Source organism: Lotus japonicus, chromosome 5, assembly GCF_012489685.1.
Source record: "Lotus japonicus ecotype B-129 chromosome 5, LjGifu_v1.2".
NCBI lineage: Eukaryota > Viridiplantae > Streptophyta > Magnoliopsida > Fabales > Fabaceae > Lotus > Lotus japonicus.
Genome location: NC_080045.1, coordinates 15,232,885 through 15,304,973, shown reverse-complemented (window position 1 = coordinate 15,304,973; position 72,089 = coordinate 15,232,885). Strand labels below are relative to the sequence as shown.

At 41.3% G+C, this 72,089-nt stretch overlaps 1 non-coding gene across 1 annotated transcript; it reads right to left on the bottom strand.

Moving 5' to 3' along the window:
• Positions 1-35,178: 35,178 nt before the first annotated feature.
• Positions 35,179-35,285, bottom strand: LOC130721632 (small nucleolar RNA R71). The gene has a single exon (XR_009013557.1). It is a non-coding gene; the product is annotated as a small nucleolar RNA R71 (small nucleolar RNA).
• Between the last annotated feature and the right edge of the window lie 36,804 nt (positions 35,286-72,089).

The window sequence follows — 72,089 nt, the reverse complement described above, 5'->3', positions numbered from 1 at the left end:
TCCAGTTCACCCTCCGTTGCGATCATTGATGATCAGGGTTCGGGCCCTAGGCCCGTGAGTCCAGCACCGGAGCGCATTGCGGTTGCGAGGGGAGGACGGGTAGTGCATATAGACTTAGTCGTTCTGGATTCTGATTCAGACGACGATCATGCTGGCACATAGTTTTTAGTGCTGGTGTGAGCTCCTCGAGATAGGATTAGTGTAGGAGTAGAGTCTTAGCTCTGAACATCATTCGTTTCTTTGGGGACAGGGTAGTTCCGCCTATAGCTTTTTGTGTGGTTTCTTTACGGGAATCACAAAGAGTTGGTTGGACTTAGGAGGTCTTTTCAGGCCGATGGGCCAGCTTATTCTCAGTTTTGAGGGATGATGTTGCGGGCACTTCACCTTTGTATTTGGTTTGTACATATTGCCTACGGGCGTTACATGTTTCTTCTTTCTGTCACTGGAGGTTACTCGTGACGAGGTTGCTACTTACAGCGGGGGGGGGGGGGGCTGTTATATATATTGTATATTAGTTCTGTTGTTTTCGCTTTTGGGTTTTATTTAATTCAGTCTTGTCTTAGTTATTATCGAAAAAAAATATTCATGTTTTTCCGCATTAAGTTTATTTTTGGTTACTAAAGTGACGCCACCAAAATCGGGGTGTTACATTGTGGTATCAGAGCACGGTCGAGTCTTTCGGGAGTTGTTGGGGAATAGGTCTTCTGTGCTAGGTTGTGTGACTCTGCAAAGAGTGAAAATTGATTGTCTGCAAGCGATTTTTCGCTTAGAATTGATTGAAGTTATTGCTTAATCATATTGTATAGTTATGCTAGATGCTATCTTATGATGAGTACTAACTGTTTGTTTGACTTAACAGAACATGGTGAATACTAACCAGTTAGCGGAGATGATGGCCACTATGGCCCAAGCTGTGACCGCACAAGCGAATGATAGTGCTATGAGGTGTGCTGCTGAGGAAGCACGTGCCCAGCATCAACGTCAGAGAGAGGTAACTCTCGATCAAAACAAAGGTCTCAATGACTTCAGGAGGCAAGATCCACCAAAGTTCTCAGGTGGTACTGACCCAGACAAAGCGGATCTCTGGATTCAGGAGATCGAGAAGATATTCGGCGTACTACAAACTGCTGAGGGTGCCAAGTTGGGTATGGCAACTTATCTGCTACTCGGGGATGCTGAGTACTGGTGGAAGGGCACCAGAGGGATTATGGAAGACAATCACGAGGAGATTAACTGGAACTCATTCCGGACCGCATTCTTGGAAAAGTATTTTCCAACAAGTGCTCGGGATGAGAGGGAGGCACAGTTTCTGACACTCCATCAGGGAGGTATGTCTGTACCGGAATTTGCTTCGAAGCTGGAATCTTTGGCGAAGCATTTTCAATTCTTTCATGATCATGTGAACGAGCGCTACATGTGCAAGCGCTTTGTGAATGGACTGAGGCCGGATATTGAGGACTCAGTGAGGCCACTGGGAATCATGCGATTCCAATCATTGGTTGAGAAGGCCACGGAAGTGGAACTGATGAAGAACCGGAGGCTAAACTGGGCTGGAACTGGAGGGCCGATGAGGTCGGGCTCTTAGAATGTTCAGAGCAGAGGGAGGTTTCAAAACAGGAGGCCGTATCAGCGTCCTGCTGGTAGGGGGTTTGCCTCGGGATCTTACAGGCCCATGGTGGGTGCTGCTGGTGGTTCTGGAAATCAGACTCAGAACAGGGAGCTGACTTGCTTCAAGTGTGGGAAGCCGGGGCACTTTGCTCGTGCTTGTCCCGACACGAGACCCCAATGCTTCAACTGCAACAAATTGGGGCATACTGCTGCACAGTGCAGGGCACCTAAGACGGAACCAACCGTCAACACTGCTCGAGGAAAGCGTCCTGTTGCAAAGGCGAGAGTCTACACCATGGATGGTGAAGATGCTGAGGGGATCGATGGACTGATTAGAGGCGACTGCGAGATTGACGGTAATCTTCTATCCGTACTTTTTGATTCCGGTGCAACGCATTCATTTATCTCTCGAGAATGTGCGATCAGATTAAGACTTCCTATTACTGCTTTGAGCTTCGATCTGATAGTTACTACTCCTGCCAAGACTCTACTTGCTAATTCAGCATGCATGTACTGTCCGATAACATACAACAATAGAGTCTACCATGCTAACCTAGTATGTCTAACTCTTAAGAACCTAGATGTTATCCTAGGAATGGATTGGTTGTCCCACAATCATTGTCTTTTGGACTGCAACCGAAAGAGAGTGGTATTTCCTAATTCGGATCTTTCCGAGTATCTATCTGCCAACCACATTAGCGTCTCTTTGAACGAGGGATCTCAAGAGTATTCCATATTGCTAAGTTTGGAGGGCAAAGGGAACCCGGAAGTTGGCAGTATTCCAGTGGTGAGAGACTTCACAGATGTTTTTCCTGGCGATGTACCTGGTTTGCCGCCTGTACGCGACACTGAGTTTGCTATAGACATCGTACCGGGAACAGGACCAATTTCGATTGCACTATATCGTATGGCACCTTCGGAGCTAGTGGAATTGAAGTCCCAACTAGAGGATCTTTTGTCGAAGGGATTTATTCGACCAAGCGTTTCACCTTGGGGAGCGCCAGTCTTATTGGTGAAGAAGAAGGACGGGAAATCGAGATTATGTGTCGACTACCGACAATTGAACAAGGTAACTGTCAAGAATAGGTATCCGTTACCTAGAATTGATGATTTGATGGATCAACTGCGAGGAGCTGCGATATTCTCAAAGATCGATCTGAAGTCGGGTTATCATCAAATCAGAGTCAAGACTGAGGATATCCAGAAGACGGCATTCAGAACCCGTTATGGACACTATGAGTACTTAGTGATGCCATTTGGGGTGACGAACGCGCCTGCCATATTCCTGGATTACATGAACAGAACTTTCCATACATTCTTGGATCGTTTCGTCGTGGTGTTTATCGATGATATTCTAATCTACTCAAAGAACGCTGAGGACCATGAGGGGCACTTGCGACAAGTCTTACAAGTGCTGAGGGAGAAGGAGTTGTATGCCAATCCTTCTAAGTGCGAATTCTGGCTCGAAGAGGTAAAATTCTTAGGCCATGTGATCTCTAAGGAGGGAATAGCTGTGGACCCAGCAAAGGTAGAGACCGTATTGTCATGGGAACGGCCCAAGACAGTGACTGAGATCAGGAGTTTCGTTGGTTTGGCGGGATATTACCGTCGTTTCATCGAGAATTTCGCGAAGATTGTTGGACCTTTGACTCAACTGACGAGGAAGGATCAACCTTTTGCATGGACTGAAGCGTGCGAAACTAGTTTTCAGACGATGAAGGAACGTTTGACGACGTCACCTGTACTCGTCTTACCGCAACCGGAGGAACCTTATGAGGTTTATTGTGATGCTTCGCATCAAGGCTTGGGATGTGTGCTGATGCAACATCGGAAGGTGGTTGCTTATGCTTCAAGACAACTGAAGGTTCATGAGAAGAACTATCCAACTCATGACTTGGAACTAGCTGCGATCGTATTTGCGCTGAAGATTTGGAGACATCACTTATATGGATGCAATTTCACCATATTCAGTGATCATAAGAGCTTGAAGTACTTGTTTGAGCATAAGGAGCTGAACATGAGACAAAGACGCTGGATGGAATTTGTCAAGGATTATGAGTTCACTCTGCAATATCATCCTGGAAAGGCGAATGTTGTTGCTGATGCCTTGAGCAGGAAGATGCATATCTCGTCGATGATGGTGAAAGAACTGCAATTGCTGGAACAATTTCGAGATTTGAGCTTGGATGTGAGATTATCCGAGGGGGAACTGAAGTTCGGAATGATCAGAATTACCAATGGACTGATGGAAGAAATCCGAGACCAACAGTTATAAGATGAGTTTCTGCTCGGGAAAAGGAATTTGGTAAGTCAAGGTAAAGACCCAGAATTCAAGGTAGGAAGTGACAATATCCTACGGTGTAAGGATAGGGTTTGCGTACCTAACAACCCTGACTTGAGAAGATTGATTATGGATGAGGGTCACAAGAGCAAGTTAAGCATTCATCCTGGAATGAAAAAGATGTATCAGGACTTGAAGGTGAATTTTTGGTGGCCAGCAATGAAAAGACAAGTGGCTGAGTATGTAGCTGCATGTTTGACATGTCAGAAGGCAAAGGTGGAACATCAAAAATCTTCAGGTATGTTACAAAGCTTGGATGTATCAGAATGGAAATGGGATAGCATATCGATGGATTTTGTAGTGGCTTTGCCAAGAACTCAGAAGGGATATGACTCAATTTGGGTAATAGTGGATCGATTGACCAAGTCGGCTCACTTTATACCTGTGAGAACTACGTACAACGTGGAAAAAGTATCAGAGATATATATATCCGAGATTGTACGACTTCATGGAGTACCAACAAGTATCGTATCCGATCGAGACCCGAAGTTTACATCACATTTTTGGGGAGCTCTTCAAGAGGCTTTGGGAACGAGGCTGAGACTAAGTTCTGCTTATCATCCGCAGACTGATGGACAGACTGAGAGGACAATCCAGTCGTTGGAAGATTTGCTACGCGCTTGCGTGTTAGATAACAAGGGCAGTTGGGATACCTTATTACCATTGATTGAGTTCACATACAACAACAGTTTTTCATACGAGCATTGGTATGGCACCGTATGAGGCTTTGTATGGCCGCAAGTGTAGAACACCTCTATGTTGGTATCAAAACGGAGAAAATCTGTTAGTAGGACCGGAACTTCTGCAACAGACGACTGAGAAGATCAAGCAGATCAGAGAGAAGATGAAGACTTCTCAGAGTAAACAGAAGAGTTATGCAGATCAAAGACGCAGAACTCTAGAATTCGAAGAGGGAGACCATGTATCTCTGCGAGTGACTCAGACGACGGGAGTTGGTCGAGCAATCAAGTCAAAGAAGCTTACGCCCAAGTTTATTGGACCTTATCAGATCACTCGTCGAATTGGACCAGTCGCTTACCAGATTGCACTACCTCCATTTCTATCGAGCATTCATGACGTATTCCACGTGTCACAACTGAGGAAATATATTGCGGATCCGACACATGTTATCGAGCTGGATGACATTGAGTTGAAGGATGATCTGTCTTTCGAGACACCGCCAATTAGCATTGGTGACACCAGGATAAAGCAGTTGAGAGGAAAAGAGATCGAGTTAGTGAAGATCATATGGAACAAAGACACCGGTGATGCGACATGGGAGCTGAAGGAGAAAATTCAAGAACAGTATCCAGAACTTTTTATTAACCCTTAAGTTTCGAGGTCGAAACTTTCTTTTTGGAGGGTAGTAATGTAAGGCCCAAGTTTTTAAACTTATGCCAAGTAAATAGAATCCTATTCACGATTAGGGTTGATGTATCGTGAAGGGAAACCTGAACTAGAGTTTACCAAATGAAATTAAGTTATGAAGGAGAAAGTTCAGGAAAAGTCAAAGGATTGCATCATGATCGATAAAAGTTATAGCACGATCGTTACACGCTTAAACCTAGGTCAGAAACCCTAGTATATAGCTAGTTTTCACTTTTAGGCACGATGAAAGTTAATTCCAAAAAAAATCTTCAGAGAAATGTTAGAACTTCTCTTTTTCCATATATCATAATCGTTTCGAGGCGAAACTCTAGGATCTACGAACGCCCGATTCCAATCATCGGAAGTTTGCCGAAACCGAAACCCTGGTATTTCAAAACCCTAGAATCACCCGACAATGAAGACTTTTTCTATTCGGAACATCAAATGAAGATTCCACACGCGTACACCCATTTCTCTTGATGATTTCAATCTTTCTTCAGAAGGAAGTTTTCTATTCCGACATCCGATGCAAAAAGCAACTTATCGGGTAAAATAGTTTTACACCGACTATGCATTAGTTGCCAAAAATACAAGGAGACCTCATTTTAGTTTTGGAATTCTTTCTCCAAAACCTATCTTAGAATTCATGGAGAATGAAGCCGGAAAAATCAGATTCGCGAAACTTTCATTTTACCGCGTTTTGCCAACCTCTATATATAGCCAAGAAATGAGAAAAAACACAAAAATCTTACCCATTTTCTCTCTTGAAGCCGCGAGTTTGATAGGAGGAGGAGGAGAAGAGATTTTTTTCAATCCTTGCTTGATTGTTGATTAATCAGTTGCTACTTCAAGGTTTCGAGGTATAGTCGCTAATCCTTACCTCTGATCGCTTTTTCCATAGCTTTTCTATAGACTTTTCTGAGCTGATAGTTTTGAGGTTTTTGCAAAACTATCCTGAATATTTCATTTTTGATTCTAAACATCTTCCCTACGTGCCCAAGATCACTTCTGTCGGATTAGTTTTTCCGTTATGTCGCCGAAATTCCGCCGGAATCAATTTATGCCTCAAATACCCATTTTTGGAGTAAAGCTTCAACCTTTGGGCTGAAAACTATCGCCTTAGCTTAGTGCTAGTAGGATTAGTTGTCATAAACGTCGTTGGTGACGTCCCTGTCAAATTTTCTTTTTGGGATTTCAGTTTTGAAATTCTAAATTAAATATCATGACCAAAATACCCCTGCGACAGTTTTTGATCCGATAATTTTTCCGAGTTTAGAATACCCTTAGTTACGGCTAATGATAGCATAGGAACCAAGTTTGATCGAAGAAAAATCGAGCCCCACAATTACCAAAAGTGGTCGAGCCCTTTAAGGGGGGAGGAGGAAAATTTCCTTTTCCGAAAACTTGTCCTTTCGCGCTAGATTATCGTACCCCGGAGTATGTACTGCTTCGTGTAACCTTAGTAAGTATTGATAGCTTAGTTTCCGATAGATTCTGATAGTATTTTTGTGGTTTTGCTCTAAAGGTGATTTTGAGGAATTCCCAGAGGAGCAAGGCTTTGCTTGTGAGGAAGAGCTTGAAGATCATCCTGGAGAATCTTCAGGTGAGGGCTACTCACTGAATCTCTAGTTAATGCTTAGGGGACGATGCTTTCGACATTGTTTACTATTTATGCACTTGTTTGTGTTTGATTGGAAAAATGTTTTCTGAGGCTTCGGCTGACAATGTAGATGATTCATCTACTGACTGTTTTTGAGATTGACTTACATGCTAAGTGCTATGTGGGTAATTTAGGATGTGTGATGCGTGCCTTATATGCTAAGTGCTACGTGGTTATTGCATAATATGTTGATATATGACATGTTGGTTGATTGTGCTGAGTTAAATATGCTTTTGCAATGAAATCTGAGATTCTGAATAGTGAGAATAGCGGGCAGGTCATGCCGATTTTATTTTGAGAGTTTTGAGAAAGTTTGATAGGACGAATGAGATTCGGACCTTGTAATGGTGTTGTATGGATCGAGACAATCTCTGGAGTCAGTTGGGGATTAGGAGATCCCGAGAACTTATAAGACTTTTGCGATAAGACTAAAAGGATATTATTTTGAAAAGAAAACTCATAAGACATTTAACAACCTCTAAATCTTCAAATAATGATAACAAACTCGAAAGGAAGCTTCAGATGCAAATCTTAGTTTTGGAAAACGAGAAGTGTCGTCGGATCCAAGTGTTGAGAAAGTTGAGAAGTGTTGAGTATGTTAATACTCTTGTGCTGTTGGAGCAGCTATGTGTTGTTGGGCTATCCTGGAGATAAGTCCGGGAAATTGATAGTTTCCGAGTATGTTGATACTCTTGCTCGTTGAGCAGTTTTGACCATCGGATTGAGATGAGTCGGATGATTTGGAGATCATCATGAGTTATGTGTTGTTGTGAAGAAGTGTCTTTTGTCGCAGAATCGACTGTTACCTTAGGGTAAGCTTTTAGAGACATTAATTTAGCTAGAACACGTGGCGACGTGTCAAGTGAGATTCGGAGACGTTGTTTGACTAATCATCCTGCATTCATGCAACATTAATGAGGTATTAACACAGGACGTACTCTGGACCTCGTCGGTTTCCAAAATGGTCATAAGACCCGGAATGCCGTGTAAGAGCGTTTGTAGACGTCTCTTGTAGCAGACCGAAATGGCAGACCTTAGGGTTTACTGCTGATCTGACTACCGCTGTTGTTGGAGTAAGAGGCACGCGGGCCGAAATGGTCCCACTGTGGCTGGTGTTAGGGCTTATCCGTTTGATGTCCATCCCTTTCCGGAATGCATGTGGTTAACTGGGTTAACCGTCATATCATGTCATGCAACATGCATACTGACTTAGTTGTTGAGTGTGATTGATAATTATTAACCTTACCTGATGCATGTTAAATGTTATTATTGTCGTTATGTGCTTTGTGGAATATGCAACCCTAGGATGTTATCTCTAGCTATAAGCCTAAGTGGCTATCTATTATCTGTACCTATTGGGTTTATTATCTACATAGTTCTTTGGAGTTGACCCTCGAGTCTTCTGTGTGTGTTTTGGCGGACAACGCCTTTTGTCAGATGTCTCTTGCGGACTGGTTCACAATGGTCCACCCTTCGAGGGGGATTAGATACGAGATGATTGACCAGGACGACCCCGGTTCGTGGGTGGTAGACCCCGCTAGCCATCGCGCGACCTATTCCGGGAGGATCATGGAGGATAGGGTAGATAGGGGAGGACTCTTGGTAGAGGGAGTGTTGAGGAGGTGCTCCGTCAGTTTCAACCTGCCCCCCGGCGTGCATTGCGGACCAGGAGCAGGAGGACCACCACCACCACCGTTGTCTTCAGACGAGGAGGATCCCTCAGAGGAGGAGCCAGCGGGCGTGACGTCTTCATACTCCAGTTCACCCTCCGTTGCGATCATTGATGATCAGGGTTCGGGCCCTAGGCCCGTGAGTCCAGCACCGGAGCGCATTGCGGTTGCGAGGGGAGGACGGGTAGTGCATATAGACTTAGTCGTTCTGGATTCTGATTCAGACGACGATCATGCTGGCACATAGTTTTTAGTGCTGGTGTGAGCTCCTCGAGATAGGATTAGTGTAGGAGTAGAGTCTTAGCTCTGAACATCATTCGTTTCTTTGGGGACAGGGTAGTTCCGCCTATAGCTTTTTGTGTGGTTTCTTTACGGGAATCACAAAGAGTTGGTTGGACTTAGGAGGTCTTTTCAGGCCGATGGGCCAGCTTATTCTCAGTTTTGAGGGATGATGTTGCGGGCACTTCACCTTTGTATTTGGTTTGTACATATTGCCTACGGGCGTTACATGTTTCTTCTTTCCGTCACTGGAGGTTACTCGTGACGAGGTTGCTACTTACAGCGGGGGGGGGGGGTGTTATATATATTGTATATTAGTTCTGTTGTTTTCGCTTTTGGGTTTTATTTAATTCAGTCTTGTCTTAGTTATTATCGAAAAAAAAATATTCACGTTTTTCCGCATTAAGTTTATTTTTGGTTACTAAAGTGACGCCACCGAAATCGGGGTGTTACACTATGGACGTGGCCACCATCATTGCTGGTCGGATTTATTCCCTCTACAACAGGAGTAAAGACAAGCATCGGCCCATCTTTCCTCACTTGATTTGCTCTTTGATTCATGCGGTGAGGGACAGAGCTAGGAGGCCAGTCCATGTTATTGAGAAGAGGTTGCATGTGGCACCTCTGCTCAGTAAGGAGAGGATCGCTCAACTTTATAAGGAATGGACAGCAAGGATGCCTCAAGAGGAGGAAGAGGAAGAGGATCCTGAGGAGCCACCGGAAGAAGATGAAGAACAAGAGGAAGAAGAAGAGGAGGAAGAAGAAAATGTTGAGGTGGTGAATGAGGTGGTTACTCCACCACGTGCTGACCCTTCTCCTGCTTGGATGGAGGCCGCTTTCGGGCGGATGTTTTTGAGGCAAGATCGCTTACACAGGGATCTTGACCTCCATTGGAGGGGAGGTAGCACATCAGACCCCAGGTACAATGGGCCCTTGGATTTTAATACCTTGGAGCAGGGGATGATAGACTTGAGCTTGATGCATGATGCCGGTGTTCATCCGGATTATGGCGATGGAAGGGGTGACCATGACCCCATGGAGTGAGTTAATTGAGGTATTTCTACCCTTAGTTTAGGTCATGCATCTTTGGCATAATTTTCAATTTGTAGTTTTTCTTTTTCTTTTTGTCATGCATTGTTATTTAGCTTTTTGTTTTTGGGTCTTTTACTTCCCTATACTCACATGCTTTTAGCTATAGTTTTGCGTCCCTACTAGTGCTGTTTTTGAAAATGCTTTTCTGAATACTTGTTGTTGTTTTTGGGGTTGAGTGATTGCATGTTGGGGAAGAGAGGAGGAGACTTCGGTCTTCCGAGTGTCTCTTGAGAAAGGAGTCGGTGTGAGTCCATTAAGGGTCTATCTTTGACCCTTCACCATAAAAATTCTCTGGAGGATCCTGACTCACTTGCAATTCTTGGTTCCGTGTTAATTTCGCTCATAGCATGCTTAGTGATTTCTGTTTTATTCTTGAGACTTATAGGATTTCTTGAGATTCTGAGTTTGTGGTTGAACATTGCCCTTAGTTGTCCCATTTGAGCTTAATTGGAGAATCTTGTTGTAGCCAAGTTTGGGATGGGAGTTTTGGTTGGAATATTGGGGAGTGTTGGTCCTTGTTGTGTTGTATGGAGCTGGAAAAATGAGAAATAGTCTCTTGCCCCAAAGGAAGAAAAAAAAGTGAAAAAAAAAGAAAGAAAAAGAACTCCTAACCAAAAGTTGGAGTTGAAAAAAGAAAAAAATGGGTTTGAAAAGGTGGGTGCAAGAGACTTGTGCAAAAAAAAAAAGTGTTGTAAGCTCCGGGGTTATTCTAAGAGGACCGCACTCAATGTGCTTGAAAGCCTAGATTTCCCTTAGGGACCAACCACCATCATTGTTTTACCTAGCCAATGTTAAGTAAAGTTTAGGACTTGCATGGTTTTGTGAAGGACTTCTTGTGCTAATGAGCTCTTGGAGCTTCTAGAATCTTCCTTGACTTGTTGGTTAGGTTTGGAGAGCAGAAACTGAAGGAGAAAGAAGGCCAAGAAGCATGGAATTGATGAAGAACTTAAAGAGGATTGAAAAGAGGAGTTTCAGAAGCCAAAAAGTCCTTTTCAGGCGAGCTTAAGCGCCTAGGCGCTGGGAATGGGCGCCTAGGCGCCAATAGGGTCAGAGGTATGTTTTTTCAACATGCAATTGGCGCTCAGGCGCTCTGAATTGGCGCCTGAGCGCCCAGTTACGTTCATTTTGCCTATAAATAAGGCTTAGGCCAATTTCTTTGATACATTTGGACATTTTACTCATTTTTGATCAAGTTTGAGAGCTGAGGAGAACTTTGGCCCTTTATGAATTCACTAGCCATGAGTGGCTAGTTTACTTTTTGCTTTGGGTTAAGTGATTCAATGAAATTTTAGTTTGTAAATCTTATCTCTATGCATGAGTCTTGATTCAATCTTGTATTTCAATTCCTTATTGCATGTTTAGCTTTGGTGTGAAGGTATGAAAAACGGTAGAAAGGGGGGGTTTGAATAACGTTTTCAGTATAAAACTTCCACCTTAAAGATTTTGACAAATCTTTCTAGAACTTAAGTGCTAAAGATAAGAGATAGAAAAGCACACAAGGATTTTATCCTGGTTCACTTGATAAATCACTCAAGCTACTCCAGTCCACCCGTTAAGGTGATTTCTTCCTTCTTAGAATGAAGGCAATCCACTAATCAGGTAAGAGTTACAACTGCACTTGAAACCTACAAGTGACTAACAATTACACTGACTTAGCTCACACTAAGATTCACTCTCTTAGTCTTCTCTAGGATCCGATCAACCTTGATCTCCTAAAGGAACTAAACAAACTGTTTATCAAAGAATTGTTTACAAGAGATTTGCTTCTAAAAAGCTAATAGTAAACTCAATGAATTTCAGATGAAAGAAAACTTAGAAGATTTTGAATATGTCTTGCGTATGTGAATGCTTCTTCTTCTCTTTCAGTCTTCAGCCTCTTTATATACTCCAAGCATTAGGGTTGAGCAATGCATGGGAAATGCTACCGTTGGAGGGCAGTTCTGGAAAATCCAGCTTCTGCTGTGGCTGAGAACGTTAGGTAGGTCGTCAGGAAGGTACAGTTGCTTTTGTACTTGGATAGCGACGCGACCTTTGAACCTAGGAGACTTCTGATCAGGGGAATGCTTCATATTGGAACTTGTGAAGCCGGTTGATCAGAGTCAGAGGGAAAGCACAGATCCTCTGACCATTGTATCTTCTGATTCTGAACTCAGAGGGAAGTACATGGTCTTCAGAGTATCTTGCTTCTGGACATCAGAACTTCACTAATCAGCTTTTGGATCTTCAGAGTCTTCTACACCATCAGAACATCTGAGCCTTCAGTGTTTCTTGGTTATCAGACTTTCTGGATCTTCAGAACTTCTAGTGACTGAGTCCTCATCAGAGTTTGTATAACTTCAGAACTTCTGAAGCTTTTCCACTGTTCATTCTGAACATGGTGAATGCGAAAGCGTTGCTTGGGTCACTCTTTATACACAGTGCTTCTGATTTGTGTGAGATTGAGTTGAGGTCAGAGCCTGTAAGTAGCACACTCAGAAAAACACGTTAGAGTACCACAATTGTTCATATCAAAAGGTTAACTTGTAATCATCAAAACATAGAGTTGTACTACTAGATCAAAACTTGATCTTACAATCTCCCCCTTTTTGATGATGACAAAACTAAGATTTTTGATGAACAATTCTTAAACATTAAACTGAATTCACTCAGAGTTTAGAGATATAGAATAATACTTATCCTGATGTGAATAGTTTATCTTGCTCATTCTGAATTCAAGTCACTGCTTGATTCTGAGCTTAGCTCCCCCTGAATCTAATACTTGATGAAAACGTTAGTAAAGTCTAGATTCTGAGCTAAATGATATAAGAGTTCAGAGTGAAAAACTTATGACATAGATGAAAATCGAATAATCAGAGCGCATAAGTAATCAGAGTCACGGACAAGGTATCAGAGTCTTGGGTATCAGAGTCAACTAGAATCACTTCAGAAGAAGTGAAATGTATTCCTTGTATTTGCCCAGTGACACATCTATGGTCATGAAGGTGGAACTCTTAAATTCTCCAAAAGAAAAATAAATCACACTAACACATCTTACACATCAAAAACTGGGTTTACTCCCCCTTTTTGTCATAAGCAAAAAGCTTGGGGTGTGAAAAACTTAGCTTGAAGTACAAGGTACTCCCCCTTAGAGAAGGTCTAAGTTTAAAGAAAAAGAAAACGATGCAAGAATCAGAGTTAGGCGAAATAAATAGAAGAGTTAATGCAAGAGAAGAACGTTTACCACCGGTCAAGTGAGTAAAGAGAAGGGTCAGTTGCCAAGAACTTAACCTCGAGAAACCGTAGGAGCATTAACTTTCAGAGAGAAAGTGAAGCCTATATAAAGCGTTGGAGAGAAAGGTAAGCTTCACACCTCGAACAATTTTCAGTAAGAAAAAAAATGGCATCATACATCGTAGCACTAGAAGAGCTGAGGAAGAAGGCCTTTGAGGAGGACTTGTTCCTTAACATCAGGCATCCAGAGGGTACAACGACCATCTCGGAGCTTACACGGACACTGCTGGAAGAGGACCTGCGTCCAGAGTTGGAGAGAGACCTGAAGGAATTTCTTGCCTTCGTTGAGGAGGTGCAAGAACTCAGCCGGCTTGAACTCAAGCTGCTGGAAGAAAAAGAGAGTTTGGAAGAGAAGCTCAAGACTTCAGAAGAGATTCTGGAGAGGGACGAGCTAAAGAACAGGCTCAGCAACATCCAGCATGTACTGGAGCGTCTGGAGAAGGATAGGTCAGAGCAGCGCCAGGAGTGCAGAAGAATGAGGAGAGATCCTCCATTCTAGACTTTAGGGAAAGAATGTATGATGTAAACATAAAGATATGATTAATAAAAAGATTTTTGCAACCATATGGGACACAAATATATATATATATATATGCATAGTTAATCACAAACGAACAAAGTAGAATAAGTAAGTAAAAAAAACAGAGTTTAACAAGAATAAAACAAAGTTAAAGAAAAAGAAAGAAAAAGAAGAGATCCTAAAACTAAGGTTTGTCAGTTCGTCGCAGAAGTTCCATCATCATGTGCTTCATCTCAATGAGCATGGATTCATGAATGTCAAGACGCTGTTCCATGATGTCGAGTCTGGAGGAGCTTGACTGAGTAGAACTGGAAGGAACATTCTGAGCAGCTTGAGGATCTGGAATGGAAGCAGAAGCATCAGGAGTAAACACTACTGGTGCAAGTGCTTGGCATCTAAGAGCTTCAGCCTCAGCTTCAAGTCGCTCTGCCTCTAGTCTGGCTTGTTCAGCTTGAGCTGCTGCTTTACGTGCAGCTTCTTCTGCTTGAGCTTTCTTTCTCTTGGCTTCTTCAATAGCTTCAAGAAGCTTATTTCTCTGTTCTTGTTCATGAAGAGCCACCCTTCGAGCAAACCTTTGCTTGGCAGCCTCAATGCTCTGACTTCCCTCTGCATGCAGGAGCTGCATCATAATTGGAACTTGAGCCACTAGCCAAGTGCCCAGATTGTTCCACTCATCAGCCACACATTCAGCATTCTCACTGAGGTCAGTCTGACCGTGCACATTGCGTAGCCTCAAGGAGGCTTCATGATAGAAAATATTGATGCACTCAGAGAGAGATGTGGGTTGGAGGTGAGTATAGGGAATTATGGAGAGGTTGGTTTCAGGAGAGGCTGGGTGATTGTTGCTATGAGCTTCAGAGGCACCTTGTGGAGAACCAATGTTAATCATTTGAGCATTGGGTTCAGAGGTTCCAAGGTGAGGGTCTGAAGTTTCAACCAGAGGATGGGGTGATCTAACCGAGGATTGGTTAGACACTGATTGTTCGGGTTCAGGTTCTGGTTGAATAGGCTCTTGTTGATCAGGGGCAGGGTGAGCTTGTTGAGCCAAAGGGTCTGCCTCTTGTAAAGGATTGGCCAAGATAGGTTCATCTGGGTCTACTAGACGTTCAGGTCTAGGGCCAGGATATCTCCTAGGGCTTGGACAAGTGAGATAATACTCTTCTAGGGTAGACACCTTTTCTTTTCTTACCTCCATGAATTTTCTAATGGATTCAGAGTTATTGGAGGGAGAAGAATCAGCAACATTGGTTGGGAAGGATACAGGTGTATAGGCCGTGGAAGAGTCTGTATCCGTGGTTCTGGCAGCAGGACGTGCTGAAGCTCTGGGAACATAGTGATCAGACGTTCTGGGTTGTGGTTCTGTTTGGTTGGGCTCTGGTTGTTCATGGATGATGGGTTCAGAAGATAATGGGTCATACGGGATGGTAATGAGAGAGGTTGGTTCTTCTGACCTAGAGGGTTGGTTCTGAAGCAAATTCCAGAGAGGTGCTTCAGTAGGGGAAGGTTGAAAGAATGAAGATCTTGGGGAATGTGGTGGAGTGGTGGTTTGTGCAGCTGGTTGGGATTCAGGAATAGGAGTGAGGGGATTTGAGGAGTGTTTGAGCATGGCAGATATAGGGAGTGCATCAAATAAATTCAAATCATCATCAGAAGCAAGTGCAGGCTTACTTGAATGTGCTGATGATCTAGTCACTCTGGCAGGAGGTTCAGTCCTTCTGACCACTTCAGCAGCTGGTTCCACCCGAGTAGGCTTCACCACGATTCTGACCTGCTTCTTCTTCTTCTTAGGAGGACCATCCTCATTATCACTATCATCACCATCATCAGGCTTTCTCTTCGTCTTTTTGACCAGAGGGACATCGGATTCCTCAGAAGATTCGTCCATTATCATCTTCCTCTGAGCTTTCTTCTTGGGAGGAGAAGGAAACTCTGGAGCTGGCGGCAGTCTGCTGACGAAATCATCAAGATCAATTTCGAATCCTTGAGCCCTTAGGTCTTCAACATAGCACCTGATGGCGTCAGGATTGTCTGCCTGTGTCCACAGAGGGTAGTCATTCAGAGGCATCCTTCTGCTTCTGATCTCAGAAGATGTGTCTTCATGAGCAGGAGCAATCTTCTTCTGGACCAAACCCATCTTCTTCAGAGAATTTGCAGTGAAGACATCACTGACCATGGTGCTCAGATCCTCTACACATCCAGCATTGACCAGATCTTGCACCAGGTTGCTTTCAATGAGAAAGTCTGAGAGTAGTCTCCCAAAGGGGATATATTTGATTGCTGACTTGATGGAGGCAGTGGTGCGAGACTTCCGGATGCATTCCTTCAAGTAGGAGAACAGGAAGTAGGGAAGGCAGATCTTCTTCTGGTCTTGGATGAAGAACAACATCACCTTCTGTTGAAGTTGATGTAGTCTGGAGAACTGCCCTTCGGTCTCTGGTTTATGCAGTGTAGCAGGATTTTGTGCCAGATCCTGAGCTTGGGATGAAGGTCCATCACCTTGTAACTCGTCTTGCCCGGTTTGTAAGTGGTGTACAGGGCCTGGTTGATTATATCCTTGGTGCTGGGTTTCAGCTTCGATTCCGTGAGTTGGAAACGATACCCATAAGCAGTGTCTGCACCCAGCAAATTCACGAAAGACTTCTCGGTGATGATGATCTTTCTTCCGAGAATGTACGATACCACCTGAGTATCGTCGCAGTCGGCATGCTTCCAGAATTCCTTTACCAATCTATCATACACCGGTCCTCGAAGTCTGTTGAAGTAATTTCCCCAACCTTGAGCTTGGACTTCAGGACGAAGATCATACCCATTTGTAGCCAGGTTGTCGAGGTTGAATCTCCATTCTGCCAGGACTTGGAGTTCCTCAGGAGGATATACGCAGTGAACGGCACAGCCCCGTTCTGCAATTGGAACACTCTGGTCTTGAGCTTGAACTTTATCTTGTGTCGGATTCTCAGGGCCCCTTGGACCCGTTGCTAGACCAACTACCATGTGAGGGAACTGGGGTGCATCTGCAGTAGCTCTTCTGGTTTGTCTCACCATTTTTGAAGTGGTTGAAGGTTTGAGGTAGAAGATGAAGGTTGAAAGATGAAGAGAGATCGAGAGAGAAATCGAGAACAAGCGGTTTCGAAAAAGCAGAGAGAGCGAGAGTAAAAACCGGAAGTGAAAGAGATCGTGTGTGTATAGTGGGTTTTGGCAAATAACCGTTGTTGATTCAAAAAGCACTTTAAGATCAACGGTTGAAAATTAAAGATAGATAGTAACAGTAAAATACACAAATCACACACAGGAGAGAAGCATATCTACACGCAATCATAACAGACTGTCACACGGGCACAAGGAACTATGCATCAGAAATACTGACACACGTGTTGTTGTCTCAGCTTCAGAGTCAGTACCAGTGGGTACACACACTCTGATTGAGTTACCTTCTGGACTAGACATCTTCTGATCAAGAAGTATCATAGTCAGAGGTTCTGATCCATCTTCACTCTGGACAAAAGTCCATGTTCAGATTTTTCAGAATAAAATTAAATCTATCCTCTGCTAAGGGCTTTGTAAAGATATCTGCCCATTGATGGTCAGTATCAACAAACTTCAGAAGAAGTACGCCCTTCTGTACATAATCTCTAATAAAGTGATACTTTACATCAATGTGCTTTGCCCTTGAATGCAGGATAGGATTCTTACTCAATGAGATTGCAGCAGTGTTATCACAATAGATTGGGATATTGCTCTCAAGGATCTGATAATCCTCCAGCTGATGTTTCATCCAGAGCATCTGAGTGCTGCATATTGCTGCTGAGATATATTCTGCCTCTGCAGTTGATAGTGCAATGGTTGATTGCCTCTTGCTTGCCCATGAGACTAGATTGTTTCCCAGAAATTGACAATTTCCGGAAGTACTTTTTCTCTCTGTTCTATCTCCAGCATAATCAGCATCACAGTAACCTGAAAGCTTATACTCTGATGTTTTCTTATACATCAAGCCAAGGTTAGTGGTGCCTTTCAAATACCTTAGGATCCTCTTAACAGCAGTTAAGTGGGTTTCCCTTGGATCTGATTGGAAACGAGCACATAAATGAACACTAAATAGTATGTCTGGCCTAGATGCAGTTAAGTATAGAAGTGAACCTATCATGCCACGATAGAGCTTCTGACATACTTTACCACTTTTATCTTCTTTCTCCAGAATGCATGTAGGATGCATTGGAGTCTTGGCCACTGTAGATTCCAGCATATTGAACTTCTTCAGAAGTTCTTTAGTGTACTTGCTCTGATGGATATATGTTCCTTCTGGTGTTTGATCAACTTGGATTCCCAGAAAGTACTTTAATTCTCCCATCATACTCATCTCAAATTCAGCCTGCATCATCTCAGAAAATTCTTTGCATAGAGATTGATTAGCAGAACCAAATATAATATCATCAACATAAATTTGCACAATTAAGATATCATCTTTATAAGTCTTGCAAAAAAGAGTTGTATCTACTTTACCCCTTACAAACTCATTCTCCAGAAGGAATGAGCTAAGTCTCTCATACCATGCTCTGGGAGCTTGCTTCAGACCGTAGAGTGATTTCTTCAATTTGAACACATGGTCTGGTTTCTTCTCATCTTCAAAACCTGGGGGTTGATGAACATAGACTTCCTCTGAAATATAACCATTTAGGAAGGCACTCTTCACATCCATCTGATGAAGAACTATGTTGTGATTTACAGAGAAAGAGATCAACAGTCTGATTGCTTCTAGTCTTGCTACTGGAGCAAATGTTTCTGTGTAGTCTATTCCTTCCTGCTAGCTGTAGCCTTGAGCAACTAGCCTTGCCTTGTTTCTGACTACATCTCCTTTCTCATTCAATTTGTTTCTGAACACCCATTTTGTTCCAATTATATGGACACTCTCAGGCTTCTTCACTAAGCTCCAAACATCGTTCTTGGAAAATTGAATCAATTCTTCTTCCATAGCCAAAATCCAATCCTTGTCCTGAAGAGCTTCATCTATGGACTTGGGTTCAATTAGGGACACCAATCCTTTCAGACTGAGCAGAGTCTCTTCAGAGGGTCTGAAGGCTGATCTGGTTCTGACTGGTTCATCTTTGTTGCCCAGAATCAATTCCTTAGGGTGAGCTGCAGTGATTCTGCTCTTCTTCAGAGTTTGTGAATCAGAGGGACCAGCTTCTTCTTCTGGCTCATCTTCCTCTGGCTCAGCTTCCTCTGGAGCTTTGCCTTTGTCAGAAACATTTATACTTAAATCTGCAAATTTCTCAACTAGCTTTGACTGGTCAGAGTCAAGCTTATCGTCAAATCTAACATGAATAGATTCTTCAATAGTTTTAGCATCAGTATTATAAAATCTAAAGCCTTTAGATCTCTCAGAGTAACCAAGTAATAGACATTTAGAAGACTTAGCATCAAATTTATGCAATCTATCCTAGTATTAAGAACATAACAAACACAACCAAAAGGATGAAAGTAAGAAATGTTGGGTTTTATGTTCTTCCACAATTCATAGGGAGTCTTATTCAGAATTGGTCTCACAGAGATTCTGTTCTGAATGTAACACGTTGTATTTACTGCCTCTGCCCAAAAGTGCTTAGCCATGCCAGTTTCGTGGAGCATGGTTCTAGCCATCTCCTGAAGAGTTCTGTTCTTCCTCTCAACAACACCATTTTGTTGAGGAGTTCTGTGACAAGAGAAATCATGTGCAATTCCATAGGAATCAAACAGACTCTCAAACTTGTCATTCTCAAACTCTCCACCATGGTCACTTCTGACACGCACAATCCTACAAGCCTTCTCGTTTTGCACTTGGGCTATGAAGGTAGAGAACACAGCATGAGACTCATCCTTGCGGGTTAGAAACTTTACCCATGTCCAGCGGCTATAGTCGTCAACGATGACCATCCCATATCTCTTGCCACCTATAGACTCAGTTTTCACTGGTCCAAAAAGGTCGATATGCAGAAGTTCCAACGGCCTTGAGGTTGAGACAACATTCTTTGCCTTGAAAGGGACTTTTGTGAATTTGCCTTTCTGACATGCTTCACAAAGAGCGTCTGAAGCGAACTTCATAGTGGGCAAGCCCCTGACAAGGTTAAGCTTGCTCAGCTGAGAAATCTTTCTCATACTGGCATGCCCTAACCGTCTATGCCATACCCATTGCTCTTCATTAACAGACAGAAGGCACTTCACATTCTGAGCCTCCAACTCAGATAATTTGATCTTATAAATGTTGTTCTTCCTCTTGCTGTTAAACAGAACAGAGCCATCGATCTGACTTACAGCCCGGCAGGACTTTTGATTAAAGATAACATCATAACCCTTGTCAGCTAATTAACTTATAGACAATAAGTTATGAGTTAAGCCGTCAACCAATAACACATTATCAATGCATGGGCTACTATCTACACAAATAGTACCAGTACCAACAATTTTACCCTTTTCGTTGCCACCAAAGCCAACTTCACCTCCAGGCTTAAGTTTTAGCTCTTGGAACATACGCCTTTCTCCCGTCATGTGACGCGAGCATCCACTGTCCAGATACCATGACTGGTGTTTCAGTGGAGCTATCAAGGATATCTGCAACATAGATAATCTTATCCTTAGGTACCCACTTTCTGGGTCCTCTCTTGTTAGTTACCCCAAAGGTTCTGATCACCTTGGGTTTCTCAACATGATAATGTAAAGGAATTTTTGCATGATATTTAGACATGGAGAAAGATCCCTTTTTAAGAGGAGGTTTAGCAACTTCAGCAGGTAAAAGATCAGGCAATATGGTACCAGAGGGAACAAAGCATTCATACAAAGATTTAGCTTTAGACATAGAAGGCTCATTTCTAATTGGTTTAGAATAGCTGATGCCATGCATTCCATTTCTGCTCACGTCATAGATCAATGAAGCCATCAAGCTTCTATCTACGCTTTTAGCCAGGAATCTTTGAAAAGATTTTTCATACTTAGATTCATGCTTACTATCAGAGGCATCGCAGGCAATAATTTCTTCTAACTTAGCAATTTGATTCTTAAGCACAGAGTTAGAGTTTACTAAAGCATGGTTATCATTTTTCAAATCAGATATGATTTTCTCATGTTCAGAAGGAGTTTTAGAAACAGCAGATAAGTTCTTTTTCGGCTTCTTGTGCTTAGACAATAAAGAGTTATACTTATCCATAATATCAGACAAAGCATGTTTCAGTTCAGAGGTAGAGAAAGAAGCGAATACCTCATTTTCATCGTCTGAATTAGGATCTCCTTCTGATTCTGAGTCAGTGTCAACAGCTTCCTTTGACTCTGCTCCTTTGTCTTTGACAATAGCCATGAGTCCTTGGACTTCACCATCAGAGTCAACATCCTCTGACTCTGATTCATCAAAAGTCACCATCAGACTTTTCTTGGTCTTGAAGTGCTTCTTTGGCTTCTTGTCCTTCTACAATTTTGGACAGTCACTTTTGTAGTGCCCAGATTCTTTGCACTCAAAGCATGTGACTTCCTTAAGTGAGGACTTCTTCTGACCTGAGGATTCAGACTTTCCTTTGGCCTTTCTAGAGCCTATGTACTTGCTCTGCCTGTGCTTCCAGATTCGGTTGAGTCTTTTAGAGATCAGAGTCAGCTCATCTTCATCAGAATCTTCTAATGCTTCTTCAGATTCTTCTTCTTCAGCTTGAAGAGCTTTTGACTTCTCTGCTTTAGCCTTCTCAGATTTGGACTTTAAGGCTATTGACTTCTTCCTCAGATCTTGCATCTCTGAGCGCTTCAGCTCATGGCACTTCAGTATGCTGATGAGTTCTTCTAAACTCATACGCTCAACATCTCTTGTGAGCTCTATTGAAGTCACCAAGGGCATCCAGCTTTCAGGAAGACATCTGATGACCCTTATGACATGATCTTTAGTTGTGTAGCTCTTATTGAGAGGTCGTATTCCAGCTACAAGCAACTGAAATCTGGAAAACATTTCTTCAATGGACTCGTTTGGCTCCATGACGAAGGATTCATACTTTTGGATCAAGGACAATGCCTTGATTCTTTGACTTTCTTGTTTCCTTCATGAGACATCTTCAGGGATTCAAAAATGCCTTTTGCATACTCACGATCTGTAATCTTCTGGTACTCTTCATAGGAAATAGCACTTAGAAGAATTGCTCTAGCTTTGTGATGTTATGAGTAAAGCTTCTTTTGATCTGCAGTCATCTCTGACCTTGGGATCTTCTTGCCTTCTTCATCAGTTGGACGCTCATAGCCATCCACAATAATATCCTAGAGATCTGCATCAAAACCCAGAAAGAAACTTTCAAGTCTATCTTTCCAATATTCGAATCTTTGACCGTCGAACATGGGAGGCTTTGCATTGTAACCATCTCTTTGAGTTTCACTGGTGGTAGCCATTGTTTTTCACACCGGCCCGGATCACTGAACACTGTTAGGTGTGGTAATCAGAACTTGCGCTCTGATACCAATTGAAGGTATGAAAAACGGTAGAAGGGGGGTTTGAATAACGTTTTCAAATAAAAACTTCCACCTTAAAGATTTCAACAAATCTTTCGAGACTTAAGTGCTAAAGATAAGAGATAGAAAAGCACACAAGGATTTTTATCCTGGTTCACTTGATAAATCCCTCAAGCTAATCCAGTCCACCCGTCAAGGTGATTTCTTCCTTCTTAGAATGAAGGCAATCCACTAATCAGGTAAAGTGTTACAACTGCACTTGAAACCTACAAGTGACTAACAATTACACTGACTTAGCTCACACTAAGATTCACTCTCTTAGTCTTCTCTAGGATCCGATCAACCTTGATCTCCTAAAGGTAACTAAACAAACTGTTTAACAAAGAATGTTTACAAGAGATTTGCTTCTGAAAAGCTAATAGTAAACACAATGAATTCAGATGAAGGAATGCTTGAAGGTTTTTGAATATAGCTTGCGCGTGTGTAATTCTTCCAACCGCATCTTTCAATCTTCAGCCTCTATTTATACTCCAAGGATTAGGGTTTGAACGCTGCATGGAAATGCTACCGTTGGAGGGCAGTTTTGGAAATTCCAGCTTCTGCTGTGGCTGAGAACGTTAGGTAGGTCGTCAGGATAGTACATATGCTTTTGTACTTGGATAGCGACTTGACCTTTAAACCTAGGAGACTTATGATCAGGGGAATGCTTCATGTTGGAACTTGTGAAGCCGGTTGATCAGAGTCAGAGGGAAAGCACAGATCCTCTGACCATTGTATCTTATGATTCTGAACTCAGAGGGAAGTACATGGTCTTCAGAGTTTCTTGCTTCTGGACATCAGAGTTTCCACTGTTCAGCTTTTGGATCTTCAGAGTCTTCTACACCATCAGAACATCTGAACCTTCAGAGTCTCTTGGTTGTCAGAACTTCTGGATCTTCAGAACTTCTAGTGACTGAGTCCATATCAGAGCTTGTATAACTTCAGATCTTCTGAAGCATTTCTACTGTTCAGAGTGAACATAGATGTTGCGAAAGCGTTGCTTGGGTCACTCTTTATGAACAGTGCTTCTGATTTGTGTGAGACTGAATCAAGGTCAGAGCCTGTAAATAGCACACTCAGAAAAAACACGTTAGAGTACCATAATTGTTCACACTCAAAAGGTTAACTTGTAATCATCAAAACATAGAGTTGTACTACTAGATCAAAACTTGATCTTACAATAATGGCTATGTTGAACAACTTCAACATCACAACACAACCACAGATCCTCCAGCCGTTGCCCACCACCGTCTGCGACGCACCCCAGTGCTCCGCTTCTCTGACTATTGTCAAGGGTTGGAAGCACCCCACTAAGCCACAGGTTGAAGGCACTTCTACCATTGTTGTGGAGAAACCTGAGGAAGAATGGACCAGTATTGAAGATGAAGCTGCTCTTGAAAACTCAAAGGCTCTAAATGCTATCTTTAATGGAGTTGACAAGAATATGCTTAGGCTTATCAACACGTGTACTGTGGCTAAGGATGTTTGGGAAATTCTGAAGACTGCACATGAAGGAACTACTAGAGTGAGGATGTCAAGACTTCAGATGCTTACTACTCAATTTGAAAATTTGATGATGACTGAAGAAGAGACTATCTTAGAATTTCACATGCGTGTCCGTGACTTGTCTAATGCTTCATTTGCTTTAGGAGATGTAAGACCCTAGACTTACTTATGTAATGCTTAAGTGATAGATTGAATAAAATAAGACTTTTGCCTAAGTTTGAGTTTTGACAGATTACAACTGTCAACTTGTGTGAATTTTTAGAGGGTCTTAACGACCTTATTTGGGAAAACGTCCTTCATGAGAGTTGTATCCCTTTAAGTGTAGAATATCCTCGAAGTGGAATCAGGTCATTCCGACCTCTGTAGCTTGAGATATTCGAATTTTACTGAGCAAGGGTCGGGCTGTAATGTGCCAGCGGATTAAGTGTTGTATTTTCTTTTTAATTCCGAGTTTAATTGGGTTTTAATTATAAAGAGTGGGGCCTATCTGTAATTTGGACCTGGTTAAGTGGTGATTACTAATGGGTCAAGGGTGGTTGCAGGCTTAAGTGAAAAGAAGAAAAAAAAATGAAACCCTAGCCCACATGTGTGTGAGGCCGCGGGTTGCATGAGAAATAAGGGGGGGAAAACCCTTATTTTCCCCTCATTCTGAACAAGAACAGAAACCATACAGCTCCACGTGAAAATCTGAGAGAGAGCAAGAGAGAGACGCCGCCGATCAAGCCGCCACCACCGCCAGTGACGCACGCGCGAGAGGGAGAACCTTGCGAGAGAGAGAGAGAGAGCTGCGAGGGAGAGTGAGGGGACGTGGACAGCAGCGTTCTTGGACCTTTTCTTCACCAAAACCTTTTCCTTTTCACCAAGTTAGCCAAGGTAAGGGCTGGTCCTAGGAGTTGGGTAGCATGTCTAGGCCATATTGCCATGCTTTGACATGATTTTATGTATGAACTTGATTGATGTGCTTGAGGTTTTGAATATGCGATGTGTGCTGGACTTTTTCCATGTGATATTGGGTTACATTGTGAACATGTTACTATATTTGATGCTGGTAGATGACTTAGAACCCTTAGAATAGAATGGCTAAAACGAAATTGATGGCAAATGCATTCTCTGTCAGATTTCTGTGCTGGACAGTAAACTTCAGGTCCTATTTTCACTTGTTTCTGGTCGCCAAATAAAGAAATTTTTAACATACAAATTGTAGATCTTCGAAATAGCTTTCCATGCATATAAAGATCATAAATTGTGGTCTAGTATTGTGTGTTGTAGGTCGTTTTGGGTAACTGTCATACCTGCTGTTTTTCCCTGTGTCGGACAGAAACTTTAAGGAGTAATATCACCTAATTCTGGGGCTCAAATGAAAATGATTTTAACTAGAGAGTTGTAGATCTTTAAAATAGCTTTCCAGAAAGATATTATACATGATTTTTTGTTGGAGGACGCATTCTGTAGACCAGTTTCAATGAACGTTGTTTCTGCTGTCCAAAAAGCTAAGTTGCGAAAATGTGTTGTTTTCCATGCATAAGCCTTATGTTACCTTATTTGATAATTTATGCCATGATGTGCCATGCGTAAGTGTAAGTTTATGCTATGCCTTACGTGAATTGTGATATTATTGGAAATTGTTCAAAGGGTCGCTCATCTAGCTGTAATTCCCGATGTGTCTGTGATCGTTTAATTGTTGTATTTATGTGATATTGATGTAAGACTCTAGGTTGACTTTAGAGACTTAAACAAAGAGAAACGTGTAATTAACTCGCTTGCAAGTAAATGTGAATAATATGGGCATAGGTCTAGTGTAGACTATAGTCCATGAGAACGATGGGCTTGCACGCGAGGGAGAATTGTGGATTGACTGTTGGTCTCCACGTGAAAAGGTTGACTGCGGTCACCTAGAGATTTTGTGGATCATTGCGGCTCCACGTGATTGGTTGACTGCGGTCACCATGAGATTTTTGTGAAGTATTGCAGCTTCACGTGATTGTACATCTGCGGATGTAAGTGATTGGCCAAGGCAGGATTGGTGGGTTGTGTGATGTGAGATTCCGTTAGTAACTGACTCTTTCCCATAAAAGACATATAATGTACTTATATTATGTTGTTGTTGATTTTGTCATTATCATTCTTTTTGTTGGACCTGACCCTGCTTGTTTGCTATGTGTTTATTTGGGGGGGGGGGGGGGGTAGATGGTCGTGAAGATAATGGCGACGACTCATTCTTGGGAGTTGATGCTACGTGACGAGCCACTACCGGATGACGACTACACTTCTGATGAAGAGGAAGAAGATAAAGAGGAAGGGGCCAAGGATATGGTTGGGTTGTGAGACATCCATTTTTCTTTTGGGTTGAGAGTACCGAGTTTTGGAAGTATTGAACCATTACTTTATTTTAGTTGAGATAGTTTAACTTGATGTAATTTACTTTGAAGTTTTCTTCCGGATATTAATTTCATACTCTTTTCAATGATTAATAAAGTTTGAGGTTTACGTTGATGATTATTTCCGCAAGTTTGAAATGGTTAAGTTTCGAGAATTTTGTAAAATTGAACTTTTATCATTAATTCAAGATTAATAAGTGAATCGACAAAAACTCTTTATGAAAATTGGTTAATTAGTTACTGTGTAACACTCGAGAAATCGGGGCGTTACAGGAGAACCTATGTCAGATGAGAAGCTTGTAAGGAAGATCTTGAGATCTCTTCCCCAGAAATTTGCTACGAAAGTTACTGCAATTGAGGAGGCTCAAGACATTGAGAACATGAAGGTTGATGAACTTATTGGCTCTTTGGAGACATTTGAGTTGAAACTGAGTGGGAAGTCTGAAAATAAGAATAAGAGTATTGCTTTTGTTTCTAACACTGATGAAGGTGATGATGAAGACTGTGGGGGTGAAAACCTTTCTGAGGCTCTGGCTATGCTTGCAAAAAAATTCAATAGAGCATTAAGGAAGATTGACAAAAGAATCAGGCCTAATGTCCAGGATATGAAGTTCAACAACAAACCCAAGTTTTCTAATTCACTGAGGAGGACCAAGGAAGAAGAAAGATATGGTCAGAATAAAGGAGTGCAGTGTCATGAATGTGAAGGATATGGACACATCAGGACTGAATGTGCTACCTATCTGAAGAAGCAAAAGAAAAGTATGATGGTAACTTGGTCAGATGAAGACACTGAAGATGAGGATGAGATATCTGCAAACAAAGTCAATTCCTTCTCTAGAACCGTTTATGAGTCTGAGACAAGTGATGATGACATCTCAGATGAGGAACTGGCTGAGACTTACAAGCCGCTGCATAACAAGTGGGAAGAAGCATGTAAACTTGTGAGAGAAAAGCAAAGTGAGATAGAACAACCTGTTTCTCAGAATGAAAGGCTGAAAGAGCTCAGTACAAAGCTGAAAGAAGACCTGGATGAATGGCAAAGTAAGTTTAATAATACTGACACTATGGAAAAGGCTAACCTGATGTTGATTAATGCAGGACTTCAAGTGGAAGTGGCAAATCTGACAAGAAAGCTTGAAGCTACTCACAAATCTCTTAGGATGCTGAACAGTGGTTCTGACATGCTTGATGAAATTCTGAAAGAAACTAGCAAGCAAGGAGGAAGCTTGAAGGGAATTGATTTTGACTATAGGACAACAAACAAAGAAGATTAGAAAGGACCAAAGAAAATTGTTGTTGCTACAAAACAATCTGAATTCTAGAAGCCCAGGAATTATCAGTTTTCAGATCCATTGCCCCGACATGTGCCCCAGCATGTGAACCCCCAGCTTAAGTTTGGCAAAACTACACCTTGGAAGTGTCACTACTGTGGTAGGAATGGTCATATAAAGCCCTACTGTTTCAAGTTATATGGCTATCCTCAGATGCACAATAATATCAAGCCTTCAAAACCTGTTCAGGTGAGGAAGCAATGGAAGCCAAAGGGTGAAGTTAGATGCCAGGTAGCCTACACATCATTCAGAGCATCATCAAAGGAAGATTGGTATATTGATAGTGGTTGCTCATAGCATATGACAGGAAATAAGAGCTTCTCGCAAGACATCAGAAGTCACTCTAGCAACTATGTCACTTTTGGAGATGGAGCTAAAGGGAAGATCAAGGGAGTAGGAAAGCTTGTGAGCACAGAATCTCCTAATCTGAATATATAATATGTTACTAGTCAATGGTCTAACTGTAAATTTGATCTGTATAAGCCAACTTTGTGACCAAGGGCTTGATGTGAAGTTCAATAAAATAGAATGTGTTGTGACTACTGATGATGACAGAATTGTGATGATAGGAGTCAGATCAAAAGACAATTGCTACATTTGGACATCTGAGGAAAGAGCTCAAGTTTCTAGATGTTTGATAACCAAGGAAGATGAAGTTAATGTATGGCATCAAAGACTAGGACATCTCAACTACAGGAGCATGCAAAAGGTTATTGCTGATGAAGCAATAAGAGGTCTGCCTAAACTGAGTTTGGGAGAAGGAAAGCTTTGTGGATAATGTCAGATTGGAAAACAAACCAAGGTGTCACACAAGGTGCTCCAACATCAGACCACGACAAAGGTTCTTGAATTGTTTCACATGGATCTTATGGGTCCCATGCAGGTTGAAAGCTTGGGAGGAAAAATGTATGTGTTTGTCTGTGTTGATGATTTTTCCAGGTATACATGGGTTGAATTCATGAGAGAAAAATCAGATACTTTTGACATATTAAAAAATCTATGCTTGAGACTTCAGAATGAGAAGAATAGTGTGATTGTGAGAATCAGAAGTGATCATGGAAGAGAGTTTGAGAATTCAAAATTCTTGGAGTTCTGTGGATCAGAAGGAATAAGTCATGAGTTTTCTGCCCCATCACACCTCAGCATATGGAATTGTTGAAAGAAAGAATATAACTCTCCAGGAATCAGCAAGAGTAATGTTACATGCTAAGAAGATTCCAAACAAGTTCTGGGCTGAAGCTATGAGTATTGCATGTTACATACATAATAGGCTCACCATTAGAGCACAGACATCTGCCACTCAGTATGAACTATGGAAAGGTAGGAAGCCCACTGTTAAATACTTTCACATATTTGGAAGTATATGCTACATTCTTGCAGATCGTGACCCTAGGAGAAAGCTTGATCCAAGGAGAGATGAAGGGATTTTCATGGGGTACTCAATGAACAACAAAGCTTATAGGGTTTTTAATTCACGCACAAAAACCATGATGGAATCTGTAAATGTGACTGTGGATGATGAACCAAGTAAGAGGGAAGAGACTAATATGAATGAAGATGATGATGGTGCAGATGATGCTCCAGCAACTATCCTCGACAATGGTTCTGAGACAAGTGCAGATGAACAGGAAGACAAAGTGACCACATCAAACAAGGCTCCATCAATCAGGATTCAGAAGAATCATCATCAAGAGAACATCATTGGTAATCTTCAAGAAGGGGTGACCACCAGATCCAGAAATCTTATTGCTCATGGTTGTTTCATCTCCAAGATAGAACCCAAGAATGTCAACGAAGCTCTCACTGATGAATACTGGATAAATTATATGCAAGAAGAACTAGAGCAGTTCAGGAGAAATGAAGTATGAGATTTAGTGCCTAGACCTGAAGAAGTAAACATCATTGGCACCAAATGGATCTTCAAGAACAAGTCAGATGAAACTGGAAGAGTTACAAGGAACAAAGCAAGGCTTGTTGCACAAGGATATACTCAGATAGAGGGAGTTGATTTTGATGAGACCTTTGCTCCAATAGCTAGACAGGAATCTATAAGACTCTTGCTAGGTGTTGCTCTTCTTTTGAAGTTCAGACTCTATCAGATGGATGTAAAGAGTGCTTTCCTAAATGGATAGTTGATGACCCTGTTTTAGTAGTGTTTTTAGGGTCATTTCTTTGTTTGTTTTGAGTCTTTTTGTTGAGTCTCATGTAGTGTTTCATGCATTCTCATGCATTTTTATTCTTTTCTTTAGTCTTTATTTTGTTTTGGTAATTTAGTAGTTTTATAGGTAGTTTTCTTGCATTTCAAGTAAATTTTAGGACTTGCATGGTTTTGTTGTGTTTTATGAAGGACCTCTTGTGCTAATGAGCTCTTGGAGCTTCTAGAATCTTCCTTGACTTGTTGGTTAGGTTTGGAGAGCAGAAACTGAAGGAGAAAGAAGGCCAAGAAGCATGGAATTGATGAAGAACTTAAAGAGGATTGAAAAGAGGAGTTTCAGAAGCCAAAAAGTCCTTTTCAGGCGAGCTTAAGCGCCTAGGCGCTGGGAATGGGCGCCTAGGCGCCAATAGGGTCAGAGGTATGTTTTCTCAACATGCAATTGGCGCTCAGGCGCTCTGAATTGGCGCCTGAGCACCCAGTTTCGTTCATTTTGCCTATAAATAAGGCTTAGGCCAATTTCTTTGATACATTTGGACATTTTACTCATTTTTGATCAAGTTTGAGAGCTGAGGAGAACTTTGGGGCCAAGGGAGGCTTCCAACTTGTATTTCTTCTCAGGTTTTCTTTACATTCCCTTTATGAATTCACTAGCCATGAGTGGCTAGTTTACTTTTTGCTTTGGGTTAAGTGATTCTATGAAATTTTAGTTTGTAAATCTTATCTCTATGCATGAGTCTTGATTCAATCTTGTATTTCAATTCTTTATTGCATGTTTAGCTTTGGTGCACCTTTGCTATAGGCTAGATTATAATAAAATGGAAATTTGTTATGATTTAGGGACATGAATTGGAATAGATCCTTCTATACTTGCTTCTAGGCATAGAGTGAGGGTAGGGTTTTGTTGGCCTGATTATACATGATATTATACCTCTTATGAATGTTTAAGTACACAAGGAATTGGGCTTAACTTTCAATTTGAGAGAATTACTTTTGTGAGGAATCAACTAGTAAGTACATAGGCTATAACAACAAGAGTTAAATCAAGGTTTCACATGCATAGGATAGGTGGACTAAAATGGATTAGATGATCAGCAACCCAAGGCAATTTTCCATCATTTGTTATTTACATCATTTTCAACATTGCTCTTTTGCAAATCTTTCGTCACAATCAACCAAAATCAATTTCTGAATTTTACTGTTTTAAGAACTTGCAAACTTTAGGCTTAAATCAACAATTCTCACTCACAATCCCTGTGGTTCGATATTTTAAAACCCGGAGGTATTCGTACACTTGCGAATTGACCAACAAGTTTTTGGCGCCGTTGCCGGGGATTGTTTGTGGTTTTCGATTTAAGTTAAAAAGTTTGTTTGTTTGTGTTACTAAGCATTGCATTGAATAGGTGTTACTAACCTTTTCTCTGTTTTGTGATTTCAGTTTATGCACGGTAGTCTTGGCACGGATCCACTGCTGTTTGATCCGGAGCCAGAACGCACCCTCCATCGTCGACGAGCTCAACAAAGAGCTGCTGAGTTAGCTGTAACACCCCGATTTCCAAGTGTCACTTTAGTAACCAAAAATAATCTTTACGCGGAAAACAGGTAATTTTTTTTCCTTTTGTTTCTTTCCTTTAAATCAAAGCGATAAAGAAGTAGAGACAACACCCAACAACTAAACTAACCGATATACAACATATATACATGTACAGCCTCAGCTGCACTCCATGTCACGCGCACTCGCAGTGACTCCAAAGCAGTGTGCCCGTAGGCAAATATATACAGACCCAGAAGTGTAAGTGAGAAAATTATAATTACAAACCACTAGGAGAAAGTCGGCCTCAATATGGCCTAAGCAAAGACCCCTATGGTCCAACTGACTCACTGTGATCCCTCAGTAAGAGAACCACACGAAAAGTCATGCGTCGGAAACCTACCCGATCCCAAAAGCAAAACGAATCAGAGCTCTACACAAAACATGACGCCTGCCCAAACCTAACCTCCCAGTGCCAAACCCACAACGATCTGAAGTCGGCAAGTTGAAGCTCAACTCTATGCGCCATAGAACTCCTTTCGTCAGACGTCCACGCTCGTCAGTCCGGTCCTCCATGACCCTTCCCCGATACGTCGCTCGGTGACCAGCTACATCGATCACCCAAGCGGTGGGGGCATCCCGATCCAGCAGCTCATATCTGATCCCCCCCGAGGGAGAGACCGTCGAGAACCAGTCGACCATCGACATCTGGCAGCAGGCCGACCGCCCAAACACAAACATACAAACAAAGCCAAGGCGCTAGGGTCAACTCACAGCAATAAGTACATATACACTCAACATGTGACAGGGTATATATATAAGTTGTTATATAAGCATATAAGTAATCCTAGCATGTTATGGCTCTAACATTGCTTCAATAAACAAACAGCACATAGTCTCAGTCAGCATGAATGTATGCGTGAAATGCACAATATGAATCCGGATTTGTGACGCGTTCCCGTTCGCCACAAGTGAAGCATTTTCACTATGGATGGACCATTCCCGTTATCCATCCTGGATGAACCATTCCCGTTATTCATCCTTGGTGAACCATTCCCGTTATTCACCGAATGATGAACCATTCCCGTTATTCATCATTAATGCAAGGTGAACCATTCCCGTTATTCACCATGATATGCACAGGTGAACCATTCCCGTTATTCACCCGATTGAATGCAACGTGGTTAGCCAAACAACGAATCGTCCTTACCACGAAAGTGTCTAGCTCACAACCCAATCTCAACAAACCCATGAGTTAGTGTCGGTCAATACAACACAACTCGGAGTAAGTGTCGGTCAATACAACACCGCTCCAACAACAAGAGAACCCAAGGGATTAATGTCGGTCAATACAACACAACCCCATCAACAAGAGTACGTAAAGTACTCGGTGACTTTCAATCATCACCATAGCTCACCTTAGTGGCTTTCCCCAATTCCAATAACTCACAACAAAGGTCGACTTTTCCCCGTCTTTCGTAAATATTTTCCCTTTCAGTTTTCCTATACTTAAACATTAATAAAAATGATTTCAATTCAGATTAGTCAGGTTATGAGTTTATTTCTCAAAATCTAGGTTTCCCAAGTCTTTAGTTTACAAAATTCTATTCATTCTAGGTTTTCCGAAAACCAACCACCCAAAAGAAGTTTCCCGGGGAAAGTCTAAGTAAACCAACGAATCCCAACAAATGGCTAAGTCTCAAACCCCTCGTTTGAACTTGCCTAGGGTTGCTCATCCAACCCGAAACATCAAAGATCACCAGATCAATGAATCTCCACTCCGAAGTCGCGTCAAAACGCACAATCCAACAAAGCACAACATCACAACATCAGTTCATCAACATAATCAACATCAAAGTAAAGCATAAGTCGAATTGATCGACGCCTATCATGAAATCATAGCTAATATATATGTAAGTTGCCCTAACCTCGAGCTGATCCAGCTTCGCAAATCAAATCTCCTTCACAGGAATGCCTTGAAACTTCCAAAGTTCCTTCAACTGAACCTCGGAGGAAAAACAAAGCAGAATCCACACAAAATCGATTAGTTCGATCGCAAAGCAATACATAAACGATAGACAAAGCATTAAAGCTTCAGAATAGGACAATCAGGTACGAAAAGACAAGTTTTCGAAACCGAAAAACTCCCCCCTAAAGGAAATAGTCCACGGCCTCAAAGGAAAAAGGGCTTCGGCTCTTTTTCTTTGATCAAATCAATTCACAAGGTAGTTTTAGGATAAAACTAAGGCAAAGAAACTGTCGGAACAATTTTCAGACAATCGGGTCGAAATACGACTACGCAGGGGCATTTTGGTCCAAAATAAAGGCTCAAAACTTCAAAGTTATCGGTTCTGAAAACAGATTTGACAGTATTGATCCTCATGACATCCGTGACAACAAATCCTAAAGGCACGAAGTCAGATTATAGCTTTACGACAATAAAGTTTCGAAATGTGAGACAAAAAGAGTTTTGAGTCAATTTTTCAGATCCTGGACAAATGAATCGCAATCAGAGTTTACTGACAGAGGTTTTAGACTCAGGGGAACATAAGGAACATAACCCAAGCGAGAAATCAGAGAAATCGGACAATTTTAGAAAAAGCTCAAAACTTAGAGCACAGAAACGACTTCAGAAACTCAGCAGAAACAGAAATCAGAGGCAGGATTCATGATAGTTACCTCGATACCTAGAAGTAGGGACGAACTGCACGAAGATTGGTCAAGGTTTCGCGAAAATTCCTCTTCTCCCTTGCTCTCCAAACTCGCGGCCCTTTGAGGAAAGAAATGAGAGGATTTTGCTTTTTCGCGCTATTTATAGGCGGGTGAAATCGCGGGAAAATGAAAATTTCGCGATTCCGATTTTTGCAGCACGATCACCGTGGAATTCTAAGAGAGATTCTGGCGTCAGAATTCCAGAACTCAAAACAAATATCTAGGATTTGGGAAAAACGATATCGAAAAACTCAAAAGCGGTGTCGGTTAATCTGCCCCGAAAAACTACTTTTTGCTGTGATGCTCAAACGACAAAACTTCCTACTGAAGAAAGATTGGAAACGTCGAAACAAGTCTGGCTACACGGACGGAATCTTCGTTAGAAGTCCCGAATAGAAAAAGTCTTCATCCATTGCTCGAAAATAGGGTTTCGAAGCAAAGAAATTAGAGTCGTCGAGCTTCCGGAAAGTGAAACCTATCGTGCGTACAGTCCAGAGTTCCGAAATGAAACGCTGGTCGATGGAAAAATAAAGAGAATCTTTAAATTTTCCGAGAGTTCGAAATCTCACTCAAAACGTTACTTTAAGAGCCAAATAGCCTATTCTGGACACGCTCGCCCTAAGGCAAGTGTGCAGACGACTCGCACTAACTCCGAAAACAACTACGCAACATTCCTCAAGCAATTCCTGAACTTTCTTCTTCATTAATCTTCCTCAAATATCAAACTCCTGTCACGCTTACACTGATCCTACGCGTGAGTCGGAAACTAGCTTGTTCTGAAAATTCAGGTCTTACATTAGCCGCCATGGCTGCCCATATGACGGAGGAGGAGATGCAAGCCCACATTGAAGAAAGAGTGAATGAGGCTCTTGCTCAAAGACTTCAAGAGCAAGAATTGGAGAATGTCAATCGTTCTCTCAGAGACCTCACCTCGGCTGCCATGAGCTACGATTATCCGGGCAGCATAGTTTCCCCCGATGGCACGGAAAACTTTGAGCTGAGGCCGACATTCATCAACTTGGTGAGCCAAAATCAGTATGGTGGAGGTGCTCTTGAAGATCCTCATGCACACATGGAGCGGTTTATCCGCAATTGCAACACCTACAGAGTTCATAATGTTTCAGCGGACACCATCCGCTTGAGTTTATTCCCTTTTTCATTGAGGGATACTGCTGAAGAGTGGTTGAATTCACAGCCCCAAGGTACCATTACATCTTGGGAAGACTTGGCTGAGAAGTTCACCACAAGGTTTGTTCCAAGAGCCCTCTTGAGGAAGCTCAAGAATGACATCATGACTTTTGCTCAATCCACCGATGAGAATCTCTATGAAGCTTGGGAGAGGTTCAAGAAGCTCTTGAGAAGGTGTCATCAACATAACCTTACTCAAGCTGAGCAAGTAGCAAAGTTCTATGATGGTCTCCAATATTCTTCGAGGTTTGGCTTGGATGCGGCTTCAAGTGGAGAGTTCGATGCCTTACTTCCACAAGTGGGGTATGAGTTGATTGAAAAGATGGCTATAAGAGCCATGAACTCTAGTAATGATCGCCAAGCCCGAAGAGGAGTCCTTGAGGTTGAAGCTTATGATCAACTTATGGCCTCCAACAAGCAACTTTCCAAGCAAATGAATGAGATTCAAAATCAAATGAAGACTACCAATATTGGTGGTCGAGTTGCCAAATTGGAGTGTGTGACTTGTGGAGGGCCACATGACAGCGAAGAATGCACAGAGACTAGACCGGAGGAGGAAGTGAAGGCTATGGGTCAAGCTCGGAATGACCCATTTTCAAATACTTACAATCCAGGATGGAGGAATCACCCTAATTTTTCTTGGAGGCAAGGTAATAATGGGCAAGGAAGTGGTTTTCAAAGACAATTTCCTAGCCAAGGATTTCAAGGCCAAAGCTCAAGACAACCTCAAGAGCGAGGAGAAGGTGAAGGTGGTGGTTCCAAGAAGAGCTTAGAAGAGTTGGTGGAAACTTTCATCAACCGGACGGAGAATAATTACAAGAATCAAGAGGCGACTATCAAGAATCTTGAGAATCAATTTGGTCAGCTGGCCAAGCAAATAGCCAAGAGACCTCAAGGTAAATTTCCTTCCGACACTATCCCCAATCCTAAGCAAGAAAATGCCTCTGTTGTAGCCACTAGAAGTGGGAGAGTGATGAATGAATTGAAGAAAAAAACAGAGGGAGAAAAGAGAGAGGAGAGAGTGGAAGGAGAAGTAGTTGTACCTATTAAGGTGAGAGAGGAAGTTGATCTTACTCCTGAAACTAGCAAGGTTCCGTTCCCTAAAGCATTGGCTAAGAAGAGCTTAGATAAAAAGTTTTCAAAATTTGTTGATGTTTTCAAAAAGCTCCACATTAGTATTCCTTTTGCCGATGCTTTGGAACAAATGCCTATATATGCTAAGTTTATGAAGGATATTCTGCATAAGAGAAGAAGGTTGAAGGGAGTGGATGAGACGGTGTTGATGACGGAGGAATGTAGTGCCATTTTGCAGCAGAAGATGCCAAAGAAAAGAAGGGACCCCGGAAGTTTCACTATTCCGGTGGAAATTGAAGGCATGGCGGATGTGGAAGCCTTGTGTGATCTTGGAGCGAGTATCAATTTGATGCCGCTCACCATGTTTGAGAGGCTTAACCTAGGAGAAGTTACCCCAACCATGCTCTCCTTACAAATGGCGGATCGATCCCTTAAGACTCCATATGGGATTGTGGAGGATGTAATGGTGCGGGTGGACAAGTATGTGTTCCCCGTAGACTTTGTTGTGCTTGATATGGAGGAGGATGAGAAGATTCCTCTCATTCTTGGTCGACCTTTCTTAGCTACTGGTAGAGCTAAGATTGATGTTGACAAGGGTCACCTCATTCTCCGTGTTGGTAAGGAAAAGGTACGGTTTTCTGTTTTTAATCCTATGATTGAGACTAACCATGACAATGACTTTGTTTGTGATGTGATTAGAAGCAGGTCGAAGGTTTTGGAAGAGATCCCCAAAGTTAATGCCCAAATTGATGAGTTCCATCCGGCTCTCATCAAGCTTGTTAATGGTAACAAGTATGGGGGGTCCAAGTACGAGAACTTGCATGCCCATATGGTGAAGTTTACCCAAGCTAGCACCCTTGCTAAGATTGAGGGTGTTTCAAGTGATGAAGTGAAGATTAAACTCTTCCCTCATTCTTTGACGAGGGAGGCTAGAGCTTGGTTTGATGAGCAAGAGGACATAGCCTCATGGGAGGATTTACTCCAGAGGTTTTGTGCAAGGTTTCTTCCTTGCACTTGTGGTAAGTTAATCAATGGAAAGGAATTTCCTTCCTAACACCATCGGAAGGAGAGTCCACTTAGGACTATAACCTAGGGCTAAATGGGAGACAACCCATTCTTTTTATTTTATTATTTTCTATCTTTTAATTTTGTAGTATTTTAGGTGTTTAATTTCAAAAAAAAAAAAAAAAAGTAAAATTTTTGTGAAAAAACTGGGTTGAGCGCCTAGGCGCCAATTAGAGGCAGAGGCACTGCCTCTGTATCTGGCACGAGCGCCTGAGCGTTCCCCATGAGCGCTCGAGCGCTCCTATACGTTGTTTCTGCCAGATTTTGGGTTTTAAAACCCCAACCTTTCATTTTCCCACTCTTAACTCCCATTCTCCCATAAAAAACGCACCTCACTCTCTCCATACCCCATTTCCACTTCTCATTTCTCACTTGCACACACATTAGCTCTTCCTTTTGCTTCAAAGTTTTGCATTGCATCAAGTCTATTCCACTTGCACCCACTCACTCTCAAGTCAAGGTAAGTTCCATTTTCCACTTTCCTTCATCATAGTTCATGAGTTTTGCAATGCATGCTTCTTTTGGGTAAGGGTGAGTGAATTTGTGTTAGTGCAAGTTGGGTTTGGGTTGTATTTATTCATTATGGGTTGATTTTGTGCTTAATTAGAAAGGGGTTGTGAATTTGTGAGGAATGGGTAGTTAGGATTTTGTGGATTAGTTTAGTTTAGCTTTTGCTTATAAGGTGTTTGATAGAATGCCTCAATGGGTTCTCTTAGTCGATTTTTGGCAAGTGCTTGTGGTAATTTTTCTCTCTTTGCCAAAATCACTAAGAAACTTGTTGGGTGCTCTTAGGTTGTTCTATTTTTGTACAAAGTTTCTTCTTTCATTTCTTTTTATTTTTGAACTAACATTTCTAACATTTGTGGCTTGTGTATGGGCTAACAATTTTGCAGATGCCTGTAAAAAGAGCAAGAACCAACACAAGAGCTGCAGCTTCTTCCTCCACCTCCCGGAGTTTTGATCGCTCTCGCTTCCTATCAGCGATTAAGGAGGAGTTTTACCGAGGTCACCTAGCACACAAAGAGTGTGTGAAGGAGCGGGGAGTTTTGTATCGGGAGGGAAGGAGAGACCTCTTGGGCATGCAGGAAGCCATGGAAATTAGGAGGTGGAAGAATTGGGTCAACCCCATTCCGTTTGCTTGTGAGGTCATGGTTAGGGAGTTCTACGCGAACACCTACTGTGACAATCAAGAGGACAGGTCCAGGCCACCGGTGAACTCATCTTGGTTCAGGGGAGATGTGATTGATTACAATCCAGCAGTCATTCGCAGGCATCTTGGTCTCCTCACGGAGGACCAAGAGAGGGAGCTTTTCCCCGAGAAGGCCACTTATCATGAGCTCTTAGAGGAGAAGTCACCGGAGATCTTGGAAGACATGAAGGCAGTGATTGTTCGGCCTGGGCGGGACTGGGAAGCAGTTGAAGATGAGATCATTTTTGTGAGAAGGAAGGACATGACACCGCTGGCTAGAGTTTGGGCTGAATTTTTGCAGGATTCCCTCATTCCTAGCTCTAACAAGTCTGAAGTTAGAGAGGTTACATTGGTTGCTATCTATTGCATCGTGAGAGGTCATCCTATGGATGTGGCCACCATCATTGCTGGTCGGATTTATTCCCTTTACAACAGGAGTAAAGACAAACATCGGCCCATCTTTCCTCACTTGATTTGCTCTTTGATTCATGCGGTGAGGGACAGAGCTAGGAGGCCAGTCCATGTTATTGAGAAGAGGTTGCCTGTGGCACCTCTGCTCAGTAAGGAGAGGATCGCTCAACTCTATAAAGAATGGACGACAAGGATGCCTCAAGAGGAGGAAGAGGAAGAGGATCCTGAGGAGCCAGCGGAAGAAGAAGAAGAAGAAGAAGAGGAGGAAGAAGAAAATGTTGAGGTGGTGAATGAGGTGGTTACTCCACCACGTGCTGACCCTTCTCCTGCTTGGATAGAGGCCGCTTTCGGGCGGATGTTTTTGAGGCAAGATCGCCTACACAGGGATCTTGACCTCCATTGGAGGGGAGGTAGCACATCAGACCCCAGGTACAATGGGCCCTTGGATTTTAATACCTTGGAGCAGGGGATGATAGACTTGAGCTTGATGCATGATGTCGGTGTTCATCCGGATTATGGCGATGGAAGGGGTGACCATGACCCCATGGAGTGACTATGTTGAGGTATCTCTACTCTTAGTTTAGGTCATGCATTTTTAGCATATTTTCAATTTGTAGATTTTGTTTTCTTTTGATCATGCATTGTTTTAGCTGGTTTTGTTTTTATTTTTGGGTCTTTACTTCCCTATACTCACATGCTTTTAGCTATAGATTTGCTTCCCTACTTGTGCTGTTTTTGAAAATGCTTTTGTGAATACTTGTTGTTGTTTTTGGGGATGAGTGATTGCATGTTGGGGAAGAGAGGAGGAGACTTCAGTCTTCCGAGTGTCTCTTGAGAAAGGAGTCGGTGTGAGTCCATTAAGGGTCTATCTTTGACCCTTCACCATAAAAATTCTTTGGAGGATCCTGACTCACTTGCAATTCTTGGTTCTGCGTTGATTTCGCTCATAGCATGCATAGTGATTCTTGCTTTATTCTTGAGACTTGTAGGATTTCTTGAGATTCTGAATTTGTTGTTTGAACATTGTCCTTAGTTGTCCCATTTGAGCCTTATTGGAGAATTTGTTGTAGCCAAGTTTTTGGGACGGATGTTTGGTTGGAATATTGGGGAGTGATGGTCCTTGTTGTGTTGTATGGAGCTGGAAAAATGAGAAATGGTCTCTTGCCCCAAAAAGGAAAAAATCAGTAAAAAAAAAGGGAAAGAAAAAGAACTCCTAACCAAGAGTTGGAGTTGGAAAAAAGGAAAAAAAAGTTTGAAAAGTTGGGTGCAAGAGACTTGTAAAAAAAGTGTGTTGTAAGCTCCGGGGTTATTCGAAGAGGACCACACTCAATGTGCTTGAAAGCCTAGTTTTCCCTTAGGGACCAACCACCATCATGTTTTACATAGCCAATGTTTCAACCCTTTTGGAAGTCTCTTTGAATGTTTGCATGCTTAATCTTTGTTGCTATGGAGTGAATGACATTCAGGACCTATGAACTTGTTTGTGTGCTCAGTGCACTAAATGAACATCTCATCCTAGGATTTTTAGTTCTATATGCTTCTCATGAATGGACTCTACACTCTTCTCTTTTCAAAAGGTGCATGAAGTAGGTTGTTGGGTCTTTCTCTTGGAACTAGCTGTGATTACTTTGTCCCCCTGTTTTTGTGAAGTATTCCTTGTTGAGAGCACTTGTGTGGGAGCATTTCTTGTGCTTGAGGGCAAGCGAGTGTTATTTACGCTCGAGGACGAGCTGTCGTTGAGTATAGTGGTGTGATGACCCTGTTTTAGTAGTGTTTTTAGGGTCATTTCTTTGTTTGTTTTGAGTCTTTTTGTAGAGTCTCATGTAGTGTTTCATGCATTCTCATGCATTTTTATTTTTTTCTTTAGTCTTTATTTTGTTTTGGTAATTTAGTAGTTTTATAGGTAGTTTTCTTGCATTTCAAGTAAAGTTTAGGACTTGCATGGTTTTGTTGTGTTTTATGAAGGACCTCTTGTGCTAATGAGCTCTTGGAGCTTCTAGAATCTTCCTTGACTTGTTGGTTAGGTTTGGAGTGCAGAAACTGAAGGAGAAAGAAGGCCAAGAAGCATGGAATTGATGAAGAACTTAAAGAGGATTGAAAAGAGGAGTTTCAGAAGCCAAAAAGTCCTTTTCAGGCGAGCTTAAGCGCCTAGGCGCTGGGAATGGGCGCCTAGGCGCCAATAGGGTCAGAGGCATGTTTTTTCAACATGAGCGCCTGAGCGCCCAGTTTCGTTCATTTTGCCTATAAATAAGGCTTAGGCCAATTTTTTGATACATTTGGACATTTTACTCATTTTTGATCAAGTTTGAGAGCTGAGGAGAACTTTGGGGCCAAGGGAGGCTTCCAACTTGTATTTCTTCTCAGGTTTTCTTTACATTCCCTTTATGAATTCAGTAGCCATGAGTGGCTAGTTTACTTTTTGCTTTGGGTTAAGTGATTCTATGAAATTTTAGTTTGTAAATCCTATCTCTATGCATGAGTCTTGATTCAATCTTGTATTTCAATTCCTTATTGCATGTTTAGCTTTGGTGCACCTTTGCTATAGGCTAGATTATAATAAAATGGAAATTTGTTATGATTTAGGGACATGAATTGGAATAGATCCTTCTATACTTGCTTCTAGGCATAGAGTGAGGGTAGGGTTTTGTTGGCCTGATTATACATGATATTATACCTCTTATGAATGTTTAAGTACACAAGGAATTGAGCTTAACTTTCAATTTGAGAGAATTACTTTTGTGAGGAATCAACTAGTAAGTACATAGGCTATAACAACAAGAGTTAAATCAAGGTTTCACATGCATAGGATAGGTGGACTAAAATGGATTAGATGATCAGCAACCCAAGACAATTTTCCATCATTTGTTATTTACATCATTTTCAACATTGCTCTTTTGCAAATCTTTCGTCACAATCAACCAAAATCAATTTCTGAATTTTACTGTTTTAAGAACTTGCAAACTTTAGGCTTAAATCAACAATTCTCACTCACAATCCCTGTGGTTCGATATTTTAAAACCCGGAGGTATTCGTACACTTGCGAATTGACCAACAATAGTTGAGTGAAGAAGTTTATGTTGAACAACCTAAAGGGTTTATAGATCCACATCATCCAGATCATGTGTACAAACTAAGGAAAACCTTGTATGGGTTGAAGCAAGCACCTAGGGCTTGGTATGAGAGGCTCATTGAGTTTCTTATTAGCAATGGTTACTGCAAGGGTGGAACTGATAAAACCTTGTTCGTAAAGAATGACAAAGGTAAGCTCATGATAGCACAGATTTATGTGGATGACATTGTTTTTTGAGGGATGTCGAACTCGATGGTGGAGCATTTCGTCCGACAAATGAAATCTGAATTTGAGATGAGCTTAGTTGGTGAGTTGAATTATTTCAAACAAGAGAAGAAAACATATATTAAAAAATCCAATAATATCATAAATTATTGAATATTAATTATAAAATATAATTTTATACATAATATTAGTTATTAAAACTTTATAAATATATTAATAAATGATCATTAATATTTTAAAACACTTGAAAAATTATAATATCTTATAAAGAAATACATTATTTATTTCATTTTATAATGCATAATATTTTATTTTTAAATTATATTACCACCATTTCTATAATTAATGATTGCTCATATCATGAACTTTATACAAAAATAAAAACATTATCAATATCTAATTTCATAGTATAGAATTTAATTTATATATAAGAACGTTTAAATTTAATAATTAATAAAATTAATATTCTGATTTTAGATTAATACAAATTAATGATACATGATCTCACTAATTCTTTATTAATATTGTCCTTAATTCTAAGCTCTAGATAATTTCACACACACACACATATATATATATATATAAACATATTTTAATTATATAAAATAAAGTCAGCATAGTTGGTAGATAGTTGGACTCTTTAACCTTAATGTCTAAGTCTCGAGAGGATTAATCTCACACCGGCCAACTGTGGGGATATCTTGGGAAAGTAAAAATAAAATTCAAAAATTAAAAAACTTAACTCATCATCATTTTCCTTAGTTAACTCTTTGTTATAAATTCATGAACTACATTATTGTAAAATAATTTCTTATATAAAAATAAATTTATAAATAAGAAAGTTTTAAATGTAATCAATAATAAATTTTATAATATAAGTCATGATAAATACAAATTAATGATATACTATGTCACTATTCTTAATTAACTAGATATAACACTCGTGCGTTTCACGGGTTTATTTACAATATTTTATAATATTGTATAAAAATTATAATAGTGTAATGAAATATATATTCAAATTTTTTTCATTTTAAATATAACAAAAAATAATTGTGTTAATACATCTGAATAAATAGTATTGGACTATTTTTGTGTATTAATTTTCTCATACTTTAGTTCTTTGTGTAAATAATTAATATTAATTTTAATTAATTTAAACGCTTAATATTTTTTACTTATATATATATATATATATATATATATATCTTACTTTTGTTTCAACATTTCAAGTTTTACCCTCAATTTATGATCGACATTTAATATTCAAATTATTTTTTAATGAGAAACTGAAATGTTGATACTAATAATTAACAAAATAGTGATATTGGGGAGGTGCTTAATACATTGCTGTTGGACATTTGGTTGTAATTTTGGTATTATGTTAGCTGCTGTTTAAATAGGATTTTGTTCTCAGTTGCAGAATGATTTTTCCATGATTGAGTACTCTTTTTCCTTGTTAGGCTTTTTTCCCACTGGGTTTTGCCTAGTAAAGTTTTAATGAGGCTCTTTCATGGGAACGTTTATAGTCATTTTGTGGGTTGGTGGTGGGGTTATTTTTTCTTCAGAGGAAGGGTGGGTTTGGTCCCAGTGGTTAAGATTGTATTGTACTCTGCTCTTGTCTGAAGTTGCTTCTGACTCAGACTTTTTATATTAATATCATTCATTTCTTTTTCAAAAAAAAAATAATTAACAAAATTAATAACATAAAATAGTTGTCAATAATTTAATTTATTACTTTTATTATTATTAAAACAAAGATCAATTGAATTTCAAATTATTTTCTAAAATTAAATGAAACAACATTATAGTTAAAATTAAAAACACACATAATCATTTAAAAATTTAAAAATAATTTCAAAAACATATATTTATAAAATACATTTAAGGAACATATGGGTTGGGGTAGGGAAGGTTAAGGGATCAATCCCTAGAGGGTGCAATATATTTTTTCAATGTACCAAAAATATTTACCATATTTACTTTATATAAGAGAAATTACTTTGTGTCGATAATTTAGGTTGATATTTAAAAGTTTTTACGTTTTATTTTTTCTCAATTTAGGTCGATAAATGATATAAAAATAATAATGGAAATAAGTAACTAATTAATTTTGTTACTTTTATAAAACTCAAATCAATTTTACTTTCAGATGGTCGTGGTTTGGTTTTGTTTTGGGGGCGCGCTTTTCTTTGAATTTTGGTCGTTTTGATCGTTGTTGGCTGTTTTAGTTTTTGCCTTTCGGGTCTGTTCGTTTCTTTCCGTTTTTCGTTGTGCCGCCCATTGTCGTGAGGGCTTGTTTCATGACTTTGATTAATATATCTTATCTTTTGCTCACAAAAAAAAAGTCTCACAATGCTAAGTTGGAGACAAAATGAATAAAAAATATAAGCGGGAGAGTTGCAATCTCAATTGTCTTAAGGTTTTTTGGTAAAGCTTCTACTCCTGATTTACAAGTCCATTCTCATTGATCTAGACCCGCACGCATCCACCCCAACCGTGGTATCAAAGCCCACTTGCCAAACTGCCACGATCCAAAAAAAATATATCAACTAAAAAAAAAAAACCATGAACCTCTGAGACTCAGGTTCACAGAAGGAGCACAAGCCCAAAAAAAAAACGCCGACATCTGAGAGAAATGAATCACATAACAGTACAAGAGTATTAAAGGAGAGCATCACCAACAGACAAGGACATCATTTTTAATTAATTTTTTTACACTTGTGTATTAAATAAATAAAAATAAAATAATTAATTAAAAATAAAAATATAAAAAGCCCTTAAATCTATTTTATAACCCAAAGCTGTTCCTAGCATTTCTCTAACAGAAATCTTTCATCTTCATCTTCTTATAACCCAAATATTCTACACTCTGAATCTAAGGGCTCCCCCTTTTAAACATTTAAGCAAATGCTTCAATGCATTAGGGAGTATTATGATTAATTGATAAATGGGGGAAATAATAAAGGTCCTAGCAAAAACAGCTGAGAGATAAAAATATCCAGTGTCACCAAAGTTCATCACTAGACGTTGAAGAAAAACAACACAAGAAATGTATTTAACCATTGAAATGGGAACGGAAAGGAAGACAGCATTTGCTATTACTTGCAAAATTGAAAACCTTCTCTGCATAAAGATTCAGCATGTGAGCATTGTTGGAAGCCTGAATCAGTCTTTCATGTTTATCTAATGAAATGAACTTGGTTGAAACTTGAAAGTATGTCTGCATGTTTTGTGGGACATTACTCTCTGCACTATGTCCACCATCATGTCTTTCAGGTTTATCATCTTCATCATTCTTGTTCTTGACATTATTCTCTGCACTACCCTGAGTTTCTATTTTCAGATCTTGTATGCTTTGTTCATCATCCTTATCTTTGAAGTTACTACCTTCAATAGATCTGTTTTTTGTGCTATTCTTTGGACTGTCATCATCTGTGACTCTGATTTTTTCAGATGAATTGTCCATATCTGTGTCAGTGTTCTCTTCATAGCCTGCGGTTTTTAATTCACTAGCTACAACATCTTTGTTGTCCTTGTAAATCTCTGCACTGCTTTCTGGTTCTGCCTTGCTTTGTTTCCCCCTGTGTTTCCCTTATTCCCCTATTTCTGTACAGCAAATCCATACAGCAATTAAATTTCCAAAACATTCTAGCTAAGATGGATACTACTCCCTCTCTCCTTCCCATTTCACTTTCTGAAGTTGAAATTGTTTCTCTTTCAAGTGGATTTCTTGTTTGCTCATAAAGACTGTGTTAGCTAGATTAGGTGGTGGGAAATGTTAGGTAAGTTTCCACAATTATAAAGCAAAACTTTTGTAGCTTTTAATTTGTTTCCTAACACTTCTTCACTAGTCTAGGCATAAATCATGCCACAGTAAATTTTAATCATCTCAAAGTACCAAACAGAATTGTTAATGATCTTCATCTAACAATACTAGGATCAAATAAGGTCCTCAGTACCAAACAGAATGTAGATGTTCCTTCTGTCTGCTCGAATTTTTAGTAAAACTAATACTCACTATATGTAGTTGTTTTTATCTGATGCCTGCATAACAGATGGTCTGTTTATGTTAAAGTGAGTGTGTAGTTCATTCAAAAATGACAAAATGGTTAGGCAAATTAATATTCTAACTAGAGTATAAATAGGCAGATTCTCTCCCTGTTGTCAAATTTATATACGAGAAGGAACTGGAAGAGAAGTTTTGGGATTTCAATCACTGATTTGGTTGCTTTAAAATGATGAGAATGAGATCCAAATGTTTAGTTTTGGTTTCTGTAAGTCCCTAACTGTTGGTACCAAGAAGGATGAGATCTAGATTTAACTGTTCTAATTTTGATGGTTAATTCTGCATTCTGCTTTTAGATGCTTGCTGTGATTTTTTGAAGGAGCTATGTTTATGTTTTTTGACATGACAACATGATACTTAATTTCATCTCACTAGTTCTTTGTTAGCTATACCATTTTTTAAGTACTATTTTTTTTCCTGATGTAGTCATGGGCTCATGGCACTTTACTAAATTAATCTGTCAAGTTTTCTCTCCCCATCCCCCATGGCCCTTCTCTTGTTATGTTTTTGGTTATATGAAGTTATAAAGTTGGGTAGTACTTTTGATCCTTCTGTCCTATTTCTTTTAATAGATGGCGAGGACGAAGAAGACCGCTCTGGTATCGAGTGAGCAGCTTGAGAATCGCTGTGACCGCCGCCACGCTTCTCATAGGCGAGGTGATTATGATGTGGATGTTTCGAGTGCTCGGGCGACAGTTGAGCAGCCGGGAGACCCTTCTCCTCCGCCTTCTCCTCAGCGTTCTGGTTAGGCGACTCCTCAGCCTTCTTCTCACCTATAACTAGTGAGCCTTCTACTGAGCAGGTGACACCGACTGAGGAGTCTTCCAGTGAGTCGTAGAGTGAGCGTGAGTTGAACCCTGACCAGCCCGAGGGTGCAGGAGAGGGGGAGGAGGAGCTGGAGATGCAAAGAGAGGCACCGTTTCCCGGGGGGCCGGAGGAGCTGTCATCTCTATACCGTTATACAGACTACATAGCGTCGTGGACGTGACATGCCATTCTAGGCACCACTGACCCGCGTTATATTGACTGAGGTGAGGATTGCCAATGTTGGGACGAAGCTAGCGAAGATGACATGCGAGGGCGACGACGACGATATGAGGGTTGTCTGATTGATTATGGAGGGGATCGGACTGTATCCTCTCGTCAGGTGCAGTTATACGGAGACAGACCCAACATTTATCTCGGCCCTTGTCGAGAGGTGGCATAAGGAGACCAGCAGCTTCCACATGTCGTTCGGGGAGATAAATGTCACCCTTGACGACGTGTCGGCTCTTCTTGATCTCCCAATCAGTGGGGGATTCTATACTTCGGGACATGCCATGAGGTTGGAGGTGGCGGAGACCTGCGAAATGCTGTTGGGGGGGGGGCTTTGATTACACCCCGAAGTTTGATCAGCTTAGGACTTTGGGCCTGCGGTTTGGCTTCTTGCAGCAGCGTTATACAACTGCACTTACAGGTTTGTTTTAATAATTATTTAATTTTTTTCCATTTAATATTTCTACTTATTTATTGATAACTGGTTATTTTGTTGCAATGTAGAGAGGCGGTACGACCATGCAGCTTGGATGTACCTATTGTATCTTGTCGGCGCGACGTTGTTTGCCAGCTAGAGTGGAGGATACGACACCACGATCCACTGGATCGACATGCTGCAACATCTAGATCGAGTGTCCGACTACGCGTGGGGCGCCATTGCGCTTGCTACGCTGTATGACGCACTTGGTCATGCCTCATGCATGGAAACCAAGCAGATGGGCGGTTACACGTCCCTGTTGTTAGCTTGGGCCTTCCTTAGCTGATCAAACTTCGGTGTGTAATCAGAGCCCCCCAACAACATCGCGCAGGTCTCCGCCGCCTCTAACCTCATGGCATGTCCCGGAGTATAGAATCTCCCACTAATCGGGAGATGTAGAAGAGCCGACACGTCGTCCAGGGTGACAGTCATCTCCCTGAACGACATGCGGAAGCTGCTGGTCTCCTCATGCCACCTCTCGACAAGGGCCGAGATAAGTGTTGGGTCTGTCTCCGCATAACTACACCTGACGAGAGGATACAGTCCGGTCCCCTCCACAATCAATCGGACAACCCTCATATCGTCTTCATCGCCCTCGCATGTCATCTTCATCAGCTTCGTCCCAGCACTGACAATCCTCAGCTCACCTCGGTCAATATAACGCGGGTCAGTGGTGCCTAGAATGGCATGCCACGTCCACAGCGCTATGAGGTCCTTGTAACGGTGTAGAAGTGACAGCTCCTCCGGCCCCCGGGAAACAATGCTTCTCTCTGCATCTCCAGCTCCTCCTCCCCCTCTCTTGCACCCTCAGAGCATGCGAAGCTAGGGGAGGGCGTAGGGGTATGGGAGGTCGTAGGGGTAGGGGATAGTGATGTCGTATTACTTTATGAGTTTGTATTTGACATTGTTTTCTGTCTTTGTTGGGAACATTATTAGTTTGTAATATATGAGTTTAGTGATCACGTTTTACTTTATTAGTTTGTATTTTTATCTCTTTTTTAGTCAATCAAATTGTTTATTTCTTTTTTAATCAATCATATTATTTATAAACTCTAATATAAGAAAAAAAAAAACTCTAATATAACCATTTACTCACTTCGGAACTGGCTTCTATTTGCTTCTATAGAGCTTATTCAATCTTTCTTTGAACTAAGCATTTGCAAGAATTGAAGTGACATTTTGTTGAGTATGTTATTTACACAAATTTCTAAGAATCACTTTGGAAGCCACTAGAAATCAATTGGGTTTCACGCAACTGGGTTTGTCCACACACCCTAACAGACTTACAAATATCATGATTCTTTGTTGTTTTGAAACTTCATTAGTTACTGGAAACTTCACAGGAATGGGTAGGGCAGAGAGAAACAATGATTGGTTCACAACTCTGGTGGAACTGGGAAGTGGATGCACAAAGATATTGGGGATGGAAAGAACTTATCAAAGAACTTTTCACTTTGAAACTTAAAGTTCAGTTCGGAATCCTCCTTGAGCACGTCTGCCACCTTTTTCACCACCATTTATTCCTTTCATTCCACCAACCTCTACACCATTACTCCCCTTTACTCCTCCACCACCAGCCCCCCATTACTCCCATTTGATTCCCCTTACTCCTCAACCAACACTCTTCTTCTTCCTTCACTTTTCTTCTCTTCTTCCTTCCTCCTTCCCCACCACCATCTCCTTCCAAGTTCCATTGCACCACCCTCAACCACCATCTTTCCAACATTGTGCCACCAAGTTTTCTAACATTGTGCCACCAAGTTCCATTTTGTTGTTGGTAAGTATCATTTTTTCCACCTTCATATACAAAGTAGTTTTTAACATTGTTTAACTTCCCAATTTTTACACCACCATTGCATGCATACTAACTTGGGCTGGATTCAGAACTTAATGTTCCAAATTACTATGGAACTTTAAGGTTCGAACTAGTTTGAAACTTTAAATTTCGGATGGCTTCGAAACTTTATGTTTCAGATTTTTAACTAGTGGCACTATGATATCTGCTGGCACAATGACAAACCCATACTTGTATGACGAAGATAGGCTGCTTCAAGACGCATATGATGTTGGAAATGTTGAGCCTAGTAGTATCACTCCGTGGGTGCCCCCATGTATAAGTGTGGATGCCGCACATTTATTTGCAACTGATCAGATATTCATTGAATAATTAGTGATGAACAACATACTACTTTGTATTTGAATGATTTATATATAAATAGTGATAGTCTTGTTTAGTGATGGTTGGTAGGAGGTTTTGTTTCTAAAGCAATATGTTATCATTGAATAGATATTTGATACTCGTGATGATCTTCTCTAATGGGCTCGGGATGTTGGGAAGGAGAATGGATATGTTTTGGTAATCACAAGGTCTGATAATGGAATAAATGGAGGAAAAGTATTTGTTATGTTGTAGTGCGAGAGGCATGGTGTGTACAGGCCGTACAAAGACCCGTATACATTCAAGTACAAAACCACCAGAACAAGAAGTGTGGTTGTCCTTTTAGACTGAAAGGACGACCTACGGAGGGTGATAGAGGATGGTGGCTGAAAGTGATGTTCGGTTTACACAACCATGAACCAGCTAGATTGCTAGTTGGCCACTCGTACGTTGGTCGACTAACAAAAGAAGAGAAGGGGCATGTGGAAACCATGGCTAAGCCTTGGGTTGCACCGAGACACATGCTAGTGTCTTTGAAGGAAAAAAAATCCAGGTAACTTGACTACAATCACTCAAGTTTACAGTTGTACCAAAAGGTTTAAAAAATTCGCTCGGGGGCCATTGATAGAAATGCAACATTTGATGAAGAAGTTGACAGAAGGAAAATATGTTCACTTCGAAAGACAATAAGACGATTCAGACGTCATTAGAGATGTTTTCTAGGCTCATCCTGATGTTGTCAGACTCTTCAACACATTCCCTCATGTGGTCATCATGGATTGCACGTACAAGACAAACAGATCCCGGATCCCCTTGCTTGAAGTCGCTGGCCTTACTTCTACTGGTTTAACTTTCTCCATAGCATTTTGCTACATGACTCACGAGCACACAGATGACTATATTTGGGCCTTGGAATGTATGAAGTCTCTTCTTGCCGAAAATGTCAGATTACCTCAAGTGATTGTGACTGACAGAGATTTGGCTTTACTGAGTGTTGTTCAACAAACCATTCCCAATTATAGCCATTTATTATGTCGGTTCCACATAAACAAGAATGTTGATGCAAAGTGCAAATTGTGGATTGACACAGACAATTTTGCTGGTTTAGTGATGAACAAGTGGAAAGACCTGATAAATGTTGAAACAGTGAAACATTTTGATGAGGACTGGAAGGACATGTGTGCCACGTGTAAAAACTACCCAAACTTCACATTCTATTTTTCTACTACATGGCTAAAGCACAATGAGAAATTTGTGAATGCATAGACAAATACTATGACACATTTTGGAACAACAAGTAACAGATACAATGCATAGTTTATTACTTGTGATATGTTTTACATTTGATAGACCTGCTTTATTACTTGTTTTAGATGTTTAAGACTAGAAAGTGATAAGGTACGTTGTTTGTATGCAGGGCTGAATGTGCACACTCAACCTTGAAGACGATGCTTAAAGACAACAAGGGTGACTTGTGCGCCTCATGGGATGCAGTGGATAGGTTGACCATTGTACGACACAATGAAATACTAGCATCTCTCGAGCGCAATATTCACATTGTAGAGCACTGTTTCAAGGCCTCCATGTATAAAAATGTCTGGGGATTTGTGTCTAGAAAGGCCCTGCAGCTCATGCACGATGAACATAACATAATGAAGGGTGATGGCGAGGCATGTGGTTGCTTGTTGAAAGTTACTCATGGACTACCTTGCGCTTGTGCACTTGAGAGTTTTGCTTCAATTCCGTATGAGGTAGTCCATCTGTTTGCAGAATTGGTTTCCCGTCCATCTTCCATCAAAAAACTAACGGAAATCTGACGTGGCTTTTTTGCACATAATATTTTCATTAAAAAACTTGATTTTTTAATTTAATAATAATTCTCTTGCTACAGTTTTGTTCCCTCTCCCTCAACCTCCACTCCTCCTCCCCCTCAACCAGCACTCCTCCACCTCGTACACCCATGTTCTTCACCATCACCATTCTTATCTTCAACATTTTTCAGAAAAGGAATCCAAAATCTACTAATTTTCAATTTCATTCACTTCATTTTCCCTCTTTCATCATCTTCTTCATCTTCCTCCTCCCTCTTTAACTTTTCCACTTCATCAAACTATTCAAAAATCAATTTTCCAAATTAAAACCCCAAAATCCTAGGTCTAGAAAAAAAATCCAGAGTCCTCTTTGAACCGAAGTGTAACACCCCGATTTCCAGGTGTCACTTTAGTAACCAAAAATAATCTTTACGCGGAAAACAGGTAATTTTTTTTCGTTTTCTATCCTTTAAATCAAAACGATAAGGAAGTAAAGACAAAACCCAACTACTAAACTAACCGATATACAACATATATACATGTACAGCCTCAGCTGCACTCCATGTCACGCGCACTCGCAGTGACTCCAAAGCAGTGTGCCCGTAGGCAAATATATACAGACCCAGAAGTGTAAGTGAGAAAATTATAATTACAAACCACTAGGAGAAAGTCGGCCTCAATATGGCCTAAGCAAAGACCCCTATGGTCCAACTGACTCACTGTGATCCCTCAGTAAGAGAACCACACGAAAAGTCATGCGTCGGAAACCTACCCGATCCCAAAAGCAAAACGAATCAGAGCTCTACACAAAACATGACGCCTGCCCAAACCTAACCTCCCAGTGCCAAACCCACAACGATCTGAAGTCGGCAAGTTGAAGCTCAACTCCATGCGCCATAGAACTCCTTTCGTCAGACGTCCACGCTCGTCAGTCCGGTCCTCCATGACCCTTCCCCGATACGTCGCCCGGTGACCAGCAACATCGATCACCCAAGCGGTGGGGCATCCCGATCCTGCAGCTCATATCTGATCCCCCCCCGAGGGAGAGACCACCGAGAACCAGTCGGCCATCGACATCTGGCAGCAGGCCGACCGCCCAAACACAAACATACAAACAAAGCCAAGGCGCTAGGGTCAACTCACAGCAATAAGTACATATACACTCAACATGTGACAGGGTATATATATAAGTTGTTATATAAGCATATAAGTAATCCTAGCATGTTATGGCTCTAACATTGCTTCAATAAACAAACAGCACACAGTCTCAGTCAGCATGAATGTATGCGTGAAATGCACAATATGAATCCGGATTTGTGACGCGTTCCCGTTCGCCACAAGTGAAGCATTCCCGTTCTTCACTATGGATGGACCATTCCCGTTATCCATCCTGGATGAAATCCATCCTGGATGAACCATTCCCGTTATTCATCCTTGGTGAACCATTCCCGTTATTCACCATATGATGAACCATTCCCGTTATTCATCATTTATGCAAGGTGAACCATTCCCGTTATTCACCATGATATGCACAGGTGAACCATTCCCGTTATTCACCCGATTGAATGCAACGTGGTTAGCCAAACAACGAATCGCCCTTACCACGAAAGTGTTTAGCTCACAACCCAATCTCAACAAACCCATGAGTTAGTGTCGGTCAATACAACACAACTCGGAGTAAGTGTCGGTCAATACAACACAGCTCCACCAACAAGAATACACAAGGGTCTAGTGTCGGTCAATACAACACAGCCCAAACAACAAGAGCGCTAAGTGTCGGTCAATACAACACCGCTCCAACAACAAGAGAACCCAAGGGATTAGTGTCGGTCAATACAACACAATCCCATCAACAAGAGTACGTAAAGTACTCGGTGACTTTCAATCATCACCATAGCTCACCTTAGTGGCTTTACCCAATTCCAATAACTCACAACAAAGGTCGACTTTTCCCCGTCTTTCGTAAATATTTTCCCCTTCAGTTTTCCTATACTTAAACGTTAATAAAAATGATTTCAATTCAGATTAGTCAGGTTATGAGTTTATTTCTCAAAATCTAGGTTTCCCAAGTCTTTAGTTTTCGAAATTCTAATCCTTCTACGTTTTCCGAAAACCAACCACCCAAAAGAAGTTTCCCGGGGAAAGTCTAAGTAAACCAACAAATACCAACCAGGCTAGGTCTCAAACCCCTCATTTGGACTTGCCTAGGGTTGCTCATCCAACCCAAAATATCAAAGATCACCAGATCAATGAATCTCCACTCCGAAGTCGCGTCAAAACGCACAATCCAACAAAAGCACAACATCACAAGTTATGGAAAAGTATCATAACATCATAAACAACATCAGATAAAGCATAAGTAGAATTTATCGACGCCTATCATGCAATCATAGCTGATATAGTAAGTTGCCCTAACCTCGAGCTGTTCCAGCTTCGCAAACAAAGTTCTCCTCAAACAATTGCTCTGAGTCTTCCAAAGTTCCCTCAACTGAACCTCGGAGAAAAACAAAGCAGAATCCAAACAAAATCGATTAGTTCGATCGCAAAACAATACATAAACGATAGACAAAGCATTAAAGCTTCAGAATAGGACAATCAGGTACGAAAAGACAAGTTTTCGAAACCGAAAAACTCCCCCCTAAAGGAAATAGTCCACGGCCTCAAAGGAAAAAGGGCTTCGGCTCTTTTTCTTTGATCAAATCAATTCACAAGGTAGTTTTAGGATAAAACTAAGGCAAAGAAACTGTCGGAACAATTTTCGGACAATCGGGTCGAAATATGACTATCCAAGGGCATTTTGGTCCAAAATAAAGGCTCAAAACTTCAAAGTTATCAGTTCTGAAAACAAATTTGACAGCAACGATCCTCATGACATCCGTGACAACAAATCCTAAAGGCACGAAGTCAGATTAAGTCTTTTCGACAATAAAGTTTCGAAATGTGAGCAAAAAGGGTTTTGAAACAGTTTTTCAGATCCTGGACAACTGGATCACAATCGGCGATTACTGACAGAGGTTTTAGGCTCATGGGAACCTAGAGAACATAACCCAAGCAAGAAATCGAAGAAAACGGACAATTTTAGAAAAAGCTCAAAACTGTGAGCACAGAAACGACTTCAAAAACGCAACAGAAACAACAATCAGAGGTAGGAATCGTGTTAGTTACCTCGATACCTAGAAGTAGGGACGAACTGCACGAAGATCAGTCAAGTTTTCGCGAAAATCTCCTCCCCCCTTGCTCTCCACGAAATTCGGCCACAATAGGAAGAAAATGAAGGAATTTTTGCTTTTCGAGCTATTTATAGGCAGGCGAAATCGCGGGAAAATGAAAATTTCGCGATTCCGATTTTTGCAGCACGTTCACCAAGGAATTCTAAGAGAGATTCTGGCGTCGGAATTCCAGAACTCAAAACAATTATCTAAGATTTGGGAAAAACGATATCCAAAACGCCAAAAGCGGTGTAAGTTAGTCTGTCCCGAAAAACTACTTTTTGCTGTGATGCTCAGACGACAAAACTTCCAACAGAAGAAAGATTGGAAATGTCGAAACAAGTCTGGCAACGCAGATGGAATCTTCGTTAGAAGTCCCGAATAGAAAAAGTCTTCATCCTTCGCTCAAAACTAGGGTTTCGAAGCAAAGAAATTAGAGTCGTCGAGCTTCCGGAAAGTGAAACCTATCGTGCGTACAGTCCAGAGTTCCGAAATGAAACGCTGGTCGATGGAAAAACAAAGAGAATCTTTAAATTTTCCGAGAGTTCGAAAGCTCACTCAAAACGTTGCTTTAAGAGCGAAATAGCCTATTCTGGACACGCTCGCCATAAGGCAGGTGTGCAGACGACTCGCACTAACTCCGAAAACAACTACGCAACATTCCTCAAGCAATTCCTGAACTTTCTTCTTCATTAATCTTTCTCAAATGTCAAACTTCTGTCACGCTTACACTGATTCTACGTGTGAGTCGGAAACTTAACTTGTTCTGAAAATCCAGGTCTTACAATACTCCCCTCCAAAAAGAAAGTTTCGTCCTCGAAACTCAGAGTTCTGCGAAAAGTCCGGAATACAGTTCCTCGATCTTATCTTCCAATTCTCATGTAGTAGTGCCTGTGTCATTGTTCCTCATAATCTTTACTTAAGCAATCTGCTTTCCCCTTAACTGTTTCACTCTTCTATCCCCACTGCTAACTGTCGGCGTCTCAAAAGACAAAACATCATTCAACCTCATGTCGTCTGACTCGATTACTTGCGTCGGACCTCTGCTTGAAATGATACCGGTTGGCACTCCGTGCAGTCGCACAACCTTAGCCACTTACTTCTTTACTTTCGGTCGTCCGGAATTCTTCTTAAACTCAGTGCCTCTCTGTCATCTCAAAGTAGATACTCAACTTGTCCTCGTGATCTTCATCTACAGTCCAAAACTCCACTTGTTCGTTCGATAACTTCTAGACGAATCCTCCCCCTTGGAAACCGCTAGTCCATTAAAACACCTGTAACTTCGTAACTATTTTTACACACACCAAGAAATCACACTTCTACTTAGTCACTATTCGAATTAAAGCTCGACTTATGTCCTTATTTCTTGTCCTTCACTAATCTTATCCCCTTCAACATCAATTTATCAACAACTTATAAGATAATCCTCTTCTTAATATCTAACAATCCAGTATTATCGTCTTCTTCCTTACAACTTCCCTCACTCAAACCTATTTACACTTACTGAAATCCCTAACACTTCGCACAAATCGAGACTTATCCTCTAGAAGATTAAATCATAACTATACCTCAAGGGACTTAACTAGCCATTTTATCATCCAATCCTTCAACATTCTGAGATTTAACTGTTATCGTAACCGCTAACACCACTAAATCTCTTATGTGTACATGAATCTCAGCTCATTAGGTCAACCTTAGCCCTAGGATTCTCATTCAACTTAGTAAAATTCACTTGTTAACCGTAATATGCATCATCAAAATCCATAACAAAGTTTCATCCACTCTTAAGCTCTAAGAAACTTGTCCAAACATAACAACTTCAAGTATTCATCTTAATACTAACACTTTCCTTTTTGTCACTCAATCACCATCTTGTCAATCAACCTCTTAATCCCTCAATCAAATTCTGACAAACTTCGAGTCGTACACACCTTAGATAGACATTCATAGATTTAAAGCCTAAACCTTCACCAAGTTTGGTCCTCTAATGACCTTTAATCCTTCAATACTTCTTAAATGAATATCCGTTTCTTAAAAACTATAACTCCTTCACTTACCCAACGACCTGATAAGTGTCGTCATGCTTCCACACTCACCCCTTGGTCCTGATATCCATAATCATAACTTATTATGCTAACATCATTCAAATCTTATCACATGGTCATTATGTCCGCAACCTCATCATCAACATCAATCGATCACCAACCTTAACACTCCACACAACCCAGAATTCCCTTACTTCAAGATCTCTCTTATACTACACCTCAATGGTCTTAACCCGAAACTCACCTTCAGGTCTTCAATCTTCTAAGATTCAACTCCTATTGTCACACCTACAACCATAAGATCTCCTACTCGTACGTGATTCTCGGCTCTCAAGATTCAATCTTAACCCTAAGATTTCAATCCAACTTAGTATATCTCACTTAGTAATCTCAGCATATTTCTTTGGAATCCATATCAACAACCTCAAGTATTCAACTTATGCTAAAACTTTCTTTCTCCAACTTAATCATTAATTCAACACTTTTCAAGCGAAAATTCATCTCTTAAGACTATAATGTCTCCACATATTAATCAAACGCTTAGCAAAACTTATTCCTCGAACTCGACTATAACAATCTAGTTCAGAGCTAATTCTTCTCAATCTCGCTACCATCAAGGTATCATCTAAAACCTGATTAAATCCAACTTATTTAGTGTAACGCCCCGATTTCTCGGGTGTCACACAGTAACTAGTTAACCAATTTTCGTAAAGAGTTTTCGTCGATTCACTTATTAATCTCGAATTAATGATAAAAGTTCAATTTTACAAAATTCTCGAAACTTAACCATTTCAAACTTGCGGAAATAATCATCAACGTAAACCTCAACTTTATTAATCATTGAAAAGAGTATGAAATAAATAACCGGAAGAAAACTTCAAAGTAAATTACATCAAGTTAAACTATCGCAACTAAAATAAAGTAATGGTTCAATACTTCCAAAACTCGGTACTCTCAACCCAAAAGAAAAATGGATGTCTCAAAACCCAACCATATCCTTGACCCCTTCCTCTTTATCTTCTTCCTCTTCATCAGAAGTGTAGTTGTCATCCAGTATTGGCACGTCACGTAGCATCAACTCCCAAGAATGAGTCATCGCCATTATCTTCACGACCATCTACCCCCCCCAAACAAACACATAGCAAACAAGCAGGGTCAGGTCCAACAAAAGAATGATAATGACAAAATCAACAACAACATATATAATATAAGTACATTATATGTCTTTTATGGGAAAGAGTCAGTTACTAACGGAATCTCACTTCACACAACCCACCAAAACTTCCATGGCCATAATCACGATCATCCGCAGATGAACAAATCTCGGAGGGGACTCACCGTACAACCCTCAATCATGTGGGGGGACTCACCGTCCGCCAGACTCACCGTACGTCCACAGAATCACAAGGCGACCGCAGTCAGCCAATCACGTGGGGACTCACCGTACAACCCACAAAACACCCTCGCGTGCAAGGTACCATCGTTCTCATGGTCCATAGTCCTCACCAGACCTATGTCCAATTATTCACATTTACTTGCAAGCGAGTTTATTACACTTTTCTCTTTGTTAAGTCTCTAAAATCAATCCTAGAGTCTTATCATACTCTTTATACAAACCTTCACAACACAACATTCACGGGTTACAAGGGAATTACGGCTAGGTGAGCGACCCTTGAACCATTAACTCAGAAAATAAATATAATCCACGTAAAGGAACGCAAGAACATTCACTCATGCATAATATATCATCGCAACTTCAACATATTGACAGCAGAAACAACTTTCACAAAAATAGAGCCACAGAATGCATCTTTCAACCAAAAATCACATATGATACCTTTCTAGAAAGCTATTTTAAATATCTACAACTCTCTAGTTAAAATCATTTTCATTTGAGCCCCAGAATTAGGTGATATTAGGCCTTAAAGCTAACTGTCCGGAACAGGAAGACAGCAGGTGTGACAGTTACTAAACACTACCCCCAGATCACATTACTAAACCAAAAATTATGATTTTTATATGTCTGGAAAGATATTTCGAAAATCTACAACTTTCATTTTAATCACTTTTTCATTTGATGACCATAAACAGGTAAAAAGGGGCTCTGAAGTCCGCTGTCCAGTACAGGAAACTGGCAGCGAAACTCCCATGGCTCTATGGTTTTCAAAAATAATTTTCCTTCCTTCCCCTTTGATCATGGAAATCTTGGTACAGCCCCAACAACCCAAATATCTACTCAAAATTTCAGAACCAAACATTTAGCAAGGATCATGTTATAACAAGTGTAAAATAGCACAAAACTTAACAAATACCATGGCAACTCGCATAAAATCATAGATTCAGATCATAAACAACGTTTGAGGATCATATTCATGGCTTTTCAAGAGAAAAATTCCAGCAAGCAAGCATGTACAGGAAATCATGCAAAAACAGTCCAAAACTCAAGTTGTTTCTCATGGCAATTCATGGCATATTCCCTAAAGAACCTACCCATTCCTAGAACCAGCCCTTACCTTGTTTGGTGATGGAAAAACAGAAGTTTGGAGATGGAAAGAAGGTTCAAAAGCTGCTGTCCTCGTTCTCTATTTCCTCTCCCTCGCGAATCCTTCTCTACTCGCGCTCTCTCCCTTGCTCGCGTGCGTGACCGGCGACAATGGTGGTGGCTTGGGCGGCGGCTCCCTTCTCTTCTCTCACACGTTCTCTCTTTTCTCTCTTCTGCTCTCTCTTTGTTTTTCACGTGAAGGTGCTGTAGTGTATCTCTGTTTTCTGATTGTGGAAGAATAGGGTTTCCCCCCTTGGCTAAAATCCCATGCAACCCACAAGTGGGCTAGGGTTTTGTTTTTCCACAAGCCCGACCCAAGTTCAACCTTAACCCACCAATTTAATTACCTAATCAGACCTGAAACTTACTAAAACCTAAGCCCTCAAAGGTAAATTCATAATTAAATTCGGACTTAGAAGAAAAACAATGTAATAATCCCGCTGGCACTGTACAGCCGGAACTACGTTCACTAAAACGGGGATATCTGGAGCTACAGATATCGGATCGACACGAAACCACTTGGAGAATTTTCTAGACTTGAGGGGCTACAACTCTCATGAAGGAAGTTTTCCCAAATGAAGTCGTTAAGACCCTCTAAAAATTCACACAAGTTGACAGTTCTAATCTGCCAGTTATCAAACATAGCCAAAAACTTCAATTTTATTCAAACTTCCATAAAATTGTTCCAAATTGAACTTAGGGCCTTACAATACCACCCCCCTTAAAATAGTTTCGCCCTCGAAACTTAAGGGTTTACAAATAAATCGGGGTGTGACTCCCGCATCTTATCCTCTAACTCCCAGGTCGCGTCGCCAGTCTCTTGGTTCCACACGACCTTCACTAAAGGCACCTCCTTGTTTCTTAAGCGCTTTATGCTTCGGTCGACGATCTTGATGGGTGCTCCATTGTCAGATCATCTCTCAGCTGTATATCGTCTGGCGTAATCACATGTGAATCATCTGCCATGTACTTTCGCAACTGCGACACATGAAGAACGTCATGGATGTTGGATAGGAACGGTGGTAGGGCGATCCTGAACGCCACCGGTCCAACTCGCTCTGTGATCTGGTACGGCCCAATAAACTTCGGAGTAAGCTTCTTGGACTTGATTGCCCTTCCGACACCTGTCATCGGGGTAACCCGCAAGAAGACATGGTCTCCGGCCTGAAATTCCAACTCCTTCCGTCGGTTGTCGGCGTAACTCTTTTGGCGACTCTGCGCGGTTCTCATCTTTTCCTGAATTCTCCTGACTTCCTCGGTGGTCTGTTGCACCAATTCCGGGCCAATCACCAAATTTTCTCCATCTTGATGCCAGCATAAGGGCGTACGACACCTCCGACCGTACAAAGCTTCGTAAGGTGCCATGCCGATGCTCGCATGGAAACTATTGTTGTAAGTGAATTCGATCAATGGCAGCATCTCATCCCAACTGCCCTTGTGATCCAACACACAGGCCCGTAGCAAATCTTCCAGCGACTGGATTGTCCTCTCTGTCTGCCCATCGGTTTGGGGATGATAGGCAGAGCTCAACCTCAACTTAGTTCCGAGGGCCTGCTGCAAGGCTCCCCAAAAAGTGAGAGGTAAACCTCGGATCTCTGTCTGACACGATGCTGGTCGGTACACCATGTAGACGCACAACCTCAGCCACATAAATTTCCGCCAATTTCTCCACCTTGTACTTCAGGTTGATCGGGATAAAATGAGCGGTCTTTGTCAAACGATCAACAACAACCCAAATTGCATCGAACTTCCTCCGAGTTAAAGGTAAAGCCGTCACAAAGTCCATAGAAATATTGTCCCACTTCCACTCTGGGACATCTAGTGGTTGCAGCTTCCCTGCGGGCTTCTGATGCTCTACCTTCGCTTTCTGACATGTCAAGCAAGTAGAAACATACTCAGCTACTTGTTTCTTCATTCCAGGCCACCAGAAATGAACTTTCAGGTCTTGATACATCTTGTTCATCCCCGGGTGAATGCTCAACCTGCTCTTGTGACCTTCATCCAAGATTAATCTTCGCATAGCTGCGTCATTGGGTACACAAACCCGTCCCTTGCAACGCAGTATGTTATCGTTTCCGATAGCGAACTCCGGTGCCTTCCCTTGAGTAACTAGTTTGCGCCACTCAAGTAATCCTTCATCAGTCTCTTGCTTCGATTTGATCTCATCCAAGAGCCCACTCGACACCGTCACCATCCCGAAACTAAGTTTCCCGGGAGCTATCTTCACATCCAAACTCAGATCTCGGAACGCCTCCAATAATTCTAACTCCTTGACCATCAACGAGGATACATGTATAACCTTTCGACTAAGAGCGTCAGCTACCACATTAGTTTTCCCCGGATGATACTGTAGGTCAAACTCGTAATCCTGAAGAAATTCCATCCACCTTCGTTGCCTCATGTTCAGATCCTTCTGATCAAACAAATACTTCAGACTCTTGTGATCACTGTAGATCGTGAACGTACTACCATACAGGTAATGTCTCCAAATCTTGAGAGCGTATACTATAGCAGCCAACTCCAAATCATGCGTAGGATAATTCTTCTCATGAATCTTCAGCTGTCGCGAGGCATAAGCAATCACTTTCTTCTCCTGCATCATTACACAACCCAACCCATTGTGTGAAGCGTCACAATAAACGTCATATGGTTCTCCTTCCTTGGGTAAAGCTAGTATCGGTGCAGTAGTCAGTCTCTTCTTCATTTCCTGGAAACTCTCTTCACATTTCTCCGTCCATGCAAAAGGTTGGTTCTTCTTTGTCAACTGAGTCAACGGTGAAGTCAACTTTGCATAATCCTTCACGAAGCGTCTATAGTAGCCAGCAAGCCCAACAAAGCTTCTGATGTCGCTTGCTGTCTTTGGTTGCTCCCATGACAGAATCGTCTCGATCTTGCTAGGGTCAACAGCCACACCCTGACTTGATATGACATGACCTAGGAACTTCACCTCTTCCATCCAGAATTCACACTTCGAGCCGTTAGCATATAGCTCCTTCTTCCGCAATACTCCTAGCACTTGACGCAAATGCTCTTCATGCTCTTCCTTACTCTTTGAGTAGATCAAAATATCATCAATAAACACCACCACGAACTTGTCCAGGAATGGCCTGAACACTCTGTTCATGTAGTCCATAAACACTGCGGGTGCATTAGTAACCCCAAACGGCATCACAAGATATTCATAATGCCCGTATCGGGTCCTGAATGCGGTCTTCTGGATGTCCGATTCCTTGACTCGGATCTGATGGTATCCTGACTTAAGATCTATCTTCGAGAAGATCACCGCTCCTCTAAGTTGATCCATCAAGTCGTCTATCCGAGGCATCGGATAACGGTTCTTCACTGTCACCTTATTCAGCTGCCGGTAATCCACACACAATCTGGACTTCCCATCCTTCTTCTTTACCAATAGCACAGGTGCACACAAACGCACACAGGCGAACGCCTTGGGGTGCAAAAGGGATTCCAAGGTTCACTCTTCCTTCGATTGACATTCCATCAAACGACCTCATAGTCCAAACATCTTAATATAATCAAACAGTTAGTCTCAAGTATCACGGCAATGATACTAACTACAGACAATCTCACAGCCAAGCAAACATCTTAGCAAACAAGTCTACCCAATCTCACCGTTAAGCTTTGAAAACATCTTTTTCAAAAACAAAAACACCAACGAGTTCGGAAACTCGTAAACCCAAAACCCTTAGTGCTCTGGTTTCTCAACCGGAGCTCTGATACCACAATGTAACGCCCCGATTTCTCGGGTGTCACACAGTAACTAGTTAACCAATTTTCGTAAAGAGTTTTCGTCGATTCACTTATTAATCTCGAATTAATGATAAAAGTTCAATTTTACAAAATTCTCGAAACTTAACCATTTCAAACTTGCGGAAATAATCATCAACGTAAACCTCAACTTTATTAATCATTGAAAAGAGTATGAAATAAATAACCGGAAGAAAACTTCAAAGTAAATTACATCAAGTTAAACTATCGCAACTAAAATAAAGTAATGGTTCAATACTTCCAAAACTCGGTACTCTCAACCCAAAAGAAAAATGGATGTCTCAAAACCCAACCATATCCTTGACCCCTTCCTCTTTATCTTCTTCCTCTTCATCAGAAGTGTAGTTGTCATCCAGTATTGGCACGTCACGTAGCATCAACTCCCAAGAATGAGTCATCGCCATTATCTTCACGACCATCTACCCCCCCAAACAAACACATAGCAAACAAGCAGGGTCAGGTCCAACAAAAGAATGATAATGACAAAATCAACAACAACATATATAATATAAGTACATTATATGTCTTTTATGGGAAAGAGTCAGTTACTAACGGAATCTCACTTCACACAACCCACCAAAACTTCCATGGCCATAATCACGATCATCCGCAGATGAACAAATCTCGGAGGGGACTCACCGTACAACCCTCAATCATGTGGGGGGACTCACCGTCCGCCAGACTCACCGTCCGTCCACAGAATCACAAGGCGACCGCAGTCAGCCAATCACGTGGGGACTCACCGTACAACCCACAAAACACCCTCGCGTGCAAGGTACCATCGTTCTCATGGTCCATAGTCCTCACCAGACCTATGTCCAATTATTCACATTTACTTGCAAGCGAGTTTATTACACTTTTCTCTTTGTTAAGTCTCTAAAATCAATCCTAGAGTCTTATCATACTCTTTATACAAACCTTCACAACACAACATTCACGGGTTACAAGGGAATTACGGCTAGGTGAGCGACCCTTGAACCATTAACTCAGAAAATAAATATAATCCACGTAAAGGAACGCAAGAACATTCACTCATGCATAATATATCATCGCAACTTCAACATATTGACAGCAGAAACAACTTTCACAAAAATAGAGCCACAGAATGCATCTTTCAACCAAAAATCACATATGATACCTTTCTAGAAAGCTATTTTAAATATCTACAACTCTCTAGTTAAAATCATTTTCATTTGAGCCCCAAAATTAGGTGATATTAGGCCTTAAAGCTAACTGTCCGGAACAGGAAGACAGCAGGTGTGACAGTTACTAAACACGACCCCCAGATCACATTACTAAACCAAAAATTATGATTTTTATATGTCTGGAAAGAAATTTCGAAAATCTACAACTTTCATTTTAATCACTTTTTCATTTGATGACCATAAACAGGTAAAAAGGGGCTCTGAAGTCCGCTGTCCAGTACAGGAAACTGGCAGCGAAACTCCCATGGCTCTATGGTTTTCAAAAATAATTTTCCTTCCTTCCCCTTTGATCATGGAAATCTTGGTACAGCCCCAACAACCCAAATATCTACTCAAAATTTCAGAACCAAACATTTAGCAAGGATCATGTTATAACAAGTGTAAAATAGCACAAAACTTAACAAATACCATGGCAACTCGCATAAAATCATAGATTCAGATCATAAACAACGTTTGAGGATCATATTCATGGCTTTTCAAGAGAAAAATTCCAGCAAGCAAGCATGTACAGGAAATCATGCAAAAACAGTCCAAAACTCAAGTTGTTTCTCATGGCAATTCATGGCATATTCCCTAAAGAACCTACCCATTCCTAGAACCAGCCCTTACCTTGTTTGGTGATGGAAAAACAGAAGTTTGGAGATGGAAAGAAGGTTCAAAAGCTGCTGTCCTCGTTCTCTATTTCCTCTCCCTCGCGAATCCCTCTCTACTCGCGCTCTCTCCCTTGCTCGCGTGCGTGACCGGCGACAATGGTGGTGGCTTGGGCGGCGGCTCCCTTCTCTTCTCTCACACGTTCTCTCTTTTCTCTCTTCTGCTCTCTCTTTGTTTTTCACGTGAAGGTGCTGTAGTGTATCTCTGTTTTCTGATTGTGGAAGAATAGGGTTTCCCCCCTTGGCTAAAATCCCATGCAACCCACAAGTGGGCTAGGGTTTTGTTTTTTCCACAAGCCCGACCCAAGTTCAACCTTAACCCACCAATTTAATTACCTAATCAGACCTGAAACTTACTAAAACCTAAGCCCTCAAAGGTAAATTCATAATTAAATTCGGACTTAGAAGAAAAACAATGTAATAATCCCGCTGGCACTGTACAGCCGGAACTACGTTCACTAAAACGGGGATATCTGGAGCTACAGTTATCGGATCGACACGAAACCACTTGGAGAATTTTCTATACTTGAGGGGCTACAACTCTCATGAAGGAAGTTTTCCCAAATGAAGTCGTTAAGACCCTCTAAAAATTCACACAAGTTGACAGTTCTAATCTGCCAGTTATCAAACATAGCCAAAAACTTCAATTTTATTCAAACTTCCATAAAATTGTTCCAAATTGAACTTAGGGCCTTACATTTAGTCTCTAACAACTCCCCTCAGCAATCACATAATCTATGACTTCATAACTTCCGAGAAACTACTTAATACTTTTCCAGCACTAAATCTCTTGACTTGGTCTACCTCTACTTGGAGTAATCACACGAACTAACCAATCAATGTCTATACGACACTCATCGACTTCCACAGATTCAAATCTTAATCTTTTACAATCAAATGCTTAATACGAACTTTCCTCCCAAATCCGACTAATCCTCAATCAATTCAAATTCATCTTACCCGTCCTTCTATCAAAGTCCATAACCAGCTATGATTTCGAATATCACCCCCTCAATATTAGGTTGATCAGGCCTAATACATCGAAGGTGGAAATTTAGAAAAACCCACTGGAACAGACAATGAGTTCCTAACATCCAGTAACCACAAATATCCTGATATCAAGTTCCTAACGATTCTGCTACGGAACCACACACCCTCAATCCATGTAAAAGGTTAATCTTTCCTCGTCAGTTGAGCCAAAGGTCCAACAATCTTGGCAAATCCCTCAATGAAGCGTCTATAATATCCAGCTAAATCCACAAAACTTCTGATCTCTGTCACCATCTTCGGTTGCTCCCAAGCCAAAACAGTCTCCACTTTCGCCGGATCCACAGCTATGCCCTCCTTCGAGATAGCATGGCCTAAGAAATTGACTTCCTCCAGCCAGAATTCACACTTGGAAGGGTTCGCATACAACTTTTTCTCTCTCAACAATTGTAAAACTTGGCGCAAATGTCCTTCATGTTTATTCGCGTCCTTCGAATAGATCAATATGTCCTCAATAAACACCACCACACGCCGATCTAAGAACTCCTGAAAGATGCGGTTCATGTAATCCATGAAAACAGCAGGTACATTCGTCACTCCAAACAGCATCACTAGGTACTCGTAGTGTCCTTAACGTGTCCTGAAAGCAGTCTTCGGTATATCCTCAATCTTCACTCTGATCCGACGATAGCCTGACCTCAAATCTATCTTGGAAAATACGGTAGCCCCTCGTAGTTGGTCCATCAAATCATCTATCCTTGGCAACGGGTATCTGTTCTTGATCGTCGCCTTGTTCAATTGTCGATAATCCACCCACCCACGATAAAACAACTCCCTAGCTCCGCGTGCTATTCTAGATCTCGTGTAACCTCTATAGTTAAATCACGAGCAACTTCGAATAAGGTCCTACTAGGGATAATAATCATAGGATCATAGTCTAAGTAGTAAATACAAGTTAGGCACGTCACACTCGCTTGAATATAAAAGAGTAAGTTATTCTAGAATACGAGAACAGTTAAAATATTACCATCGTTCCCACGTTCTTCCTCGTTCGACTCCTCAACTCTTGCTCCTTCCTTGATATGAATCCTTTCCTCTGTAGCAAGTTGTTTCCCTTTCCCAACATTCCTTGATGATTCGCCCTTGAGTGCCTTACAATCTCTGGAGAAATGTCCCGGTTGGTTGCAATTAAAGCATAGTTTTCCCTTGATCTTGCACTTACTAGCATAGTGCCCTACTTCCCTGCACCTGTAACACGTCACTGCTCTTCCCGAAGTCTTGTTTCCGGTCCCTTCGGTAGCATCATTCCCTTTCATCTTACTATCAGACGTTTCCTCCTGGGGTGTCTTGCAGTTCACAGCTATATGCCCCTCTCGGTTACACTTGAAGCATCTCCATCCAGTCACTGAGCACTTGTTAGCAAAATGCCCAAACTTTCCACAACGAGTACATGTCACACCTTTGTCACCAACTGGCTCCCCTCCAGTATCAGCAGTCGTTGGTTTGTAGACTCTTGAGATAAGATCTCTTCCCTTGAAACGCTGATACGGTCCCCACTGATGGTAGCTCTCCCTTATGTTGTAGCCTTGAGATCCTGACCTTATTGGTCCCCCAACTCCTGTTCGGTTCATTCCTCTTTGTTGATACATCGCCGTCGCCATCAATCGTTGGTGATGCTCACGTGCAGCCTCTTCAGCGCGCATATAAGCGTCTTCCGCAGCCTGGTTCATCATTGCCTCGATCAGTGTAGCTATTGCCCCCGCCATCCGGTTAAGGTCCACCATCCTATATCTCATCAAACGTCCGATTAGTACTAGCCATACGGTAGCACTAGACAAACCACTCAATCCGATTAAGTAGTAACGCAAACAATTAGAGCGAAAATCGCTCTACAGACAATCAATTTTCACTCTTTGTAGAGTCACACAACCTAGCACAGAAGACCTATTCCCCAAAGGCTCCCAAAAGACTCGACTAAGCTCTGATACCACAATGTAACACCCCGATTTCCAGGTGTCACTTTAGTAACCAAAAATAATCTTTACGCGGAAAACAGGTAATTTTTTTTCGTTTTCTTTCCTTTAAATCAAAACGATAAGGAAGTAAAGACAAAACCCAACTACTAAACTAACCGATATACAACATATATACATGTACAGCCTCAGCTGCACTCCATGTCACGCGCACTCGCAGTGACTCCAAAGCAGTGTGCCCGTAGGCAAATATATACAGACCCAGAAGTGTAAGTGAGAAAATTATAATTACAAACCACTAGGAGAAAGTCGGCCTCAATATGGCCTAAGCAAAGACCCCTATGGTCCAACTGACTCACTGTGATCCCTCAGTAAGAGAACCACACGAAAAGTCATGCGTCGGAAACCTACCCGATCCCAAAAGCAAAACGAATCAGAGCTCTACACAAAACATGACGCCTGCCCAAACCTAACCTCCCAGTGCCAAACCCACAACGATCTGAAGTCGGCAAGTTGAAGCTCAACTCCATGCGCCATAGAACTCCTTTCGTCAGACGTCCACGCTCGTCAGTCCGGTCCTCCATGACCCTTCCCCGATACGTCGCCCGGTGACCAGCAACATCGATCACCCAAGCGGTGGGGCATCCCGATCCTGCAGCTCATATCTGATCCCCCCCCGAGGGAGAGACCACCGAGAACCAGTCGGCCATCGACATCTGGCAGCAGGCCGACCGCCCAAACACAAACATACAAACAAAGCCAAGGCGCTAGGGTCAACTCACAGCAATAAGTACATATACACTCAACATGTGACAGGGTATATATATAAGTTGTTATATAAGCATATAAGTAATCCTAGCATGTTATGGCTCTAACATTGCTTCAATAAACAAACAGCACACAGTCTCAGTCAGCATGAATGTATGCGTGAAATGCACAATATGAATCTGGATTTGTGACGCGTTCCCGTTCGCCACAAGTGAAGCATTCCCGTTCTTCACTATGGATGGACCATTCCCGTTATCCATCCTGGATGAAATCCATCCTGGATGAACCATTCCCGTTATTCATCCTTGGTGAACCATTCCCGTTATTCACCATATGATGAACCATTCCCGTTATTCATCATTTATGCAAGGTGAACCATTCCCGTTATTCACCATGATATGCACAGGTGAACCATTCCCGTTATTCACCCGATTGAATGCAACGTGGTTAGCCAAACAACGAATCGCCCTTACCACGAAAGTGTTTAGCTCACAACCCAATCTCAACAAACCCATGAGTTAGTGTCGGTCAATACAACACAACTCGGAGTAAGTGTCGGTCAATACAACACAGCTCCACCAACAAGAATACACAAGGGTCTAGTGTCGGTCAATACAACACAGCCCAAACAACAAGAGCGCTAAGTGTCGGTCAATACAACACCGCTCCAACAACAAGAGAACCCAAGGGATTAGTGTCGGTCAATACAACACAATCCCATCAACAAGAGTACGTAAAGTACTCGGTGACTTTCAATCATCACCATAGCTCACCTTAGTGGCTTTCCCCAATTCCAATAACTCACAACAAAGGTCGACTTTTCCCCGTCTTTCGTAAATATTTTCCCCTTCAGTTTTCCTATACTTAAACGTTAATAAAAATGATTTCAATTCAGATTAGTCAGGTTATGAGTTTATTTCTCAAAATCTAGGTTTCCCAAGTCTTTAGTTTTCGAAATTCTAATCCTTCTACGTTTTCCGAAAACCAACCACCCAAAAGAAGTTTCCCGGGGAAAGTCTAAGTAAACCAACAAATACCAACCAGGCTAGGTCTCAAACCCCTCATTTGGACTTGCCTAGGGTTGCTCATCCAACCCAAAATATCAAAGATCACCAGATCAATGAATCTCCACTCCGAAGTCGCGTCAAAACGCACAATCCAACAAAAGCACAACATCACAAGTTATGGAAAAGTATCATAACATCATAAACAACATCAGATAAAGCATAAGTAGAATTTATCGACGCCTATCATGCAATCATAGCTGATATAGTAAGTTGCCCTAACCTCGAGCTGTTCCAGCTTCGCAAACAAAGTTCTCCTCAAACAATTGCTCTGAGTCTTCCAAAGTTCCCTCAACTGAACCTCGGAGAAAAACAAAGCAGAATCCAAACAAAATCGATTAGTTCGATCGCAAAACAATACATAAACGATAGACAAAGCATTAAAGCTTCAGAATAGGACAATCAGGTACGAAAAGACAAGTTTTCGAAACCGAAAAACTCCCCCCTAAAGGAAATAGTCCACGGCCTCAAAGGAAAAAGGGCTTCGGCTCTTTTTCTTTGATCAAATCAATTCACAAGGTAGTTTTAGGATAAAACTAAGGCAAAGAAACTGTCGGAACAATTTTCGGACAATCGGGTCGAAATATGACTATCCAGGGGCATTTTGGTCCAAAATAAAGGCTCAAAACTTCAAAGTTATCAGTTCTGAAAACAAATTTGACAGCAACGATCCTCATGACATCCGTGACAACAAATCCTAAAGGCACGAAGTCTGATTAAGTCTTTTCGACAATAAAGTTTCGAAATGTGAGCAAAAAGGGTTTTGAAACAGTTTTTCAGATCCTGGACAACTGGATCACAATCGGCGATTACTGACAGAGGTTTTAGGCTCATGGGAACCTAGAGAACATAACCCAAGCAAGAAATCGAAGAAAACGGACAATTTTAGAAAAAGCTCAAAACTGTGAGCACAGAAACGACTTCAAAAACGCAACAGAAACAACAATCAGAGGTAGGAATCATGTTAGTTACCTCGATACCTAGAAGTAGGGACGAACTGCACGAAGATCAGTCAAGTTTTCGCGAAAATCTCCTCCCCCCTTGCTCTCCACGAAATTCGGCCACAATAGGAAGAAAATGAAGGAATTTTTGCTTTTCGAGCTATTTATAGGCAGGCGAAATCGCGGGAAAATGAAAATTTCGCGATTCCGATTTTTGCAGCACGTTCACCAAGGAATTCTAAGAGATATTCTGGCGTCGGAATTCCAGAACTCAAAACAATTATCTAAGATTTGGGAAAAACGATATCCAAAACGCCAAAAGCGGTGTAAGTTAGTCTGTCCCGAAAAACTACTTTTTGCTGTGATGCTCAGACGACAAAACTTCCAACAGAAGAAAGATTGGAAATGTCGAAACAAGTCTGGAAACGCGGACGGAATCTTCGTTAGAAGTCCCGAATAGAAAAAGTCTTCATCCTTTGCTCAAAACTAGGGTTTCGAAGCAAAGAAATTAGAGTCGTCGAGCTTCCAGAAAGTGAAACCTATCGTGCGTACAGTCCAGAGTTCCGAAATGAAACGCTGGTCGATGGAAAAACAAAGAGAATCTTTAAATTTTCCGAGAGTTCGAAAGCTCACTCAAAACGTTGCTTTAAGAGCGAAATAGCCTATTCTGGACACGCTCGCCATAAGGCAGGTGTGCAGACGACTCGCACTAACTCCGAAAACAACTACGCAACATTCCTCAAGCAATTCCTGAACTTTCTTCTTCATTAATCTTTCTCAAATGTCAAACTTCTGTCACGCTTACACTGATTCTACGTGTGAGTCGGAAACTTAACTTGTTCTGAAAATCCAGGTCTTACACGAAGCCTCAATCTCTAGAAAAAAAATCCAATTATAATTAATGTTATATGAATATCTTCATTTTAACAAATTTTAACTAACTTATACTGCTTCAATTCATAGACACCGAACAACCCCAAATCATATGTGATTTTTATTTCACTTTTATCACAAACACTTCTTTCCTTCTCTGTTTTCTCTCTCTTCACCTCCCCCAAATTAAAATCCCCGTCTCCATCACCCGGTTGACATTCTGAAGCCTTAAGGACAATTCGCTGGCAGCCAAATCAACATGCAAGAAAGGGAAGAAGTTCGGATAACATTTCAAAGCTCACTGGAACAAAATTAAGCGTGACTAACGAGAGTGACATGGATGAAGAAGAATGGAATTGTGGATCGAG